The sequence below is a fragment of the Ochotona curzoniae genome, unplaced genomic scaffold (assembly GCF_017591425.1).
Source record: "Ochotona curzoniae isolate NIBS_2020 unplaced genomic scaffold, NIBS_Ocur_1.0 contig_1302, whole genome shotgun sequence".
Classification (NCBI taxonomy): Eukaryota; Metazoa; Chordata; class Mammalia; order Lagomorpha; family Ochotonidae; genus Ochotona; species Ochotona curzoniae.
Window position 1 is genome coordinate 7,494,528 of NW_024465035.1, and position 72,089 is coordinate 7,566,616.

At 39.6% G+C, this 72,089-nt stretch overlaps 1 long non-coding RNA gene and 1 other non-coding gene across 3 annotated transcripts; both read left to right on the forward strand.

Annotated features, from left to right (window-relative positions):
• Positions 1-10,777: 10,777 nt before the first annotated feature.
• LOC121144869 lies at positions 10,778-29,265 on the forward strand. 2 transcript variants are annotated; one of them, XR_005881920.1, is made up of 3 exons: positions 10,778-10,868; positions 24,608-25,397; positions 28,843-29,265. It is a non-coding gene; the product is annotated as an uncharacterized LOC121144869 (long non-coding RNA). The 2 variants fall into 2 exon arrangements; XR_005881918.1 differs by lacking the exon at positions 28,843-29,265 and having other exon boundaries at positions 24,608-25,477.
• Positions 29,266-34,716: 5,451 nt separating this feature from the next.
• On the forward strand, positions 34,717-34,820 carry LOC121146302. Its single transcript, XR_005882180.1, has one exon. It is a non-coding gene; the product is annotated as a U6 spliceosomal RNA (small nuclear RNA).
• The last annotated feature ends 37,269 nt before the right edge of the window (positions 34,821-72,089 follow it).

Sequence of the window (72,089 nt, forward strand, 5' to 3'; positions counted from 1 at the left end):
AAATTTTGCCTATTCTGTTTACTTTATTCTGGTGCCTTAGATACATCTCCAATAAATCTTTTGATTTGTAAGGAGAAGAAAAAATGAAGAAAAAAGTTAGGTAATTCTCCAATAACTTTAAATCAGACAATTATGTTAATATATATGAAATATTTCTGAATAAAAGAGATGTTTCCATACCAAGAACTTATTTCATACCAGGAATTACTGTTTTTATCACCTCCTTCTTTGTATATGGAATGCCCAGTGGGTAAGTTAGCTAGAATTTTTGTAAAGGAAACTGAAAACGTGTGTCAGAAACAGTGTCGGAAATGCTGCATATATTTCAAATCTGTTCCCACAAAGTGCTGTAATATAACTTTACAATGAATTAGGTATATTATTTTTTCCAAAATGGATATGCTTTGATAGTATATTGAAGCTATGATTTTGGCTTGTTATTTGAGAAAAGCAGATTTAATATAAGGATATACACAATAACATAAGTATAGAATCATTTGTGAAAATTTGAAGTTAAATTTTTGAGCTCTGCCACTGGACTGTGAATCTGTTAAAGCATTGTGTGTGTGTGTGTGTGTGTGGACAGGGTGAGCAATACTTAGAAATACTACTTGTTTTCCTTTGGAAAATTTTGCTAGATTGGTAAAATCTCTGCTGTTGTCCTTCAGGCAGTATTTTGGATTTATCAACAAAAGAAAAACGCGGGAGAAGGAGAGACAAGAAAAATGACCATTCCGAGTAGAACAGAACATGATTAGGATTAAGAAGTTAAGAGACTGATAGAAGTCACCATAGTGAGTGCTGAAATGTGAGGTCTGGGAGCCCAGAATTGGTTCACATATTCTTGAACAGGGCAAATGTGATCGAGTGAAGAACCTATTAGAAGTGACTTCTAGCAATAGTCCAGTGTGCATTAGGAGAGTGTTGTTGCCAGGCCTCGGAAAGCACTGGTATTTCATTGCCTTGGCTATACGGAAAGCAAGACAATTTTTTTTTTGTTTTTTGTTCAGTGTTGGTAGGTTTTTATTTTGTTCTGAATATCGGCTTCCCTTACTTTAAAGGAAAGATTTAGACACTGTTACTGAGGTAAGCTGATGACAGAATACTGCTTCATAACTGAGGGTTTAAAGGGTTGAGTTTAAGAATTAAGCTTCCTGGAAATGGAGGGTTCAGAAATAAAGTCCATCTCTTGCCTTTTGTTCAGGAAATTGTGTCAAAGTCTGGGACCTCTTGTAAGGTGCTCCGCTTAGCACAGTTTTTTGCAGGCACCAGGAGCTGTAGGAAAGGTTCCAGAGACACATTTGGCACAAGCACATGGGTGCTGCCAAGATACAACTTTTCTGCATCCAAGTGATCTGTGAAGATTTGGACAATGAGCATCTCAAATGTGGCAGCGAGCTGAAAACTAGAGTTTCCATGTCCCCAATGGCTACAACGGTAGACTTTTAAGATATCAGGTGGCGGGGGGGATCACAATCCAAAATGAGGAGGGATTTCTTGGAACCCATAATGTGTATGGATTGCACTAAATTTAATGTAAATTAGGAAAACAAAAAATATTATCTGCTGTTGATGTGTCCTGACATGCTTGTTTTTATAATTTTACTACATGTGCCTTGGTCCATAAAAGTACATAGAATTGTTTTGAGTGTTTTAAAATTTATCTAAATGGCATCATACGGTAAAGAGGAATGTGGTGAGGGAATTGAGCAGTGTGTACACTGTTATTTATTTATAAAAAGATCTGAAGTGAGCGTAGTAAAATGTTAACATTTGTTAAATCTGGGAACTGAATGTGCAGGTGTCTGGTAGGTTTTTATTCTTGTACTTTTCTGTATGTTTGAACATTTGGTTATTTTTTTTTAAATAAAGAGGAAAAAAAACAACATACAGAAAGACACTTCTGGGCTCCAAGAATCACGAAATGTCTAGGACTGGTTTTACTTGAAATGCTGCTAGATTGGCTTGAGGCAATTCTTAAGGGCCTTTAATCATTTGCCTTGCAGCCTTGCCTGTTTGATGACATACTAACATTGCGCTGGACATGGACCAAGTAATTCTCGAACTTTTACTTTTATACCCGATTTCCTCTTTACTTTGATAGAGTTTACAGGTAACCATGCCATGGCTCGGTCCAAAAATCTAACAATTATCCATGGTCTCATTTTCCACTAACTTAACAAGTCAAGGTACCGATTATGCCTCCAAACATATACATCAGATCCAGACTTTTGTTCCCACTTCCCTCTGTCAAGTCACATCTGGTCTCCCTGGAATATGACACCAGTCTCCCAACACATCTGACTATTCTCATCCCTATGGAGTTATCAATAAGTGACTTTCTTAAAGTGGAAGTTAGATGATTTTATTACCCTGATTACATTGATTTCTTATTGCATTTGGAATGAAACAAGCCCTAAGCCCTCTAAGATACCATTCCTGTCCATATCTCCAGCCTCTGGACATATACGCTTTTGGCAATTTCTTTTGCACTCCACCTGTATGAAGTTGCAGAAACAATCCATTCCTCCCCAACCTCAGAATGTGTACTTCTGTTCTTTCCTACTACGAGATTTTTACATAGCCAAATCCTCCCCCTTTAGGCTCAAGTTTGTATTCTTATTCCTCACTCACCATAGTATTTCAGGTGTCTGCCTGCACTCTCCTGACCCCATCTTGTTTCTGCTGTGTGAGAGCAAAAGGAGAGAGAGCTATCTTGATGCTGACCTCAGGCCAATGCTGAGAGCTAGAAACTCAGTGCAGGTCACCATGTGAATGGCAGAAAATGGCAGAACCCAGGTATTGGAGCCACTCCCATAGGTTTGCCTGAGCAGCAAATGGCAACAAAGGAGTTGAAGACAGGAACTGAACGCTAGAACTTTACTGTGGTTCACGGGCACTGTATAAATGCTAGGAAAACTTCCAGCCCTCATACCCCTTCTTTTAATTCTATTACTTTTTTCTGTTTTTGTTTTCCTAGAACTCGTTTTATCCTTCAATGTTGATTGTTGGATTGGTTTTCGTTTATTTGCTTTGATTTCCCAGGATTTTCGTTCTCGTATATTTGGAGCACCTCCCACATAATGATTATAATCCTATACCCTGCATTTGGACTGAAAAACAGCTAATGTTCATTTTTTTGTTTTGAGTCTCCTGCATCTTAGTTGCTCCACTCAAATTTCTTTCCCTGATTGACATAAAGACCAGTGACTTGATGAAGAAATATGGGATCTCAGTGGGAAGTCTGCAAATGTCATAAGTGTCTCAGGAGTCGGTCACTGAATGGTATTTATCACCTTCATGGGGTGCTCCTAGGAGACTAAAGTTGGGCAAAATGTTTTTGCCCTCAACTCTCAGTAACATATCCTTCCTTCCTTGCTATAATTAAAGCAGGGCAAGTGTCAAATTCTGATCAGTGACTTGTAAACAGAAGTTTTCCGAATGCCTTTCAGATAGGAACACTCAAATGTAGAATGAAATCAGAAACCTTATTCCCATCAATGAAGGACCATTTTCTCAAATAAGATTCTCTGGAATCTAGAGACCCAACACGGTCTTTGAAATGGGTGTACTTGTCCAGTGGAAAAGTTAATTTTAGCTGGTTTTCCTTGAATCTTTCTGCTCTCTCCCCTTCTTTGTTTTCAGAATTATCATAGCTGGCCCCTCAACATTCAAGTAAGGTGTCTTACTCTTAAAAAAATAGAGTAAATTTTCTTCATTCTCAAACTTCTCATGCTTAATGTGATTCTTGCAATTAGCACATCAATTTTATTGGTAGCGTAAGGATGAAGCATCAGAAGTTCTGAGCCAAGAGCATTGCTAAAGCCAATTATGGAGTTCATCCTGTCTCTGGACTTTGATTACGAGGGTTAGTATGTCCCCATATTATTTATAATACTGATTTAAGTTTACTGCTGGTGGGAACCTGAACTATCTTATTGTGTTATACCATTATTCTTTTGCTTTTTAATTTTGTTTCCCTCAATAGATTTGCATCTAAATAAAATGAAAATTCAAGAGGAAATGAAGCTATCTAGTTAGTAGATCCATCCACAAAAATGTCTTACGAAGGACTCAAGGAGATATTTATGAGGTTTGGAGAATGTAGTAAGATAAATGGAGACAGAAGTACATCTGACAATCATAGGTATTTAGTTTGAAGTAGGAAATAAAGAATATGGATTAAGCTGAGTGGTTCAAGATTAAATATGTGAATGCCGCTGAAACATTTCTTTAAAGTTTCAGATACCCTTAGCCAATAAAGCCTCCATACTTAAAAGAAAATGCAAGATCCTTTTGAATTTTCCATTCTTAGGCATGGCTTTTATAAGTTACCATATATAAAGACAATGCCAATATTGAAACAAAACATTTTCCAAGAATTATGTGTAGTATTATAAAAGAAATATATGTTGTAATCTTATATTTGGAATCAGGTGACTTTATTAGCTACTGTGAAAATTTGAAATAAGATAAATATATTGAATGTCTACGAAATTCAATCCATTGATAGTTACAAGTGTTATTGTTGCCTACTGTGGATCGCTGAGAGCAGTCAAGTCAGATGGTTCATGTGTCACTGTCAACATCCATTACAGTGGAACTGAAAAATGTGAAAAAATAGTTAAGATGTGCCTTAGACACTCTTTGAAAATGATCATTTCATTCCAGTCAGCTGAATCACAAAATAATTGGAAGAGGAAAGGATATGACTAGTTCTGATCTTTAATAATGGCAAGGCTTTCAAAAAATGGACAGTGACTAGTTTAAGACCAGGCAGAGAACAAGAAAATTTTTAGGAAAACTTGACTTTCAGTTAATCTGAATAGAATTCCCTTGAAGAATTTACTGGGAGGTAACCTGCACAGGCATGATGGCAGCTCTGCATAGCAGCATGAGGGAAGAAGCACAGACAATGTGAGTTGGATAGCTGAAGGAGCTGCTTTCAGTCAGAGAAAAATCTGAGTCGTGAAAGGAAGGCTGGGTGGTGATGTGGCGGATGACGCTCACGAATGAGAGGAAAGATGCATGTCGGGCAGGCTCCTTAAGGCACTAAAATGGTACAGATGAGAGAGAATACCTGGAGAGGAAACGCGTCAGTAGAAATGGAAAATAAGGAAAATATTCAGATACCGAAGAGGTAGAATCCAGACTTTGGAGGGACCTTGTGACAGTTCTGACCAAGGAAATGCGGCAGTCCTGAGAACGGCACTAATAGACTTGCCGCGGAACCTGTCCTCTTCCTTCTTGAAATGACCTAGGTAGTTGCATCAGAAGGGGCAGGCACAGAGTGGGGATGCCCATGCACTTGTCATAAGTCACCAAGGGCAGCCACCTGATGTCCTCCGCATTGTGACATCAGGTCTGAGTTTAGTTTATTACTGAAGTGTAACTAATTCACACTAATGGACACTCTGGTTTTTGGAGTTCAGGACTTTGACCTTGGGGTGGTAATGAGATGACAAGGACAGAATTTTCAGCATTTTCACTACCTGTCAAGCAGTTGCAAAGGCATAAATGAAGAGACCGTTGAAACTAAAATTCTACTTTTCTAGTTATCCACATAAAGATTCCATGCATAAAATTACTGGTAGACACAAAGGGAAAAACACCTTTATTTTCTCATGCTGAACAAATTCCATGCAGCCAAAATTAGTTCTGAAATTTCAGCTTTTTAAAAGAAATTCTGTAAGCCTATCATGCTTTATTTTTCCTTTTTCCCAGTTTCCCTGAGGTATAGTTGACACATAATTATATATATTGTGTATATATACTAATTTGTATTGGGCCTGATGTGGTAGCCTAGTGGCTAAAGTCCTCACCTTGTACATGCCAAGATCCCATATGGCACTGGCTCATGACCCAGCAGCCCTGCTTCCCAGCCAGCTGCCTGGTGGTAGCCTGGGAAAGCAGTCGTGGATGGCCCAAAGCCTTGTGACCCTGCACCCATGTGGGAGACCTGGAAGAATCTCCTGGCTCCTGGCTTTGGATTGGCACGGCTTTGGCTGTTAGGGCTGCTTAGGGAGTGAATCATCAGAACATCATCCTCCATCTCTCCTCCTCTCTGTATATCTGACTTTCCAATAAAAGCTAAATCTTAAAAGAAAATCTTTATGGCATACAATGTGATACTTTGATAAACTGCATTGTGGTCACTACAGTTAAGCTAATTAACCTAGCCATTATTTCATATTTTTTAGTGGATAACCTGCCCTGCCACTACGTTCAAGACCAAAACTTGAAGGAAAAGCCAATATGTCCTTCCGGTGCTGGGGCTTTAGGACACATAAGCAGGAGAAATCTATTTGTGTGAGGGAGGTCAGCAAGGAGGGCTAAAAGCTTCTAAACCCTCTCCATCAGAAGAGATTAGATTGGCAACTGAACAGAGCTTTAATCATTAGGCAAACTTCTCTTTAGGAATAAAAGCCCGTTCAATCAGATACGTGTCCACGCTTCTGACTAAGAGAAAAGAGCCACTGAAAAGCAGGCACATGGATTCCTGGAGGCACTTATTTATCACACGAAACTGACCTTTCTCCCCCTGCCACGGATAAGAACAGCGCTCTGTGGTCAGATCATTGGATCAAGTGCTGTCTGGGCTGCTGAGTGAAAAGGCCGTAAAAGGAGACTGTGTTTCCCTGAGTTCCAGAGTCTAGGAACTCGAAGACCAAGGCCCTGAGGTGGTTGATGCCTGGCCAGGGTCCTCACAACACAGAAGCGAGGCAGCCCCCTGGATCTTTCACAAAGGCACTTGTCCTTCCAATGAGCACTCCACCCTCATGACCTCATCCTGGGAATTGTGCTTCAAAATAGGAGTGTTGTGAGGGACACGAACATTTAACACAAGCACTTTCTTAGAGGCTTTAGCGATGACAGTAGCACACATTTATGAAGAATGACCAATCCCAAGCCTCAGGGTTTACACTTAATTTCTTTGTTTTCAGAGTAGTAACATTGTTATTATCTCCAGTCTTGTTATTGAAGATGGAGGATTCATGTTTGCCCTAGCTCAAAGAATACAGGAAGTCTCAGAACTCCAACGTAGGCAACCCAAGTTTAGAATATAGTAATTAAACTTGAACTCTATTGATTAGTAAACTTTTTTTAAAATATAAGATCTCTAAATTGGTACCATGCCATATTTTCATTAGGAGTGCTTTTCTCTTTTAGTAATACATAAAATTTTGGTTCATCTTACAGTTCTTTTGTGTCTTTAGACTCCATAAATATAATCCAATGCTAATGGCCTCTACCGACTGCTCAGGCATGTGTAATTAGCTGAGAGAATGGGGACTGACATAGTAAACTGTATCAGGGCAGAAGCTTTCCAACTTTCTCACAGAATAACATTATGCAAACAAAATCTGACGTAGAACTTCAATATGTAAAGCAGAGGAAAGTGGTATTTTATTAGTATATATGCACTTTGTGATGAAACACATGCATTTATTAAATGATTAGTCAGTTACACATTGCAGATTTTTAGACTGAATTACCTCTTGAATGTGCTGAATTTTTAAAACTAGTGCTTTAAACATTTGGGAAGACACATTTAATCCATATCAGATCAAATATAGAGGAAACCAGGTCATAGTTCTGTGAATTCACAGCTGGCAAAGCGCTCTTCAAGGTGTATCACTGCATGAGAATTTTCTTAATTGGGCCAGTTCACTCAAGTCCCTCTTACGTGCTGGACGTTATCTCTTTGGAAGTTGTTTAAAATGACTTGACTATTCAAACAATAGCCTGCAGGAATCATGGAGCTTAAGCAAACCCAAAGAAATATCTACTTGAAGTTGTTTGGCTTCCTCAGGCTTCCTGCTTCCATCCTCAGCCGTTCAGTGGCATAACAGGACTTCCTGGTACCAGTCTACGTGATTGGGATCTAACTGACAAGTTACTAACCATACAAATCCAGGAGAGCTGTTGAGCTTTGAGTTCGTATGTGTAGAGAGTACTAGCAGTTTATTTTATAACTGTTTTAAAGAACAAATTAGATAATAGAGACGTGACTTACAGCAGGTTATTCAGAAATTAAGTTTTTATAGTTATTCTGGTATCTCTACAGAGGGTAAATTTTACTATGGTTGGGAGTGGGGATAGAAGGTTTCTTAAATTGCGATATCTGATATCTCAAAGATCTCATTTATCTTTAGAAGATTGAAAGCTAGCGTAACAGTCAAAAACAAGATCTGGCATTGTGGCACATCAGGTTAAGCCACCACTGGCATGCTGACATTCCATAGTAGAGTATAGGTTCAGGTTTTGGCTGTTCACTTCCAACTCAGTCTTCTGATCCTGAGCCTACGAAGGCTGCAGAGGAAGGCTCAAGTCAGACTAGCATGGAGTTCCTGATTCCTGGTTTAAGCCACGCCCATACGTGATTGTTGCACCTGCGCCAGTGGAGGGGGCATGGGGGTCTTTCTCTCCCTTTGATTCTGTCACTAAGTACATGTTTTTTCTTTTTAGTCAAAAAGAATTAAATGTTACAGACTTGGGTAACATAAAGTAAGCACTTTATTTTCAAATTATGTTTATTAAGCAAGTTTTTAAATCCTATGGCCATGTTAAAGATATGATGGAAACTGCAATTTGGGATTGGAGAAAACCCATCTAGATGGATGATGTGCTGCTAGTGTTTCGTAGTGTTTAGAACGGTTGTGAACTAGCTTTTCAATATCAGTCTGTTTCATAAAATCTGTATATTGGTTTTTTTTCTTGTCTCTTTGAACTAAGAAAGCTTTCACACTTGTTGCACTTTTAATTCTGTAAGCCAACAGTCAAACATTTGGGACCTAGTACTGGTTGTCCTTTTAAAAAGTGAACTATTCTCTGCTTGCAGACCTTATACCTCAGCACAGCTCCTCTGATAGTGTGGTTAATTCACAATTCTACAAGCTTTTCACTTGTACCGTTATTTCTCTAACAATTAAAGGTTTTCTCTACCTCTTCTTTGTGGACATAGAGTATAAGTGCAGTTTTACCAAGCAGGAATATCTCTTGCTTAATTTGTTTTACTTGCATGTCGTCTCTACCTGTTCTCTACATACTACTGATTCTTGCTTCCAAATGCTTTATGTCAAGTTGGATACATAACGGTACTTGAAGAATGCTTCACTGGAATAAAGTATGTACGGGGATAAGTGATTTAGGAACGAAACAACTGTTGCAGGAATTGAAGGAGGGTATTCATAATGTGGGATAAAGTTTCAAAGGGGAAGATGAATTTTGAAGGAAACACATGCCTGGGATAACAGGATGCCTCTTGGGCAGGTAAGAGCCTAAACTATTGAATATAAATAGCTGTCTGGTAGACTTGCCATATGTATTCAGTCCCCAAATGCATTCGTATCACTTCCCTGCTTAGACTCTCAGTGGTTCCCTTTGTCTTCAAACGAAATGCAAGCCCTAGAATGACTTCGGAAACCCTTCATGGTGTGGCTCCTGGCTGACTTCCAAGGCTTGTCTGGGCAGCCCAGTCTCCCTCCTCTCCCCCTGTGAGCTCGCCATGTTGAGGGCTTTATTGGTCTCTCGGAGCACTGAACAGTTAGTTATGTGTTTTGAATGTACTGTTTGTTCAGACTTACCTCTTGCCCCACCCTGCTGTTGTTGCTTCTGAGAAAACTTCTCTGACACTGTCTCCCTCCTAGGCGGAGTTTCAAGTGGCTTTGCTGAGTTCACATAGTGCAGTGAATGGGCCTGCGTCTTAAACCTGTTCCAATGGACTCTCATCTCCTTGACCAGAGGACCTAGAGTGGGGCTCTCTGGAAAACACAGTAAGGCTTGTTCAAGGGAGGAGTCAGTTGTGCGAACTGGATGAGCCAATAGAAACTGAACTAAGCTGGAGGCCAGGGCTTCCTTGTCCCTCAGGGATTTAAGCCAACTAACTGATCATGAACTTGGCGGAAATTCCAGAGCCTCTCCATGATTTTCAAAATTTGACACTTCCTGAAGCAACTGTTTTTCAACCTTCCAGTTGTCACATGTTACTCTTTGCTTACATCCCACACATCCCTGGAGGCAGCTCTCAGACTCTCCATCAGCTTCCATGAAAGATCTTCTAGAAACAGCTTTGTGGTGTTGTATTTATTTCATTGAAAGTTTAAGAGATCAAGAGGCTCATGCATATAAAACATTTTGTTCATAATTGTCTCTAATGCTTGTGTTATTCTGACTCTATCAGAGCATAGTTGTAAGCAAATGTGATCACCTTTCTAAGGATAAAGAAGGTATCTACTGTTAATGCAATGGCATGTTTACATCATAAGTGCACATTGATCCTAAGCATTTTTCCTGGTATATTTCTATTAACCTGCTGCTATTCTACTCTGTGGAATGATGCAAAATTAGTTTCTTCAAGATTTTTAAATCTACCATGTAATGGTATTTTACTAGCCAGATATCCCCAGTGTTTTTAACCTAAGATTAGATACTCTCAGAAGTATGTTGATAGGTTTTCATAGTGATATTTTTGAGAATTTTGATGTGTAAACCTTTCTTCAAGGTTACTCTAATTTAATCCTTTGAAATATAAGCGCCTGTGGCCTTCATGTGGAGGAACACTTTTGGAGACAAGAAAAATGGATTATCTCACCTGACTTATTTACATGAAGTAAAAAAACAGGTCACAACCTTTTTATTTAAGCTGATCAACTTAATTATCTTTTTTGGAAGCAAGCATTTGCAATGTTTTCTGTGGTTTTTGCTGTAATTTCCTGCCAAAGGGGGATGTGGAGGCGGAGGGTGAGGGGAGGGGCGGTTGAGTTTTGGCATCAAATTCTTCAGTCCAGCTGCTCTCTTGTCGATGACCTTACTGCACTGCACCCAGACTAAGTCAAGGTCCCCATAATGAGCAAACCAAATTACAGGTATGTAATTTTCACAAGCTTCTGCCAGGATCTCCAAGCTAGTGACAAATTGCTACACTACTCTCTGTACGGAAGGCTGCTTTCAGAAAACAGGCCACTCTCGGGCAAAATGCAGTACCTGGAGGGTTGTGCAATTTCAAACCTCTAAAAATAAAATGAATCCTTCTGCCCTATCTCTTATAGCGAATGGAACTGTAAGCATATTTGCTTAAACTTGGAAGATCATGCAAGAACAACAGAATTTCAGAAAACTCTTCAGGATCCAGGAACCATGGGACAGCAGCTAACAGTGGGAAGATAATGTGGGTCCTGGGGTCACAGTCTCCAATTGTGAATTTCATTATGCAGTCTTCTACCTTTTAAATGTTGACATTAGGCAATGACTCCCAGCTAATTATGTACGTTTTGGGAAGGTAATTTTCTAAAACAATCATGAAAAAAATAGTAATCCTAAAGTCATGGAAATAACTGAGCCTTTTGGAAACTTTCCCTTGTGTTAAGTTCAGACCTAAACATTTCCCATGCATTTCAGTTATTAGTTCCTCACAGTAGCTTCATGAGTTAAGGATTATTATTGCTCCTACTTTGCAGTGAGACATCTCTAACAGAAAAGGCTTGTAGTTTGTGCAAAGTTGTGGTCAATAAATGGAAGGACCAGCGGTCAGACCAGGTACACTGTCCCCAGAGCTGTCGTGCTCAGTCATGGAATTGGGTCTTGCTAAGTAACAGTGTTATTTTCCACAGGAGCCAAAAGATTTTGTGTATTCCTAACCAAGGACTTATCTCTGAGCAAAACATAATATCACTATTGTTAGAAAGTGAAGATACAATGAAATGAATTTTAGTACGGAGAGTAGGAAGTCAGTTTGTAATCTTTGATATCTGCTCCCAAGAATGGCAGAAATTGGCTCTAACCCTGCAGTGATTATTTGGGCTCAAGGTTAAGCATGAGAATTTATACCTCTTACATTTCTCCAGCTGATTTTCATGATATCAGGAGATCTCATGGGTTACTGGGAAATAGGCATGAAATCAAGGCTAGAATAAAGGGCCACTAACCATCTCAAAGAGAAGAGCAAATGACAAGGAGAAACGATGCAGAGAAGATGGCTTGCAAGGGGAAGCAGCTGGGTAGATAAAGGTTGGTTAGCTACTCAGGAAAGAAAAAGGGTAGGACAGTATTTTCTGGACCCTGGGACATTTATTTAGAGAAATTAGTCAATGTTAAACATTTATTGCATATTTACCATTTGTGGTGAGCAAAGAATATGCGCAAAAGAATGTAGTGGTTAGAGCAAAAGATGAGAGCAGCCGGTGTTCGGATTGGCCACATGGCAGAGGAGGAGCAGAGTTGGGGACATCACAGGCTCTGTTCCCAACTAACAGACTCTAAGGAGGAGATTGGCGGGCAGAGTGGTGATTAGAAAATGCACTGGAGACACACACCTGCAGAAAGTCGGGGAACAGAGTGAATTGGTCAGTAATTTGGATCTGTAAATAGAACAGGAAAAGGAATTCTAAAATGGTAGTAGCTCATGAAGCGGACACAAAAATGGGCAGGATCCCTCTATTTTTCCACAATTGGAAGAATGGAAATTGTGTGAGATTGTGTCAGACGCCTGCTTTTTTGTGAACGTCTAACCACCTGTCTTTAGAACATCACCACCTCTTTCTTCTCCCCTGTGACTTCCCTCTCCACCATCCTACCATCCTCGGGGACTACAGAGTTTCTATCACTCTCACCTCAATGTCAGAAACACAGCATTTACCCTAGCCTTGAAGCTATCCGAAAGGGTAATTCATGTGTTCATGTAGGGTGATTCTACATATCTGCTCATGACTGAAATATTGGTATTATGGCTGATATTAATAAGTATATTGGATGCTACTTGCAAAATTACATTTATTGTGACTTTGCCCTCAGTATGTTCTTGAAACCAGGTTGGAAGAAAAGTAGCTGCAAGGGCAAGTGGAACTAAAGCAATATGAAGTGTGTTACATTTGTTGTACATCTTTATTGTACGTCTCTGAGAAGCACGTCCACTGCTCCAGGCACTTGCCCTGCTGCAGTCACCTTCAAAAGCACGGAGTTGGTTTGTACAGGTAAATGTGTACACACAGACCTGAATTCTTGTGATTCACCTGTTTGGTTCAACCATTCCAAGGGCAGTACGCCAAAAACATCAGAGTAGTCCTAAGGAAAACCAATGTGAAAAACTTATTATGAAAACCTGTATCTTTTTTTAAAGATTTATTTTTATTACAAAGTCAGATATACAGAGAGGAAGAGACTGGAAGATCCTTCCGTCTGATGATTCACTGCCCAAGTGAGTACAATGGCTGGTGCTATGCTGATCCGGAGCCAGGAACTTCTTTGAGGGCTCCCACATGGGTGCAGGATCCCAAAGCATTAGGCTGTCCTCAACTGCTTTCCCAGGTCAAAAGCAGAGAGCTGGATAGGAAGTGGAGCTGCTGGGATTAGACCGGTGTCCATATGGGATCCTGGCGTGTTCAAGGTGAGGACTTTAGCCGCTAGGCCACACCGCCAGGCCAGAAACCAATATTTCTTTAAAGCAACATGCAACAACATAAGACTAATAGTAATAACTAGACAAAGAGCAGCTTTTTAAAAATGTTTTTATTTAAAAGGCAAATTTTACACAGAAGAATACAGAGACGGAGGAGAGAAATTTCATGTTGGTAGTTCTTAAATGGCCAGAGATGGGACAGTCCAAAGTTAGGAGTCAGGAGCTCCTTCATCTCTTCCATGTGGGTGCAGGAGCCCAAGAATCTGAGCTGCCATCTGCTGCTTTCCCAGGTCAGGAGTAAGGAGCTGGATCAGAAGTGGAGCAGCCAGAACACGAACAGGCACCAGTTTGGGATACTGGCTTCTCAGGCAGAGGGTTAGCATACTATTATGCCACACCAGTCCCAAATGATACCATTTATGGAGCGCTTTACATTGCAGATACTAACCATCATAATACACACATATATATGCATGTACATAACTGTATTCTGAGTTCTTTCCTAAGTGTATCTGCACACACGAGTGGATCTTCCAGAGTTCAAGGCAAATGAATACTGTGAATTATATACAGATTTATAATTTCTTTGCACCAAAAGCATATGTGTCTTTTGATTCCATCTGATGTCCATGAGTTTGAGGTAGCCTCATATGTATAATCTAATTTAGGACAGTCTCCCTACTGATTGTTTTCATTGCTCTTGGGACTTGATTCACACACATATGTATGGAATGAGTTCTGTCATGACTCCTGCAGAGAAGTGGGACAAGGACATGGGTGTCCTGGATCCCATGGTTAATGTGCAGAAGCCATGACTCACACCCAGTCTGGCTGCTGAGCCCGTGCTCTTAATCAGCAGCTAAAATAGATTTACAGTGACCTCGGACTACAAGTGTGTGTGTGTTTCCCCCTTGTTTCCTAACACCTACAGCAACAAAGCAGCCTTGGCAGTGTAGTCCTGGTGCATAGGAGGCCAGGCGAATGTGAGTTGAGAAAAACAGTTGCCCACTCTGCACAGTTGATTGGCCCCAGTTCCTTGATTTAGTGTGGCCCGACCTACCATTTTTCAGCATCTACCTGCAAGGAATGGAGCAACATCATGCCTCCCCAAATTCCTGTGGCTAAGTAAACTCCACCCTGTCTTCTTGCTTTTCTCCCTCCCCCCTTGACCCTTCATGCTTATGTATCTATATAAAACTAATAAAAACTTGAACAGGAAATAGAAAATCACCATGAAACCAAACCGAACCTGCAGCCAGACCTCAGAGGGCTCTGTGCAATCAGAACTGTGTGAAACTATTTTCTGGGAGCTGTAAACCTAATAGCTTGCTCTGTTCGAGGCACAGCTGCAAGACCCCTGGGACAGATATGCCCCTTGTTGGAAAACACAAGGGCTGACAAAATTATTTTCACAGAATTTCTTCTTTAATATTTTCCCCGCTACCTCAGGCACTCCTTCCCCTCTGCCCTACTTAGCTGAATACCTGGAGTCTGGGGGAAGCAATAGTGAAGGAATAATGAGTGTTCTCCCATTATTATTTATTATTGATGAATATGAAATTATTCTGATTGTATTTTTTATTTGATAAATCATTTTTAAAAGCTCTTCATTAAATTAGCAATATCTTTGTAATTCTCTGGGGGGGTTGTGTGTGTGTGTGTGTGCATGTGTGGGAGAAGGGGACACTCATCCAGAGTTTGTGGCCTTAATTATGTCACAGGAATATCCTCTTGCTTCTAAGGGCCGTTGTTTATACACAGGACAGTCTCACTAGTATTAGCACACAATGCTGTGCCCACCTCATGCAGCAATGGTCCCCCCGGACTTGTTAGCCCATGCTCACCAAAGTCCATTCTTCCTTGCACGCACATTCTTGAATAATTGTGTTTAGCTTCAGATACTAGGGGATCTACCGATGTATTAAGTTTGTTGTCTTTATGAAAGGAATTGAATACCCCTTTTGTATGGTTTATATTGCTATTCCCTTGAGCATTAATACTTTGAGGTCAGCCTAGACAGGTTCAAATCTTGCTTGGTTGATTACTACATGTATAAAATAGCATTGAGCAAATCTTTCAATGTCCCTCATGAGTCTCTTCAATCACAAATATACTCAGCAGTACACATAACCTTAATAAGTATTTGCCACATAGTTGGTCCTGATTCATGTATTAACTCATTTTCATATCATCATGCAAAAAGAGGCGCAATGAGCATCACATTCAAGGGAAGAAAGGCTGAAAGTCCTGCTTACGGTCACACACACAGTAAAGGAAGCAGGGAAATTTATTCATGAGGGTTTATGACTCGGGAGCCCTTGATTTTAACTACTACTTATGCCTTCGCAACTGTAGGATCATTATGAAGAGGAAGAGAAATGACAAACTCCCCAGCAGTCCACACTCTGGATCTGAGATATGAAGCAGTGGATGTCATTTTCTTCCATTTGAATCACTGGGCTATAATCTGTTTCTTCTGCCTCTTGGCTATTTCCACATGGATACCTAGAACATATTCACAGAAAGCTTAGTAGGTTATTCTAAGTCCATAACTGTTAAGGTTTGTGTTTAGTATCATCCACAAACGTGGTTTGTATGAATTTTGTATGTCTTGTCTAAAGTGAGAGTAAAACCTGTCACAAATGTCTTCTCTTAAACGTGGAGGAGTGACATGCCTGAAATGACCAAAAAAAGTGGATATTGGAGAGAGCAATCTGGTTGGACACTCCTCCTGACTCTCCATTTAATCCCCTTTATTGTTCCTGATCTTCACAAACCTCTCTTCATATGAAACCAGAGTGAAATGAAAGGATGAGGAAATAGAGATAAGAACCGAATTTAAAAATTTCCATACAACGATGATTTAGTTTACTGAAAAGACAAGACTGGTTTGGTTCTTGGGAGCTGTGCTATACTTCTGATCAGCAGTTTAAGTCCTGGTTCTCAAGGTGTGGGCCATAGTTCTGGTAGCATTAACACTCTTTGTGAACTTGGGAGAATTGCCAGTTCTTGGTCCATTCCACATCTACAGAACCAATGGAAGGAGCCTACCATTTTTTTTTCAACAAGCTCCCCAGGTGATTAAGATTGGAGCTCAAGTTTGAATAACGCTTGGGAGTAGAAAGGAGGGGAAAATATTTAGCAAGCTATAGCTGCAAGCTGAAAATAGATTGTGCCTGTTTCTGTAGTTTTATTGAAACAGTTTCACCTGTTGATTTAATGCTTGTCTATGGCTGTTTCTATGGTATGATGATAGAGCTATGTCACTACAACAGATTATTGCTTGCAAAGCTAAAACTGCATGCTCTAGCTGGCCCTCTATAGCAAAAGGTTTCCAATCCCTGGTGCAGAGAATTGTAGAAATAGACTTCCATGTCAGCCATGTAGAATGGCATCATTAGGGCCGGTGCTGAGGCAGCAGGTCAAGTTGTTACTTGTAAGACTGGCATAACAGAGCTCACCAGTTTTAGACCTGGCTACTCCACTTCAAATCCAGCTCATTATGAATGCACCAGGGGGGGCAGTGAAAGATTCTTTAAGTGCTTGGCCCCTGTTGCCCAGGAAGAAGGTTCTGACTGTTGGGTTCAGCGCCTTTCAGCCTGGCTGTTGGGGAAGCGAACCAGCAGATGGAAGATTCTTTCTCGTGTGTCTCTCCCATCTACCCCTCTTTGTTACTTTCACTTCCAAATCTTGGGAGAAGAAAAAAAGTCTCATCTATATGCTTTTGATTTTGGAATATTTGCTTCTGATTTTCATTTACTTTTCTTCAAATCTGGATAAGAATATTTTATATGCCATGATATTTAGAAGTAGGAGTAGGCTTCTTACCACTTAATTACTTAGTAGGTGAGAGTTATTATTTAAACAATACAAATAAAATTCACTGGTAGTTTATACTTAAATTTAAACACAGAAAAATACGTGATTTATCAGCTAAGCTCATTAGTTTGGTGGTAACTAAAGAAAATGTTTAGTCATGTAACCTTTCAACAGAAAATACAAGTTTTCAAAGTAATGACATGACCTTAAGTTTATACTTCAATGTTAGAGTGTATAATTAGGGGCTGGTGTTATGGTGACACATGATAGATGCTCCCTGCGATGTTGGCACTGAGTGTGAGTGCCAGTTCAAGTCCTAGCTTTTCCACGTCAGCCTCCACCCTCTGTTAGTCCACATGGCAAAGCAGCAGAACCAGATAAACCTTTTTTCTGTCGTCGGCCTGGCCTCTCCCCAACCGTTGCAGCCATCTGGGGAGTGAACCAGCAGGTGGAAGAGCTCTTTTTCTCTCCATCCCTTGAAACTTTACCTTTCAAATCTTTTTAAAAAAAGCCTATTTTCCCACCAAACTAAGGTCTTCTTGCTCTTCACTTGTTAAATTATTAGGCCTTTTACTATAATGCAAATCTAAAAAATGTTGTCTAAAACTTAAGAAATAAAAACGGGAAAGCAAGGAGGACAGGAGAGAGAGGAGAATTATTTTCTTCGTATTGTATCTACAAATCTTTGAATCTATTAAGTACTAATTAAAAATTAAAGTTTTAGAATGTATATTTAATATCTTCAATATTGAGCAAAGCAAATAATATATTGGGATAGACATTTTATTTATTAACTCAGAATTTAAAAATAAATACCTTCATTTATATTGATGAAAAATATGGAGAGATGTTTTGAGAAGAGATGTTAATTCAAGGACAATTTATACCTGACAGTTTTTCTTCCCCTGATATAGACTTTAAATGAATAAGTATAAATACCCATAACTAGCTAACATTCATTTCATAATGTTTTTAGGTATTACGTTAATTTTTCTATGTATGCATGGACATTTTTATTTTGTATGAAATGAAATATGACATTAAACCTATGCAACTGCTTTTTTTTTCTGTCCTGCTACCTAGAGGTTTAGATTAATAATATTACTAAGATTAATAAGCTTAGTTTTATGTCCTACATAGCATAGTTGAGTTTGTTGGTAAGACTAAACTAGGAATTTGTGGCTGGGATTCCCAAAGTTTCCCACCACATGGCAACTTCTCGTTCATAACAGTAATTGTTAGCATGACAGTTAGCCTCCAACGCGAGAAATTTCAAGAGGGTGCTAAATATAACTTATCAAACTTTTGTTTATTTCTGGTTGCTTAAGGTCCCATTGGCCAAAGCAAATCCATGTGCAAGCCCAGAGTCAAGGTATAAAGAACATAAGGGAACATTAATACCTGGAGATTTGTTTATGGGAAGTACCAATGTGCCAGTCACTACCTGTAACTTTAGAAAATGAGAATTTGGTGTTTCTGGAAGACTGACTTGCTGATCAAATGCTTCCTGCTGGGTAACTATGGAAAAACTGTACACACATATTTATTCCAATATGTGCTTAGAATTGATTAAGGCAAATTTGTTTCTGAATATTTGTTGAAAAGCACTATATTCTGAATGTAAATTTATATATAACCTTCCATTGTCCATGATATAACTTCTTTTAAGGATTTTAAACACAAAATGCATGATTCATGATTAGTTTATGTAAGGCAACTAAAGTTCGGAATTGAGTTGTGTAGTACTCAAATTATGCCACATTTTCCTTTTCCTAAATGTATATTGATATGAAATAAGTGAAGGATATATGAGTGGAGAGAGATACTGAGATTGTTCGCTGGGTCATTGCTCAAATGGCCCTAGTGGCTAGGGCTTGAGTCAAGCTGCAGTCAGGAACCAGTAGCTGCTTCTGGGTCCTTGATGTGAGTGCCAGGGGCCCAAATACCTGATTCGTTTCTTCCCCCATGCTATTAGTAGAGAGCTGTATTAGATATAGAGCAACCAGAACTTGAAATGGCACCCATATGGGACACTGGTGTCACTGGCAGTGGCTTTACCTGCTAAATACAATACCAGCCCACTCACTATTTTTTTGAGATGAGTCAAAAGCCACATTCTGGTAATGAGACATCAAAATGACATTTGATATTATTGACATTATTGGTCCACCAAAGAGAAAACCTCAAAATACCTCCCGTGTAAACTAATTGCCGGCAAACAAGATCATGATACAGTAAAATGTTATAATGCTGACAGATATTTTTGGTTGCAAAAACGGGGTTTATTTAGGAAAACAGGGGAGAAAGAGCTCCTGCCATAGTGGCAGGAGGGGGTTCTAAGGAAGGAGAAGTCCCCAGATCTCCAAATTCCATCACTTGTCACAAAATTTCATTTTCTCAAATGATAATGAAATATATTCAGGCTATTTGTTTTTCAAGATAATAAAAATGTAAAGAAAATAGAGCCATATGTAGAAACATGACATTTGTTAGAAAGGACCAGTTAGTTTGAATGAGGTATTATAAGTTCATCAGAAGACTGCATGTATTAATTAGCAGCTTCATTTGAGGTTCTTGAGGCGGTTTCTTGGACATTCATGAGTAAGAACTGCTCGAGTTTCTCAGGAAGACACCAGCCTCTTTGACTAAAATAAAACTTAAGGGTTAACATACCAGCCTCAATAGCCAAAGATGCTCTAGTGACCAATGAAGACTGATACTCTTTGCTGTCATTCTTGTATCTGGACAGACTTGATCTAACTTCTAGAGAGTATAAGCTGTCTTTAGAACTGCTAACACTACAAGCTTTCTAATTATAAGGGCATTTCAAAAATTTGCAGAAAATGAAGTTATAAGTTTGCATTACGGTGTGGGTATTTTATGCAATAGTAAAATAGCCACTAGATACCTATATCTTATTTGGAATCCTGAGCTTGAGTCCAGACTCCACTTTCAAGTTAGCTTCCTTTAAATACATACCCTGGGGAGGCAGAGTGTTAGCTCAAGTACCTGGGTCTCAGCCTCTCATGTGGGGAGACACAGATGGAGTTGTGGGCTCATGGGTTTGGTTTGGTCTAGCCGGCATTGTGGAGTGAAACAGCAGATGGAAAATTCTCTTTTTTGTTCTGTCATTCTGCCTTCAAACAAGCTATTTTAAGGCTTATTTTAGTGAGAACATTTTTAAAATCCATGCACGGTTTCTTTTAATGATATGTGTATCTGAACGTTCTGAAGACCAAATGAAGTAGTAATATAGGTTGGTAGATATTCAGTAAGCTAGTTATTTATTGGGATAACAAGGATGACTTGACTGCACTTGTCAAGTCAGAGAATACATAGATCACAGGGTGGGCTTAATTCATCTGCTTACTCAAGGAGCACTTTTGGACTAATTATACTATGCCCATTCTGAGCACTTGAAAAAGTTTTCATTTTTTTTTTTTAATAAGAGTGGCTTCTGGACTAGACCTGGTAAGCAAGAAAGAAAATGTGGAATCCCCCGAATTGTTTTTCAAATTTCTGAAACATTTTCATTTCCTCTCCAGAAATTTCATTAGATTCTTAATGGGACCCAGTAACTCCCCAAATGTTACAAATGGTCTCCCCAAATCTTACAGTGGAGTGTGAGAAATAGGAGTAGTTGTGATTCTTTGCCCAGAGACTCATTCCTCAGTCTAACACCCTCACTTCTCAAGCAACAAAAGACTGAGAAAGCTGACATGGCCACATTGTCCAAAGACTCACTCAACAGATTATTTACAGAGTTTTGTTTAAATCTCAGAGGATCTCACAATCATAGTTTATCCAAGTCGCTTGATATAAGCATCCCAAAACTCAGAATGAACCTACAGCTCTAGCCATGAAGGGGTGTCATCCTGGCAGGAAATCCATGTTTTTCCTGTAGTTTCTCATTCTCTTTCCTAGACAGAGAACAGGTGGAAAGAGGACTACTTGCGTAGTTAAAGGTCATGAAAATTGTAGGAAACATGACTTCAGTGAACTGATATTCTGAGAATCTTGGACATGTGAAACAAATTCAACCCACTGATCTCTGTGAAATGGCAGTTAATATGTGACTGTATCTTCTCATTTCTAAGTTCCTCTTTCTTGGTGTAGGAAATTTGGTGCTGCTGATTAGAAAATGATTCATGATGTTAATAAACTGAGTAGTGTACCAAACATATTAAGTCAGAAAATGCAGGAGGACATTGGAGGTCTTCAGGAGAAGTAGACCAGATGTTGAAAGAAGTTGCAGACTACATAGATTTGTGGGAACCCCAGAGCCAGGGTAAAACAAGTTCGGATTCTATCAGATGGAGCAAAGATGATCTAACAGAGAATGAACTGCCAGGCATCACTTTCCTTTACATAGTTCAAGGGCCCCTTCTTGTGTGAATGATGATGTACAGGGAGAAAAAGGCATATGGCATCAAACGAACCATCCTTATGGGTGGAGCAGCATATGAGCTGTTAAGTATAGCTTGATAAAGAGTTTTTGCAGATGGCAGCAGGCAGATGTGTTTGAGTTACCAACACAGATAGTTGCATTAATTTTGCCAACACTGGTATTCTCAAGTACTGCTCAGTTTTGTGAATAGCCTTTCCTTTCTGCTTGGTGGCCATTGCAAGATGGGAAGATAACTCAGATATGTAACTTGTGGAGTTTTCCCTATTCATGCGATATTCATTTTTGGACTGATATTATCAATTGATTTGGATTTGTTAGATTTCATTTTTGTCCTTTATATCCATGAAGGATGGAAAATTGCCCCCAATATTGTTATTCAACTGAATACAAGGTCATAAAAATTCAGGAAAATGTCAAGTCTTTCAAAACATTTCAGTCTCTGGTGAGAGGTTCAGTTCTACCCACTATATTCTTCTGTAGGGTACAAGAGGGAGGGAAAGGATTGAATTCCATGCTGTGTCTGTAACTGTGAAGCTACAACAAGCTCAGTCATTGTTTCCAGTTTTCTGTGTGTTCACCACAGAGAAAGCTTTTAAAAATGCATGTGTTACAGTATTTGTGTTGCCGCTATTCCATCTCGTGTGTGTGTTATTGTGAATTTCTGTTGCTATCACATTTCAGGTTTTTTTTCCCCCTGAGGAATCAAGTTTATGTGTGGCTTTATCCTCAGCAGTTGGCACGATGCATAGAACAGCGTGAATGAATGCTCTAGAACATATAATGAAAAATAATTGGAAGAGTATGGTCATATCATGAATAGCTTTGCCATTGGGTGTGTTTCAAATGCCCTGCTTTTGACTGAGTGGGAAAAGTGTAAGCCAAATCTCTTGCCATGGTGGAATAGAGAATATTCATAAGTTCAGTGTTCATCCTCTGGCATCAATTTCTTTATAGCAAAGAGACTGACGATACCCCCTTGCCATTTAAAAAGTCTGATTTGCATTGACTCATCAGGTGCCAAGCACGGGTACCGAAACTTTTTATGTTGAAAGGCAGTAGAGTAGTGACTGACATCATGGATTGAGTAAAACTCTCAGTTTTGTCATCTAGTGTTCTTTGACCTTGGGCAAATATCATAACCTCTTTCTTCCCTTTTTTTTCCCACATAGAAAAATATGAAGAAAATGATTGTCCCATAGATACAACCCAAAACGAATGGATCTGTTAACATCCTAAAATCATGTCTGCCATAAGACCCCACGCAGCAAGGTACAATCATTGGCAAAAGGCAGAACAGAGCAACTTGGACTTTCTGTTCTTTTACTAGTGATGTAATCCTCCACCGGTTGATTAGTGTCTTGTACTTTGTATTCTCTGTGAATTGGCGCTAATCACTGTTTCCTTCAATCTCCACCCATCAAATGAGCTGTTACGCACAAAACGTTCAACACAGTAATAGTCAAATGCTACCTTCAGTTGTTGTTCTGTATGGTGGGATCTCAACAAATATTTGAGGTTTAATATTTCTGATGTTACTATGTTCCATCAATTGATTATATTCATTTAGAAGAGAGAAAGGACAGAGACAGATCTTTGAACTGCTGGTTACTCCCTGTATGTCCACCATACCTGGGGTTGAAGCAAACCAAAGTCAGGAGCTAGCAATTCAACACAGGTTTCCTATAGAGGTGCTTTAGCAGCAAGCTACAGTGAAGAGTATGTGTGTATTCCAAGTGCTATCTTCCTCTCTAGACTAAATGCCTACCCTTCCCTGAACTTGGCAGAGTCCACTTACAGAACGTTAAACCTAAGGAATTTTTAGAACAGAAAGTTACCAGAAATTAAAACTGCTATTTTAGAAGAGTGATTTTTCAATTGGTGACTGTCCCTTATCCCCTTCCCTAGCAGAGATATAACAATTTCTGGGATGGTTATGACTGGAGATAGGTCTACTGGCATCTAGTGGATGGAGGCCAATATTGCTCCCGCACATGCTACTCAATGTAGGGAATGAGCTGTCTCTAAAGCGAATGATGGTAAGGATTGGGGATTCTGATTCAGACTTAAGGAACTTGAAGGCCAGAGAGGCTAAGTGTTTTCTGTATGGTTATAACATCTACTGACATTATCTAACTCCATCTAATCCAATATGGAATACCTACTGGCATTGTGTGTCTAGACTTTTTTCTTAGCTCAGCACCCTGAACCTCCGTATTTTAGCGTGAGTATACAGTATCCTTATTTTTCCTACATACAGTTTTCATCCCACTGTTTTCCATTCACCAGAAGACACGGGAGTGTACATAATTTTACTTAAAAAGTATGGAGTTTGTTTGGAGAGAAAAAGGCAAATTCTTTCACTTGGGCACACCTACCTCAAAGCAACCAATTTCATTACTCTTGACAGCCAAAATAAAACCCTGGTTTCGTTGCTCCAGATAGGGCTAGAGAAATTGGCTAAAGTTCCATATATTTATATAAATTAGGGCTTTCTGCTAAGTGGAGTTCTCAGACAATTGTAGAAATACTGTGACCAGAGAACAAAGAATAAGAATAGAAAAGGGGGTATGTCTTGATGAGCAAGCCACACAAATTCACAGGAAGTAGACATCATCACTTCTAGTATCTGTGGTTTTCTTGAATTCTCTTCAGATCTTATTCTGGGAAAAGAAAGTTATCGGGTCAATAGTGCTAATGTGCTTTGCTTTGTTTTGTTTTGCTCTGTTCTGCACTGCAAAACAGGAGGAGATGTACACCTCAGGGAGGACCGAGAGGCTGAGAAGGAATCTCTGAAGCCATTTGGGGTGTGGGCAGGTGGATAGAGGAGGAGGAACAGATGCAGAGTTTTTAAGACTGAGTGGCTGAAAATAGTTTGCTGTCTTCTAATATCATTAATGAAACCACATCGTGATGTCACTTCTGATCATGCTGTAATCTGAGTTGCTGATCTTGTGATAACACGCTTCCTTTTTGCGCGTTCACAGCGTGTCTACAGTGGAAAAGACCTTCAGGTTAACTGCGAGTGGGTGGAACTCGTCAAGAAAATAACTTCACCACCACAACAACAAATGACGAGAGAGACAGAAACTTCTTTGGGAGAACAGAGGGAAAAAAAAGCAAAGTCTGACTATTATTAAACATGTGAAAGAAGAGTCATTTATTTAATAGGAAGTAGCTCATTCACACAGGCGTAACCTTGTGGTCCCCGAGAAGTGCGTAAATACTACCGATCCATCCACCACAGAAGATCATCACAATTTCTCGGGAAATGCCTCACTGAAGAGTTTTTCAGAAGAGTATAAGTGTGCATCAGCCGCATGAATTCAAAAATATTGAACACTAGCTGCTGTAATGCAAATTTTTTTTCCCGTCCATAGGTATCATGTTTTGCCAAATTTAGTGTGACTTTTGAATTGAGGCCAAACATAAACCCTTTGAACCGTGCTCAACTTCACAAGAGGAAACTGCTTCCTGTTTCTAAGAGGAAGACCTTAAACGGACTGAGGAAATCTTTTCTTTTGGCACTAAATAGTAAGCTCTCCCCAATTATGCATGTTGGATAGTTGCTGAAATAGTTCTATTTCGTAAATCTTGAAGAAAATGAATGAGTGAAAAATACCTAAGGGCTCATAAATCCGAGATGTCGAAACATTCAAAATTCAAGCCTCCCAACCCTGTGTGTGTGTGTATTCTCTCAGCCCTGGTATCACAAACTCTGCATCCCTTCCTTCAACTTGGTTGTCATATAATGGTTTCAACAGACCCATCAGAAAGGTCCACACTTCTTTTGAATTGTTATTTAATTCATTCTTGATTGTGTTTGAAAATCAGAGCCTTACAGACCTCCTGATAGAGCTGTTAAAAACAAATGCTCACTTCTGTGTCCAGTAGCAGGTCTCCTAAATCAGAAACTCTTATTAGTGAGCGAGACCCTGATTCTTGAATGCCTTTTGTCAGTTTACAACTAAGTGCTCGTGATTTAAAAACAAGGAAGTCTAATATTCATGTTGCAAATGGAGAAGCAGAGACAAAAGATTTTAGTATGAGTTGACATTTTGGAGAGTGGAATATATTTGAGGAAGAAAAATATATTGCAAAGTCATTTTTGGATATACATGTTATTTCTGTGTTTTGTTCTTTATCCTCACTCTCTCCACTTCGCTAATTTCTCATTTGTATTTCAAATTTTAGTTGTTTTATCCTGTTTATCCTACTTGAATATCTGTACTAGAGAAGGAAAGCGGAAGAATCAATGAAATTTAGGAGTGTAATGTGTTCTTCAAAATTATTGGACATTTGGAGAATGCATTTATCTTGACCCTTTTTAAAGATTTGCCTTTTTTTTAAATTATTGGAAAGGCAGATTTGTGAGGGAGGGAGCCGCAGAAAATCTTCTACCCATTGGTTCACTCTGTAAGTGGCCACAACAACTGGAACTGAGCTGATTTGAAGCTGGAGCCAGGAGCTTCTTCCGGTTGACCCATTTGGGTTCAGGGTCCTAAGGCTTTGGGCTACTCTCTCCTGCTTTCCTAGGCCCTGGGAAGGGAACTGGATGGGATATGGAGTGGCTTGGACACTAACTGGTGCCCCCTTGGGATCCCATGCTTGCAAATTGAGGCTTTAGCCATTGAGCCATCATGCTGTCCCCTATCTCAGCCTTTCAAATCCTATCAAGAAATATCTAGTCTGCTTTCTATATTCTCATTTGTTAGTAGAAAAGTAGCTAAAATTATTTTTCATACCTAAATTAGCATTATATACTCTATGATATTTGCTTTTTAAAATATAGTCATTTACTGGTTTACTGTTTGGTTTAAGAATGAGTATATATGCAGGTATTAGTTACTTTCTCAGCATAGAAAAAGCAAACATCTATTGTTAAAGTATCCATTAATACTTAACCTGAACTGCCCTTTAGTGAACTTTGCACACCTGCTATTTCCATGACACATAACAATTTGTAGGATTTTTTTATTAACATTTCAATGAATTGAATCTTTGACATTGTTTCTAATGAAACAACCGTGTACCAGCTCAGTAGTAATTCTGAATCTGTTAACAACTTTTCCACATGGCAGAGAATTAATGGTTTTGGGGACCATGATGTTGACTATGCTTTACTTTCCTTGATTTCTGGTCCCACAAGTAATTTCTAACCTTTTAGGATTAAAACCTTATATTTTGCTGTTATTTTGGTTTCAACTTTGTAGCGTTCACATAATCATCATTAGTGATCTTAGTTGCTTTGTTACAATCAATAATAATGAAAGCTATTATCATTAACAATACAGGGCCGACAGTCAGGTTTGGATCGAGTCTGAGGCTCAGTGTATGCACTACTGTGATCACTGTGAAAACTGCACCTGAAAACATGATTGGACAGCCCACAGGTTGCCCAGCACCATGCAGAGGCCTTGGCAGAGTGAAAAGGAGGCACCTGCAGGGCACACAGTTTTTATGTCTTCCAGAGACTTGAGAGACTTTCTAAAAAACATATGTTTATTTATTAGATGGTGATTGACTTGATTTAGAACATCCCTTGAAGTATCAGTGATGAAAAGGTAAAGTTTAGACAGGGGTTTAATAAGGTTATAGACGACAAAGCAAGGCCTGTGAGGAACTATGAGAACCCCAACAGTGTGATCCCTGGTGCCCTGCCTGTTCAGTTACTGTAGTTCTCAGTGGCCTGTGCCTACAGGTTCAGATTTCCTTTGACCTTGCTTTGTTCTGCCTGGCATACCTCATCCACGGAGATGATAGAAATCATGATTGCTGATGCATGCAAACTCCCCAAAGAGCAGGGCATGGTGTTCGGTGGCTGCAGGGGACCCTGTGAAGAGGGAGATCCAAGCTGAGTTGCTTGTGTCACCCAGCGAGGGCACTTGTGGGAGAAGGCTCAGTGGGAGCAGTGCCAGAGCAAAGCAAACCCACAGCCTGTCTCTGAGACCTCTTGCAGCCTTTCTTTACACACTTTCCAAATTTGTTCAGAATTTGGCCTTGGTCAAACCAAAATTAGAATATCATTTCAATCTTCATATGGCTGTTGTTTAATCCAATGCTAATAATAATACCCAAAGTGTCCTCCTATTTGAAGCATTTGGAAATATCAGCTCTCTTTTTGATGTTGCATACACTCTCATTTATGTTACATCTCTCACATCAGAGACACACACAGCCATAGTATTTATTTCACCTTATTTCAGGTGCACCTGCTGTTTCCGTAGGGACGCCTGGCAGGTCAAAGACCAGGGTAGCAGAACCTAATGGATGGCTGAGGGGCAAAGAAAAAGTACATTCATTGTTACAAACACTTTATGCTAGATTAACAAACCATGACACTTTTTGTTTTTCTTTTTTGAGGCGAAAGTGAAGGCTAAGTAAGCTATGATAAGTGTTGTGAATTACCAGCATCAGGATGTTGTGTTCTGGCCTCGCTCCACCATGACTTTAGTTGGGACTTTCAGCAGATCACTTGGCCATTCTGTGAAATGCGTTTAATCATATTGACTTGTTTCCCAGGGAAGTAATGTGATATATTAATATTTGTGAAGCACTTAATGATCTGACGATAAAAGGTTCTTTATACTAAATAGCATTTGCCTCTTGTCCCTGCCCCAGGAGTGTAGCCCCCTCATAGGATGCACATATCATATCAGATAAGTGATAGCAGGCTGATTTCTTTAAAAACAACAACAAAAAAACTATAAATGATTGTGGTATTTCTCAGGAACCTGATACAATCACTAAAAATGCAAAATAAAAAAAGAATAACAGTGATGCAATGAAGGCTCAGGTTTTTAAAAATAATCCATAAGAAAACAGACTTTAACACGAAGATTGTATGAAGTTATTGCAAGCAACAGTGAGTGATAATGATTACAAAAATGAGGAAAAATACACTGACAGTGTCATTTGAAAACAATTGTGCTAAGAGGCTTTTTATACACATTTTACAGTGTAGCTATCCAAAATGGATTTTAGAGGATATTAACAGGATGGTTTTTCAAAATATTAAAACCCACAAAGCACAGGACTGGGAAGGATGGTTAGACAGAATGCAGCCCAGAGAAATGACGCGAGCTGCAGAGGCCTAGGCACTGTGCTAGAGCTGTTTCCTTTCTGTTTTTTTAGGAGCTTGAGTGTCTTAAAGCAACAAGGAAGTTCCTTTTCCATATACTCAATTAAAAATATTTTGGTTTTTTTCCCCTTCCTGTTGCAGTTTCTCACCACACTATGGACTTCTGCTGTTGGAAAGTGAACTGTTTGATCGTCGCTGCTTTGATTGGTGAAGAGTCTGAGCAGTACAGTTCCTCTTTCCAAACACGAGCAGCATCTTTCTTTCTCTCACTCCCACTTCAAACCAGTTCTTCACCTTTGCTCAATCATCTGACTCAAAACCACAGCCTCCTCTGACCTCACCCACACGCAACATGTGACCCCTAAGGGAGTCCACTAACTCCTTCCATGAGCATGTGCACCTGGGAACTCAATGCAGCATAAATGAATCCTATGAGGTCTTGTTTTGGTTTGGAGGTCTTGGGGTGGGGCCGATAAGGTCCCAGACGAAGCATGATTGGCACATGGTGGACTACATTATGAACAGAATGATGTTCATTTTATTTAGAAAGAAATTATTTTTATTGAAAAGTAGATCTACAGAGGGAGAAGGGGAGGACTTTCACTTACGGGTTCACTCCCCAGATGGCCACAATGGCCAGAGCTGAGCCAATGCAAAGCCAGGAGCTTCTTCCAGGGCTTCTACAAAGGTACAAACTCGTAAAGCTTTGAGCCATATTCCTCTGCTTTCCCAGGCCATAAGTAGGGAGCTGGATGAGAAGTGGAGCAGCCAGGACACAAGCCAGGGTATATACAAACTGCTGACTTTTAAAAGCAGAGTAGTAGCCGATTGAGCCATTGCACTGGCCTCAGACTGGCATTCATCTTTGCTTTCATGTAAGAACTTGGCTTCAGGCTGGTACAACATTTCCTTTTCTTGAAAAATACCTAGCTCGTGCAGGGTTGGACTGGTGATCTTGAGCGTATCACACTTTGTCTGCCCCATGCCTCCTAGTCAAATTTCTCCAGAGTGGATGCTGAGGGGGTCAGTTATTATCTAGAAGATTCCCCAAATTTCTCTTCTGTGACTTCTAGGCAGTCCCAGATGCAACAGAATAACCAACCGCAAGCTGGTGATAACGATAGCTGAGCCCAGGTTGGTTTTCAGTCTTACAGGCAAATGAGAAACTATAGACTTCAACAGAAACGTGAAAGTTGCCCACGTGATGGTTCTATTCTCATGGTGATGCCATCCCATACTTTATGTACTTGGAGTTTCTGAAGTTGAGTCCAGTGAACTTTCAACCTCTCCTGACAGAGGTTTCTCTCTTAATTAATCAGCGCCAAGCTTATTCATCTATCTCCTTTATACCTGTGTTCTAATACAAACTCAAAGTCACCCAAACAAAAGTGGTTGGAACAACACTAATCCTTGATCAGGACAATCCAATATCCAGCTGCAATCTACTAATTCAAATTGTATTTCCTCACCAGCCTACTGTAAATCATAAAATATAAAAACTAGTGTTTATAATGTGCCACACACTATCCTAAATGTTCTGCAAAAATTGACTTAAATTCTCATTGAAATGGAAGGAATCATTTACTATTGCCATTTCCATATTATAAATTAGAAATTTTTGGCACAAAGAGGCTAAGCAACTGGCCCAGGGTCACACAGTAGGTAAGTCAAAGCTAGGCTTCATACCCAGATGGTGCAACTTTACATTTCATAGCCTATGTATTCTTTGCATCATTAAGACTCATGCAGGGTCATAGCCAAGTATTCTGGGGGAAGTCTGAAGGATTTTCAGCAAGGAACACTACTTAGATTGAGTAGTCAACCTTGGTAACTGGGTATTTGATCTCTGGAATGATGGTAATCATTTCATTTGGAGCCTACTCTAACAGACTCTTCAAGGTGAAGAGCTTGTGCCCTTGAATCAGGCATGTCTTAGAAAAAAACCTCTGTGAATAGAAACCGCAAAGGGAACTGGCATGGTAGTGCAGCAAGCTAAATTACCAACTGGGATCCCCTTCATCCCATACCAGAATTCCAATTGCAGTCCTGGCCCTTCTGCTTCTGATCCAGATTTTTTTGCTCATGCATCTGGGAATGCAGTAGGCTGTGCAAGTGGCTGAGCCCCTGCTACCCTCATGGGAGAGAATGATGGTGTTGGGCTACTGGTTTCAGCCTGGTCCATCCCCAACCACCACAGTCATGTGGGAAGAAAATCATCAGCTGATGGAAGAGCTCTCTTTTTTTTCTCTTCATTTTCTTTCATGTTTGTTCTCTCAACTTTTCAAATAGACAAAAATAAACACAGAATATAATTATAGCAAAAATTTCATTGAGTATTGAGAAAGTATTTCAATTTTCGTGTGGACTATAGTTTTATTTTTTCATATTAGTCCTGACAGAGATACTATTCTGTCTCTTTTCTTTTTAATTTTTTTCAGGTAGAAAAGCTGAAGTCTGAGGTTGGTTGAGAAAATTCTGTCGAGGATTAACTAGTATTTAGAGCAGAGGTTGTAAAGTAATATATTTCATTTACAGAATTTAGTTACTGTTTAACTTAGATCATTTGTTCTGACATTGGGAAAGAGGCCATCGATGTTTCGTTTCTCTTGTTTTTTGTTACTTGAAAATCAGCACCTTACTACCTCTTTCATAGCCAAGTGATGTGAAGAAAATTAAAACAAAAACTATCACACATGCAGACAGTAAAAATTCAACTTTTTTTAGATCAATGTAACGACATTTTAAAAAGATTTATTGGTCAGCATCAGTGTTTTGTGGCTCAACGGGCTAATCCTCGACCTTCAAATGCTGGCATCCATGTGGGCACTGGTTCACATCCCAGTTGCTCCACTTCTGATCCAGCTTCCTGCTTGTAGCCTGGGGAGGTAGCAGAGGATGGCCCAAGCCCTTGGGACTCAGTGTCCACATGGGTGACACAGAAGAAACTCCTAGTCTCTGGCTGTGGATTGGCTCAGCTCTGGCCCTTGTGGCCATTTGGGGAATGAACAAGTGAATGGAAGATCTTTCCTTATGTGTGTGTCTGTCTGTAAGTCTGCCTTTCTAATAATAATAATAATAATACATATATATATTTTTAAAGAGAAAATTTCATATATCAGAAGCACTTTCCTTATGAGTTTTCAAGATTAGTTTCCTGTTGGTATTTGCAGGAACAATGGCAGGAATAGTATTCACACTATTAGTAATATTACTCTAATTATTTAGATTGTAACATTAATGACTTTTTTACAAAAGAGGGTTGAGATTCTAAAGAGTAGACTAAGCTGCTCTAAGTCATGAAAGAAGACATTGGCATACTTGTATTAAAAATTGGTGATCAGAGGCCTAGTCTCCAATTTGTATCGATAAAACAATGAATTCTAACGAGAATTCCTAATCACCACGTGCAAAATGCCTTTCAATGTACTCAGTTTCAGAATAACTTCCATGTGTTTGCATATAGCTATTCATCTAAATGCCACAGTTTCCATTATTTCTTTTAGCTTTTGTTTTTGTGATTTGTGACTTAATTTCTTCATATAACAGGTATTTGAGGCATGTGGGTTATTTCAGATGGCAAGTTAAGGACCGGAAATGCAAGATGACTGTCACTGTGATGAGAGTGATTAGGTTGTGGCAATGAGAAGATGGGAGCTATGTACTGGAGAAAGAATTAACAGGACTTGCTAATGGGGATTGAAAATAGCGGGAGGGGGAAGCTAACAATCTGGACTAGTTTTCCAAGTTTCTAGTTTGAGAACTGGGTTGGATTTTTTGTTGTTGTCACTGACTGTGAAGGAGAATCTTGAGTATTTGGAGACAAGTTTTAGGAGGGAGAAAATAAGGGTTGAACACAAAGAACCCCTTGAAGGTATGAATTCAGTAGAAATCAGTATGATGTATGTGCAAATTGGAAGATCTGGGTCTTGAAAAACATGCATTGATTTTATTCTACAAGTGAGAAGATTGTGGAAATTAAGAAGTCTCTGAGCCCTTGGGGTAATGGAGTATATGATGCTAGTTGGTGTTAATTCCAGATATTCTTCTGATGCTTAAATTCTTCATGCTGCACCCCTGTAACGCTATCAGTGGCCACTCAAGCAACATGTAACTGCTGTATTCACAGAGGGAGTGAGACAATATCTAGTTTGCATATATGTCAGACACCCTGGAGAATGGTTAACAAAAAACTTTTTCAAACCTTTCTTCTAATACTTGAAAGTCTATTTCCCAGTGTACCTGATCATTAATCTTTCCCACGTCCCCTTCCCCAAACGTGGTGTCAAGATAGTTCCTTTATAAGAAACCTAGATGGCTAAGAAGGGTTTCCTTTCTTCATCCTGGCTTCTTCATCTCTTGGTGTTTTGGGCTTATTTTCTCATTGGTCAATGATAAGGTTGGATGAGATACCACAGAATTGTTTTCTAGCTTAAGTTTTCACAGTTCAAAATTCCCAAGTCCACCTTTGAATGCACAAGAGTATGTGTATTAAATTATTAGTGGATGATACTAGCAAGAGATTAAATTGACCAATCCCTATATTTTTCAGATATGGATTTTCATATTTATGTTTATACAAATGAGTGGAATCCTTACTCTTAAAAAACAGAAGTGTCATTCATTTCTGTGGTATTTTTAAAATTTTTGCCATATGAAGATTGCATATAGTATTTACCATTATTTGAAAATCTGTTTTTTTGAAAACCATATGATGAACACTTCCCAGAACTCAAAAGTTTATCTGTGAACCAAAAAAAAAAAAAGGTGTAATTCCCACCTGTGTTACTTAGACTGTGCCCTAGGTTGAGTGCAGTCCTGTGAGATCCATTGATGGAAAAGGGAGAGGATAGATGAGGGTATTACAGCATCAAGTTCTGAAAGATAAAGGCTTGCTCTGTTATTTGCCCACTTGCCACTCCTACCTCCTACTCCTGCAGGGACAAAGGACAACTGTGATAAACTATTCCCAGAAAGATATTCTGGGATCTGAACATTTACTATGCGAATCCTAGGCTAATGCCGTGATCTGTGCCATTCGTAAGGAATCTAAATGGGATTTTAACATTAACTCTACATGGCCCTCTCCACACTACTGCAGGTGTTAAGGCTGTACATGACTTCTGTTTAAACTCACTTCTTGGTCAAATCCAGGCTCTGACTGAGTCTGCAGGTGGCTCTTTGCATCAAAGGACAGTGGAGTAGAACTGTAATATGTGGTACATTATGTGACATATCATGTTTCTCTGTTCTACTTTTACTGTTGTGGCACTCAAAGCCCGATTTCTATCAGCAGATAACTTGAGGTGTCCAGTAACGTTTGCCTTTAGTCTTCACAGTACTTTTTCACTTGTGCTGATTTTATAGATCCTACAAAGTGCCTCTCTTAAAAAATAATTGTGTTTCAAAAACAAAGTACTTGTTACACACACACAGCAGGAGAGACGGACACAGTGAGAGGGAGAACGCTCACTGGATGGTTCACTTTTCAAATGCTGCCAATAGATGATGCTTATCCAGGCTGAAGCTGGGAGGCAGGAACTCAGTCATCCTTGCCCACATCCGTGGTAGGGACAGAACTGTGGGCCATCACCTGCTTCCTCCCAGGGAGCAGATTTGTAGAAAGCTGGAATGGAGCTAGGAGCTGGGACTTGAAGCCAGGTACTCCGATATGGGATGTGGTGCTCCAGGTAGCACTTTGCCTGCTCCCTAGGTCTCTCCCTTTTCATGAGTTTGCTACCTTAATTGATGTTCTCATCTCTGAAAGAAAGGATGGCCTCTGGTGGACCTGTGTTTTTTATCTCCTTCATCCAGTGAAGTGAACAGAATGCCTACCACAGTGTGTGTGTGTGTGTTTGATCTGCTAGTTTGTTCTCATAATTATTGTAACATAATTAGTGATTAAATATGCCTTGAACTTTGAAGTATTAATACAAAAAAGAAACAGAATTCTTTATTTGAAGGCATATGCTGTGTGGAGTGTTCCAGTAAAGATAAGTGGTTAAAAATAAAGATACAGTGCTCACTTCAGCAGCACATACAGTAAAATTGGAATGATGTAGAGATTAGCCTGGCCCCTGTGCAAGGATGATAAACAAATTTGTGATGCATTCCATATTTGAAAAAAATATAAATAATAAATAAAGCAAAAAAAATGCAAAGCTGAGCATGAGACAAATAGAAAAACTTAGGGAAAACTTAGCCATGAGGATTCTACATTCTGATTACTCTGAAAGTGTCTTTAGTTTATTCCTTCGCTTTTGGACACCAGATTTGAAATTGTGACAGAGGTGGAGCTAAGTTTAGCCAACATTTAAAGAAAGGACATTTACTTTGTAACCGAGTATTGGTAAGTGAAGGTAAAATGTTGGAGATACAAAGAAACAATTAAGACGTATAGCTTTTATTTGCAGTTTCCTACTTCAGTCAAATTTCTTAATTCTCCAACTTACTATGATGTCAGATGACAGAATACAGTACAAATGAATTTTAATCACTTTGTGAATAGGAGGGATAGCATACTAAAATATATAGTAATGAATAAATATCAATGCATGTATTTACATGAAACCCAATGTTACTATTCGTATTTGACCAAAAATGTCTTGCTAATAAAGGGTTAGCATGAATATATATATAAAAAAAACCTTTACTTTCTTTGATCTTTTTTATGAGAATTTTCCTTGTGGAGCTTACACAAAGCTACCCAGGGAGTGGGTGACTATAACATAGACTCAGGGCTGCCAGTTCAGAGCCCTGAGTATTTCTCGAAACTTGCTGTGGTTATAGGCAATTTCTGGGCATTACACTCAGCCAAAGATGTAGTGGTCAAGTTCACTACTAACTGGTGTGTCACTTAGACTTGTTGAGACTGGATTTCCTCACCTATAAAAATGGAATTCATACCTTATCTCACAAAGATATACAGAGAAAATTTAAGCACAATAAACAAAGAGGTATCTAGCATGGTAGCAATCTTCACACATGCAGTTAAAGAGCCCTCCTCTTTCATGTTTTTCTCAAATATAATAATTAGCATCTAGGTTAAATAAATGCATGAACAAGCAGGTTATCACCTTCTTGCTCTCTTTTATCCTTACATAAGTGCCTACATTAGATTATTCTACACGTATTGACATGAAACTAAAGAAACGGATCAGCTGTTGGGCTTTTTGTATATACAAGCCTTTAAAATCCCTAATTCTTTGGGATAATACAAAGGCATCTCTTGACAACTGTTGCTTCTGTTTCACTCATATAACACAGGAGGTTCTTGGGGTTCTGTATGAGTGCATGGAAAAAGAAGCTAAATGGTGATAACACCATTCCACATGGCTCCGGCTCAGCCTCAGTGTCCATCACTGAAGAACATCTCGGAGTATTGAAATCTGAATGTCTCCACCTTCTACATCCCCTCTTCACCTTAAAGGTGGATCTGGAATCACTGTTGTGAGAACTTCCTCTGCAGGGCCCCCAGTGCCCTGGGCTGCCACGGTGAATCTAGGCCAGGGCACTGCACTGTTCTGTGCAGTTGACAAATTCCTCTGCTGCTGCTTCCTTTTTTTTTTTTTTTCCTTCTATGAAGTTTAAAATAAACAATTAACCTATTTCCAACACAGTGTTTGGTATTGATTTAATTTAGCATGTGTTATTCATCTGCATGCCTCACAACGGTTGTTTAATTGTCTAAATCTTCCCTTGTAGCGCCCTGCCTATGGAATCTCGTTCTACAGAACACTCCTCACCGAGTGTGGCTTACTATTTCCATAACATCTGTCTTTTCTACTAAAGAGCAGATTAACAATTATGCTTCTTTTGAAGGGCTGTGTGTGTGTGTTAAGGGAGATTTGGGCAAGATAATTTATTGCACAACTCACTTTTCTGTACAATACTTAGCAGTTCTACCACCAGGCCACATGTTTTGCCTGTACCCACAATGCAACTGGCAGTGTTGCCCTTTTCTTTTGCTTTATTATGCCACAGAATGCCACATTTGTTCCTTTAAGCATGATCGTGTACAAAAGAAACAGCATATACGATCTTTCCTCCTGCTAACTCTTCCTATGCTTTTCTTTCTCCTTCCCCTTCTCTCTCACACATGCACACACAAATTGCATGCATACATACACAAGCTGCTTTAAATTGTGTTAAGCAGTAAAGCAGAAGGATTTTTTAAATTAGTGTTTTGTTTTGGCAATGGTTGCTGATGTGTTCACGTAATACAGTTTTAATCAAATCCCCAAAGCTGAAGACCTTTCAGCATATCTTAGGCTGCACTGTGCAGGGCTTACTCCACTTGAAGTGGCCACCAGGGAGGTACAATTAGCTGTTCCCATGGAGAAGTTTGTTATAGTAATAAATAATAAGTAGCATAGGTAGCGATGGAATCAATTAAAGATATTTTTGACTATCTAATGTTTGATGGGAATGCTAAATAATTGACAACAAATTTTTGACTATATTTTCTGTCTGCATGTTTCCTTGTAACTAAACATTGGCCATGAACATAGGACAGTGTCTGGGGTCACTACTTTTTCTTTCTTAAAGCCACATCCTCAAAGATATGTGTAAGAGATAGTTGCAGTCTTTACATAGCCAGGCTGATTTTTAGAGGGTTAAAACTCTGCTGTAAATATTTGCTGCAGGCAGAAATCTAGCATATGAAGCAGGAGAACAAATTGTGTTATCAGTTGCAAAAACAATCTGTTTCACCATTCATTTATTTTTTTTTAACCAGTGTTAAACAGAACAATAGGAGTTGACTGGCTGAGAGGGCTTTGTGCTTTGTCTTTGGGTTCCGACCACTTCAATGCTGAAATGGGAATTTGGCAATTGGGACTTTGGTAAAGAGCTCTAAAGGTTTTGGCATGTTGACAGGAGGAAAATAATCAAAATAGTTAAGCTACTTTGGTTCGAACGTGGTGAGAGTGATGTTCACGAATTTCTGGATAAATGAATTCTCGAAAGAGGATGGAAGGGTTTGTTGTGTGTATTCAGGGATGAATGCATGTGCCACACATCACCTAAAGCAGATAGTGATCCATGAGTTAGTAAGGTTTACATGAAAAGACACAATTGTTCCTTCAAAGATATTGGATCAGTGACATATGGTCTCAATGCCAATGTGGTATCAATGGGAATTTGTGACTGAAATTTGGGCTCAATCAAGCTGAAGTCATAATTATCATTATCGACTAAGGCAAACTAGTTCCACCTGGTACTGTTTTACACAACTTGTTTAACTGTTGAAAGTAACTTCGTGCACAGATTGCTTCCATGCTTTCTTAATGGTCTCGAAGAAGTAACAATATATTTATCCCAGAGCAGCCTCTGGGAAGCAGCCTCTATGAGCCACAGCCACTGGGGTGGGAAATTTCTAAGTATGTGTTAATTACATGAGGTCAGATGTGTTTAATATAATGGCATCTTGTACCATTGCCAGTTTTTATAAGTAAAGTTTCATTGAAACACAATGGCATTCATTATGTATCGTCTATGGTTGATTTTTGTACAATAGTGGAATTGAATAGTTGCAGCAGAAACTATGTGCGACCCGCAAAGTGGAAAATCTTTGCTATTTAACCCTTTGCAGAAATGTTTGGGAACTTCAAACTTAGATTCCCTTGACAGAATTACTTCAGTTTTATGCGAACTGCTACATTCCCTTGAGAGGACAACGTTTTTTCTCCCCATCCATCCATCTATCCCTGATTTTCAGTTTCAAAATCAGTAAGCCAAATAATCAGACTCATCAGGTGATCAGAATCATAAATCTATTATTTATCTAAAAGAGGGAAGAATCCCAATCACTGGTTGACTGCCCAAATGCCCACAATGCATCGGGGCTGGACCAGGCCAAAGCAGGTGTCAGAAACTCAGTCTGGGTGCCCTTCACAGATGACAGGGTAACAAGCACTTAACACATCACTACTGCCTCCCAGTGTGTACTTTGGAAGCAAGTTGAAATTAGGAACAGAGCTGAGACTTGAATTCGTGGGATATGGTATCTTAACTGGGGTGACTGCTGAGGTAGCATGTTCTCATGGAGCAATATTTAATCTTCAAGATGAAAGCCTGAAGGAGAAAAAATTATTTTCAGTAGTCATTCAAGTTAAACTCGTCTTTAATTTTTGAGAACCTGTATCGCCTTGTTATCTACCATTACTAATAAATTGAAGATGACCTTCTTGAGGGAACGGGCAGAACTTTGTCCTTTAGGATGCTACGTCTTCATCTCCATCACATAGCCCTTCGGGTTTTTTTAGGACACACCTGCCAACATGTAGGTCAAGAGGAACAATGTTGAACACAGAGCTAGCAATAGCCCTGTCTTCCCGGTTCACTCTATGGGTTGATCCCACGATCTGCTACAGGATTTTCTCATGTCTTTCATGTTCTTGACCGCTCAGCTTTATCGCACATGGTCCTCTTTACATTGTCTTCCAGCAACACGAAAGAGGGAGACATACTCATTCTGTTTAAGCCTTTCACATAATGTTCCACTTTTTTTTTTTAACCAAAATCTCCTTTTTATCTCTTTTTTCAGCTATTCTTTTAAATCATATTTAGGCATTGTTGTTCTTTATGCTCTACATCAAATGAAGAAAATTTCTTCATCTAAACTACTTTTTCTTATGTAGTATAGACTGCATTTTTGGGCAAATATTTATTAAAATGTCTGTCCACATAGTAGTCAAAGACCATAACCTTTCTTTATCTTTACGGCTTGATTTAGAAGCTGAGATGCAGTAGGGGACTTTGGGTATGCAATGAATGGATAAATAGATCAAAGCAGAATTATCTGGGATGTAGGAGATAAAACACAAAGTCTGGACCTCAAATCATTATGAATTATGGCATGCCACGTTTTTCATATGGCTGCCACTAGGTCTAAAAGGATTCTTTTTGTTAGCTCTAATACAGCGTTCTCTTGTGCTAAGATTACTGAAGATAATGATTTGGAGATAGGTGAAGTTTAATTTTTTTAAACGGCTAAATTCCAATCAGATGCACTGGTGTTTTGAACCTGTAGGCCAAATCTACTTATTAAAAAATACTCCCCCCCCAAGACATACATACACACACATAGACACGCACACACAAAACCACTGAGTATCTGTACAATTAACAATGCACACAAGTAGGTCCTTCTAATGAGTCACTTGAATGCAAAATCAACTGTAATTCAAGAAACCAAAAACACAAAGAGTGTTGAGATTCATGACTGGTCCAACTTGTTTTACCTGTTATGGACAAAGAAAGGTTTAATGAGATCCCAGGGTGTGGTTTGGGGGAAGGTCTACCTTATGTTACAAGGAGCATTCTGTGTCTCCCCCTGCTGGTTGGTGGAATAACTAAATGCAACAACCCCTAGGAAACTAAAGCCAAGGTGGTATCTGGTATCCACCACATCTGGTATCCACCTGGCCACAGTGGACTTTTAGTAAGGAAAGCTGAAACAGAGTTCAAGTAAGGATATTTCTCTCATTTTCAGCTTTCCAATGCTAGCTAATTAGTATTCTGCATTTCTTAACAATTCTAACTTCACATCCCATTGACAGAACCATTAAGAAGTCTACTTCTTGCATATTTTGATTTCAGGCTATCACTACATTTTGATTAGAATTGTTTAAAGAAGATTGTGTCTGAAAAGAATCCAAAGTGTTACCACAAGGGATAGCATCTCCCTCTCCCCATTTTCAAAGATGGCTATTATTGTTACTAATATGTCTCTCATATTCTGGAAACACGAGAAAATGAAAGTGGTTTTTATAAATAGAAACATTACACGAGGTAAAAGCACAGGAAATAGTGGGGAACAAGGAAAAGAAACATTAAGATCTGTGTTATCCCTTTGATTACTGATTAAATAGCTGAATGAGTCAAGTCATGCTAAGAGCCTCAAAGAAGATACTATGTGATCAATAATCTATAACCAGGAAATGACTTCATTGAAACATGGCAACTACATGCCATTATCAGCTAAGAAGTAAAGATTATACACTAAATAGGACAGGAAAAACAGGAGTAGAAATTTCTTTTTGAAATTTGTTGGTTTTAATGATGTATATAGAGTTGAGAAGGATGAATACCCAAGTGGACCACTAATTAGTGTGGGAAAGCTCAAAGGATGGGGAAAGTAGATGAGACAATTGATTCCATTTTTTTCTCTTCCTGTATCTGGGGGGAGTGGGAAGAGAAGGGAAGAGGACTGTGCCAGTGATTGCTTTGAGTCCAGCATAGCCTATCCTCTGTGTTGGCCTTTGCCATTGGATGTGGCCTGGCTCATCCCCAGTCCTAACTTTAGCTGGTGGGTACTGCAGGCTAGCCTTCCCAGCCTTCCTCCATCCCTGAGTTCTTGAAAACTGGCAAGTGTGATAGCCCAGCCAGGTTTCCCCACATTCCATCCTAGCTCCTGCATGTGCCGGTGCTACAATTTGATCTAGTCCTGCCCAGTCTGCCCCCAAGATAACCTATATACCTGCTGACAAGTGGAGCATCCCTGCCCAGCCTGACCAACACCAAGGACTGAATCACATGCTCACCAGCACGAGCTATTGTCCACCAGGGGAGTTCCTTAATTTCCCGCACTAGGCCCATTCCTGACCCAAATCTCATGCATACCAGTGGGTGCTATACCACTAGTATTGGCCAGGTGGATGTTGCTGCCTGGCCTGCCCCACCCTCAATTTTGGGGAGTGCCTGCAGATACTGTAACCTGGACTGGCCAGGCCTAATCCCAACCCCAGTATCCATGAGCGTTAGCAAGTACCATGCTCATGCTTAGTTTGTCCTGTCAGCAACCCCAGCTCTTGAGCAAACCAGTAGATAATGCAGTCCCACATGGGTGAGCCCACATACCCCCCACAGAATCTGTACCCAGTCCTGGTTCTTTAACACATTCCGGTTAGTGTCATGGTCCAACCTAATGTGAGTCATACCATGTTCCAGCACTCACAGGTTGGTACTGTGATCCAGCTCTGCAAAATGTGTCCCCCAGCCAGAGTGTTCATGTAGAACAATGGGCTATGGTCAGTGGTGGTCAGTATTAACTAGCCCAGCTCAAGTCTTCCATGTGGAAAGGTACATTTGTCTGACTCAGAAAGGTCCTCCAATGACCTTCCTCAAAACTGCTCGGCCTCAACCCCCTTACTTATATGCAAGTACAGTGGCTTTGTTGGTGGGAATCTTCCAGAACTCCTTCGTCGCCTGCAATGTACTCCCTTAGTGGTCCCCCTCCCACCTTCCCTGAACAATCCACAGCTCTCATGCCTATATGGTTTCCCTAGCCAATCCTCCATCAGGGTGGCATGCTGGCCTGGAGGGCGCCCAGCCTATGCATGGAGCCCAAAGTCTGGTACTCTATCACATATACTGGCCTGAGGCCTTATCCACCCACCCAAGCACATGGATGAGTCCCCATGCCCAGTCATCAGCATAGCCTACCAGCATGCCAGTACTGTTTCAAGTACTGAAACTGTCAGTTGAGAAGGTTGAAAATGTTGAGGAAGTTATCCTTTCAATAAGGCAGAGAGAAAAAATTCTCACTCCTTAGAAGGAAAAAAAATTAGAACTATCTGAAAGATGTAAAGGGATTGGTGAGTATTTGGGGGGAAGACAAATTCTGATATGGAACTCTACGAATCTAGGAACTACCTTGTGACTAGTAGGCGGGAATTATAGCAAAAAGGTTAATTAACTGGCATGGAGTGAACTGATGGCTGGATTTGTAGGAGATGAAGTTAGTGAGACAGTAGCGGCTAGACTTTGTGTTGTTTGAAGACAGGACATTAAGCCTTTTTTAAATATTAAGTGAGACTGGAGGCATTGGAAGATTTGAAGAAGAGGCTCAATGTATATGGTCCTACTTTTTATTTGGCATCACTCTACTTGCCAAATTGATAATATAGAGGACTTACATGGAATTAGGTGAACTAACCAGGAGACTGGAAGTAAGATGAGAGATAACTTGATGAGATTGGTAGCAGCAAACGTGACAGAAGATACTGGCATATAAATAAATTGTGAAAGTTGAGTTACCTGTAGTCATCAGAATGTATGGTCTAGGGAAGAATCAAGTTTTCTCTAAGACATGCCTTAGCCAGCAAGTGAATAGAATAGCATGAGAGGAGTAAATTGCTTAAAGTGGGGGAGGGGAGGACTGAGGATCTGACTGGGAGTTACTTTTGTGCCAAGTAAGTCTGAGATGATGGCATTTGAAGCAAAAATTGCTGAGAAGGCTCTTGAATGTAATGCAACTGGTTTGCAGTAGGGCGGTCGGGCTATATGTAGAGATTTGGTACTTATCAGACTCTAGTGAACTGAGAGCTCCAAGGCAATGAGAGAAGAACTCCAGAACTTAACTGTTAGGTACCAAACATTCCTCGGCTGGAGAACTGTAGACATTTCCAGGAGGTGAAGGAGAAGTGGCTAGTGAAAAGCAGCTCAGGTAGAACTCCAGGAAGGAAAAGCCTTAGGAAAGAGAGATCAGATATGACGCATGCTGCCGGCCGATACATCAGAGAAGATAAGAAATGAGACGTATGCATAAGATTTACAATATTGAGGCCAGCTGTATTTTACAAAGAATTTTATTTGCATCAACTGGTGAGAATGTATTTGGGTAGAGTGAATTTAAAGAGAATGTGTGGAGAGTAACTCTAGATTATTTTTGCTGTTACAGATGGGGGGAGAGATGAGATGTTGTTGTGGATGGAATGGGTTTATGGAAAGCTTTGTTTTAGATATTTATATGATGTGGAGAAAGATTCAGTAGATAAGGGTTGTGCTAGCAGATGTGTGCAAAAATTTCTAGAGCAGTTTTCTCAAATGGGATGAGATCAAAAGAAAATAAAAGTGTTGGGCCTTTCCTGGCTTTTATGATGTCCACTCAGGGGCAGGGAAGAAGGCAGAGAGCCATGGCAATGAAGCAGGTGGGTTGTGGTGGGGCCTCTCTTCCAACTGTCCCTATCATCTCAGTTAAAGTCTGAGCAAAGGGAGAGCTGCCAGATGTTTAAGGAGGGAGGAAAAAGTGTAACACAGTCACCTTGGAGAGAGTGTGAATGGACTGGGGAAATGTGCAGTGATTGGCCACATAAAGGGCTCTCTTGTGGAGAGTGAGCAGGAACTTAAAGTGAGACAAGTCAGCATTCCTGTGTTTATTTCCAGCTTCATTTAGTTCCAAAGGTGCAGGTGAGGATAACAGGAGAGTGGATTTGTGCAGGGCTGCATTTTTGGAGAGAGTAGGCCTAAGAGACCAAAGGAGAGAAGACACATACATGGAAGTGTTTGTAAGGGTGGACTATACTGTTTTATCTGCACAAGAGGTGGAGAGAAGGTGTGAAAGGTCCAGAAGCCATTTTAAATGTGAAGTCAGTGTTTGCAAACTCCCAGTGCTGAGTGGGACTGTTAGAGATTGTCAGTTGGAGAGACTGGAGTTGGTGGACAGAGGGACACGTATTAAGGGGGTGCGATTTAGGGGAACAACAATGTGTAAAGTAAGAATGCAAGAAGGGGGCTAAGTATGGAGAAGTTTAAGGAAATGAGCAATCAGGGTTTTGGATATGTCATCTATGTGGACATTGAAATCACTATAAATTAGGCTGGGAGTAGATCGTAGAAAATGGCACAATGTCAGAAACTAAAGTCTCTGAAGATTTGGAGGGGGTGGCTGTTAGCTCACAGCTGCTCAGGGAAGAAACGGGAAGAGGGTTACCATCTTATGACTAAGAGGTCAGGTCTGGAGAGCTTTGGGAGGAAAAGAAAGAGAACTGATAAGAAAGACAGCCATTGTAGGTGAACACACAGTGGGAAAGATGACAATGGAGACGATGAGAACCCCAGGAGAGCACCTCAGAGAGGAGCCCCAGGAGATGGCCCTTGGAGAGGACTCTAGATGAGGACCCCCCAAAGAGGACACTAGAAGAGGAGCCCAGGAGAGGATTCCAGAGAGGACCTGAGAAGAGGTTGAAGCAAGGTTGAAGTATGAGAGATTGTAGATTCCCAAGAGGGAATTCCAAACAGCCTATCCCAGAATTCAAATGGTTCTACAAAATGCAAAATAGATTCAGAAAAGGATTTCCGTAGAACAGGGAGATTAGAGTATGAGGCTATGGATCACACAAGTGAGAGCCAACTCCAGATAGATGGCGGAGAATTCTTGTGTTCGTGCCCATTCCCCAGGACCCCTTCTCCCACCCCTTTCCTTTGACATTTGTGAATCTTTTCTTCATATCTCTTTAGTTTTTTCTAATTGTTTTGAGGATAGAGTAAGAAAGGAATCATACATCATCTATGTTTTTATGATTGACATTTTTCAGTAAAAATATTCCCCTGAAATTCATGTAAATTATATCTTGTATTCATTATCCATTTTTATTGCTGAAATATATTGTATGAAATGAGTGTGTCCAAACTTTTACTCATCTAAGGATATTTGAATTATTTTCAGTATTCTATTACCAATCAAGTTGCATAGACACTTTAGTATGGTATTACCACTGTCTTTTCAAAACTTTTTTGGTTCTAAACTGCCTTTTGAATTTGGTGTTTTCATGCTCTTTGGCCTAACTCAACATAAATAAATCCATACTTACTAAAATTGTAAAAAAAGCTGATTGGGAAATCACATTGGGACACAGCTTCTAGAATGAACAACACACACACACACACACGCACGCACCCCTTCATCAATATGGATGAGTCTCACAAGCGTGATACTTAGTGAATGAAGCCAGTCACTACAGTTAACCTCGACCTGGACTGTACATAAAAAGAAGTAAACCGTAGGGAGAGATCGTGACGGGTTCCAGAGGTGTGTGTGTGTTAGGTTTCACTGTCTCACTTCTGTAAAGTTGAGGAAGACACACTGATGAGAAGTGCAGCTTCTGAATGTAGATATTGCAATCAAGCATTTTAGAATGAACTTCAGCATGTGCTACAAGGCCTTTCTAATGTGTGCTTTGTTACTCATGATAGGCTGGAATCCACAATCCCATTTACGTTTCAGTCATCAATAGCGTTTTATTTTGTAATGCTCTCAGAGAAAAGGAGAGAGAAGTGCTTTAGGCTTGGTGGCTTGAACAAACTCTCACTCATTTGCTTGTAGTGGTAGCATTGATTTCATCTGGAATTCCTTTTTTTCCTGTAATCGATCTCACTATCAACACCCAACCTGAGAAGAATAGAGTAAGTAGAATTTTTATTTATTAAAAGGGCGACATCTCAGAAATGAAATTACAATTTAGATGGCATAAATTGTCTTATAACTTCATTTTTTACATGAAAGCTATAATTGAGGGGCATTATATGCTGTTTATCACTGCGATGAAAATGTAGTCAGAATGAACTTGTTGAGGCTGTTAAACTGCCTCTTATTAGCATTGAAACTATACTCACAGCCCATTATCTTGGGCAATATTTTTTTGGTATAAGGGAATTGCTATCAAAATGTACTTAATCTGAAAGGAATTGGATTATAATTGGAATCTTTGTGAAGAGAGAATTAAAATTATTTGGTATTTTTGCAAGGTGAAAATGTACAGTTGGAATATTGAAGAAACATGGCATCAGCATCAGAAGGGCACACGACTTATCATTTAATGTCAAATGATACTCCACATTTTAACTCTCATTCATGTGGGTAGTGAAAGAGAAAATATTTGTCATTGTGCAGGTCAAGTTTTCAAAGAACACTTCAGTTTCCATCACGTTTTGTTATCCATCTGCAGTAGAAGTGAGGATATATTTTGTTTTTTCTTACAAAGGCTATTTGAATATTTATAACCTCATTCATGGACCATACAAAGTTATCAATTTAAAGAAAATGAACAGGTCAGAGATTGATTACTTTTCTGTAAATGGCCAAATAATAAACATTTTTAGCTTTGCACAGTATCTAGTCATTTTTTCAGTTTTTTTTTTTACATTTTATTATCTAGTCATTTTTATAATTCTACCTCTGGTGTACAAGTGTCCACTGCCAGTCCAGATGCACTGAGGGACAAGAACTTGCTCCACAATAAACTACAAGGAAAAGCAGCTGGCTGGATTTAGCCCAGGGGCCTTAATTTGGAGGTCCCATTCTAACTGATATGTCTAATAGCTGTGTGATCATGGAAAGGTGTACTCCATACTCACTGCTGTATAGGATGGTCACATGTTGACCATTAGGAAGGAAAACAAGCCTTTGATATAATAACAGTGATAAAATTATCATTAAATTTGAAGATAATTATAACTTTTTAAATTATGAGATACTAATAATGCATTTTGTCATTATTAAAAACAAATAACACTGATTCTTTTTGACATTATTCTTTGAAAACATTGGAAGTCAGAATCCCCTGCTCTTAAGAAGTACAAAAAGTAAGTATATATAATTTCTAAATAAAATCAAAATTTTGTTTTTAAAGTTACTTTCTCCTTCCTTGGTATAGAATGTAACCCGTGTGTGTGTGTGTGTGTGTGTGTGTGTGTGCACATGTGTATGTGTGTGTGTGTGCACATGTGTATGTGTGTGTGTCTGAGAGGGAGAGGAGGAGGAGAGAGCTGTTGATGGAGATGTTTGTCTCAAATTGTGCAAGACTTCAGCCCTCCGTTCCTTCCGCACTGTCTTTACATAAGGCAGCTTGGGAGCAGGTTGGCCCTTCTCCTGACTTATGAGTAATGCATTGCGTTACTGAAGCAGCAGTCACGACTGAACCCTGCCTACGCTTTGAAGCATTGGATACATTCAGAAACCAGAGAGAGTAGACTTCTTCCACCCAAGACAGGCATGTCAGCTGTTGTTGTCCAATGGTCTAGGGTTGAAAATCCATCCAAAAGCAAGTCATGAAAGGTTTACTTTTGCCTCTAGCTTGGAATGACCACAAATCATCTTGTGGCCCATAACTTGATCTGGCCAAGTGCAAGTTTCTTCCTGTAAAACTGAGATGGTATTCCCGATTTTCAGGGCTGGAATGAGCACTGAGAGATGGAGCACATGCAGTCCATGCAAATGCATGGTTCACTCCGCCAAGAGCCATGTGATTACTCAGATGTTCCTACGGCCCGTCATTCTGCTGTCACTGCTGCTTTGGTTGATGACGACTACTGGGTGAGTTGCAGGCACTGATAAACAACCACCGACTTATTTGCCTGCCTCCTACTTCATCTTAGAAATTTGACAGACCGACAGCAGACTGCCAAGCCTGAACTGAAGCGCAGTGACGTCTTTGTATCCTTCAGCTGCACATGCCATCTAGGGCAGCAGTCACAGTGCATTTCCTAGTACTTACATTTCCAGTATATATATTTTTTTGACATTTAACACCATTAAAACACATAGCAGAATCCAAGAACAGTTCTTTGAGGTAAAAATGTGTTTTTTTTTTTCTAATCTTGGTGTGTTGAATAACCTTTGGATGCAAAGTTAGCACACCAAACATTGACATGATGCAGGCAGCTTAACACAGAGTGCCTAAAAATAAATATAAGAAATTCATATGCTACCGAGAAAAGAGTTAAGCATTTTAATTGGGAAAACAGCTTTGAATCTTACAGATTCTTGAAATTCCACTATTGTGTTTGATCTTACGGATATGATCAGTTGGAAGGCACTAAATGCAGTTGCACCAATTAGATACACACTGCTTAGGTAAACCCTTAAGTTTATTTTTTGGGCTGTTGTTTTAAAAAGCTTTTTGGCAAATGTGGAGTTTGACTATTTTGACCGAGGGCTGAATTTTTATGACATAAGATCACGTGGTTTTTGAGTTAGAAGTTCTGTATTTCAGCCCTGTAGATCAATTTGGATAACCATTCAATCTCTTGGCTTTCTTCTTTGTATGGTGGTTAGGATGTCTTTAGGCAAAGCTCTGATAATCTAATGTTCCTGTGTGATGATGTTCTTCCTGCCTTCTTCTGGGTGTGGTCCTTTGCTAAAGCACTAAATCCTGGATTCTTCAGCTTTGAAGAAGTCTCTTTCCAGGATGCATTCTGGTTGTTCAAGCACCATCGTTTGCCAATGGACATCCATCCTCTTGCTTTACTTGTCATAGTGATTTTTAGGAGTCTTAACAACCTCCCTTTTCTGCACTGTGGGTTAATGAGATAGATCTTCAGTTTCACTGGTGTGTCCAGATTAATTCCAGCTAATCTGTGTGTTTTGTGATTAAACAACCTTCAAGTGTCTGAGTAGTGACTCCAGGTGGGAGAGTTTACATCACAACCTTGTCTTTGAACTGTCAGAGGGAGTGGAGAGGGCTTTATTTCAAGTGCTCAGGCAAAGACTTCCTTTTTTCTGCTCAACACAAAGGCAGGTGATGGCTTTGGCTTTGGACAGTCATTTTGAGGGTTCATGTTTGAATGTGACTCTTCTTGGTAGCATCTGAAAGCTACAGGTTCCAGCTTTGCTTGAAGTCAGTGTTACTTCTTACTGTATTTTCACGTTCCAGCAAATTCATGTTAGAACTTAGGCCATGTAAGCTGTACTTTTTCCACTGGCCTGGAAGAGTCCAAATTATTAGTTACCCCTCCAGATAGGCTGATGCATGTCTGACTGCAAAGGTGAACATGGTACAGATTCAATTGGAATCCTAGTTGCATGTCAAAGCTAATATGATTTCAAACAACTCTAAACCATCACCAACCTGTCACTCCTAGATCTTCCTATTTAATTTAACTTCCTACATTTATTTTACTTTTTTCTCAAATTTCAGTAGTTTTATATGGCCAGTTAAAGCCATATTCAACACCACCAACTATTCCTGTTTGGAAATAATGAAGTCATTTATTTAGCACCACCTGCCATGCTATATACTGTTCAGTTTGATTTGTAAGAATGCCTAATGTATAGCAACTCTATTATGAGACTATTTTTCCCATTTTAAGAAGGGAAACTTGAGGCCTGGGATAACAAATTGACTTGTGTAGAACAACAATATGACGTAAGTAGTCCATTTAGGATTCAAGTTCAGACCCTCTAAGACCCAAGTTTGTGCCCTATTACTATTCTGAGCTGGACAATCAGTTTATAAGAATGCTCTCAGGATATGGGATAAATTTTGATAAGGCCCTTCAGCCTTGCATGTTTCCTTAAAAAGGTTGATTGGATATCTAGTAAGTTCCAGTTACTTCGCTTAGTAATGAATAGATGCAACTGTAAACAACCCAGGCATGGACTCTGTTGCCCTGGAATTTACAAGTCAGGGAGAGCACACATAGCAAATAGTCTAATTATCAGCCCAGTGTGGTAAAAGTCATCGTAGGGGAACTGCTAAGCAACATGCAGCAGTCAGCTAACCCACTTAGGGCCTCTGGAGAATCTTCTAGGATAAAGTGATGGCTGTACCATGTCTTGATCAGTTCACATCAGTGGAAACACAGGCCTCTGTTCACGGCATGTATGGTCTGAGGTCTTCAGAGCCATCCTCAGAAAAGGGGAACAAAGAAGGTAAAATGGGGGCACAGTTAGGGCCATGACAGTTACAGGCCAGAGATGTTTCCTGAGCTATGGGATTGTTGACAGTTACTTTCTCGATTCCTGTGGTCTGCCTTGAACTCTTCCTTCATAGCTTTCTGTTTGTCATTGTGTATACCATAGACTGTGACAGGCATGGCAACAGATTACAGTCCATCGTCTCAGTCTCTTTGGCTTGCTCTGACAAAATGCTTGAGACTAGGTCTTTGTAAGCAACTGGCATGGATTATAATCCTGGAGAACGGAAGATGCAAGATCAAGGAGCCAGCAGTCACAGGATTGGACAGGTTTGCTCTGTGCTTCAACACTGGTGCTTTCAAGCTGTGTCTCCACATAGTGGAAGGGCAGAAAGTCTCCCCAGGACTCCTTGAAGAAGGAGTCCCTGTGCATGAAGGCATAATCCCATGCCTGATACATCTTCCAAAGGCCTGACTTTTTGATGCCATCACCCTGGGCTGAGGTTTCAACATACACATTTGAGGGGGCAACAGTCTCAGGATAGCACCCACAATTCTGAGCCTATCTGAAATTTCAGACTCCTTCCCCATAAAATGTTGCAGGAGTTCCTTGGCCATGGAGTAGAAGTTGTCCAATGCTGTGTAATCCTTTCATTGCCAGTTGTTCTTCCCTGCCTGTATATGCTGTATTGCTGAACAATTTTGCATTACCCCTCACTTCTCTTTGTCATACTCTTTTCAAAGCAAATATTTATTTAATTTGAAAGGCAGAATATAGAGTGGGAGAAAGACAGAAGAAGATTTTTCATTGATGCTTTATTTCCCGATCATCAATGGTTAGGCCAGGCTGAAAACAGAAAATTGGAACTCCATCCCGGTCTCTTCTGTGGATGGCAGGTGCCCATGCACCTGGACTAACATTTGCTGCTTTCTCAGGCATGTTAGCTTGGAGTTGGATGGGGACAGGAGATGCCAGTACATGAGCCAGTGCTCTGATATGAACTTCAGGTATGGCAAGTGGAAGCTTAATGTGCTGAACCACAATGTTGGCCACCCATTACTCGGGCTTTTTTTTTTTTTTTTTAAATCACTTTAAAATTGACTTTAAAGCTTCTTTGGTCAATAAGATATTAAACTGATACAAGCAAAGACTATAAAAGTACTCTTCTGGTTCTGCTTCTATTTCATTCCAAAGCAAGTCACAAGGGTTGAATGGGAGGCCTAGGAAGTTACACAGAAAAGAGCTTGGGTAAAGGAGAGGTAAAGAATTGGGGGTCAAGTTTGAAGTGGAGTTGGAGGTTGGTTTAAATTGAATGGTTAGAATCAGGTTAACTTAATTATAATGGCTAAGGAAGGATTTTTCAGAGGGATAAGCTCTTACAGCTGGAAAGAAGCCACCCTTAGTGAAGGCTACAGTAAGGGCAGATTTCAGATACAGGGGCCTTGGCCAGCATGCTGTAATCTTGGTAAGAGGAAATAAGTCAGTCTCTGAACACTTCGGTTTTAACAGATGTTTTTCCAGTGTGATACCTGGAAGGGCCAACAAAGCCAGGACTGTGCTTCTGACCTCCTTGGTTGAGCTGGCACAGACGAGGGCACAGAGTGGAGTCTCACGGTGCGTTGTGAGAATTGCAAGAGACTGACTACGGCTTGCAAGTGTGATCAAGTAGGAGTGACTATTTATATAAAAGTATCACCCATTATGTCATCAGGGCTGATCCCAGGGGCATTATAAACATCTGGGTTTGTTAGATTGGTATGTGTCACTGCCTGAGTAGGAGGCATTTATATCTAGAATATGAAGGATCGCTGCTCATTCATCAATCAGCAATAAAGTCAGAGCCTTTGAAATAAAAATGTACATTCATGAGAAAAATACAGTTTTTAAGGTTTACCATGTGGTGTTTTAAAATGCAACTCTAAGGTACACTCCTGAATCAAGTCAAGACAAGATAGGGAACTGTGTGTGTGTGTGTGTGTGTGTGTGTGTGTGCGCGCGCGTGTGTGTGTGTAAGGCACTTGAGGAAGCAGATTAAACTGGAAGAAGCTTCCTAATAGGGTCTTCAAGATCATGAGAGCCACGTCTTCATTTTGTAGTTCAGTAATGGGAGGAACATAGATTGATGAGACTGAATGCACTTCATCCCACTCTGTGAACTATCTAGCGAAAAGTCACCACTGTCCCTAAGCACTAAGTGGAACCTGCCGTTTCTCTGTTTGATTTTAGAAATGTTTGTACCATACTCGAAGTACAAGGGAGAGGTTAAAGGGAACACTAGAATTCTGTGATCCTTGCTGAGAAAAAAAAAAATCACAAATATTGGTTCATGGGCTCATGAGGGACTCTGAGATTGTGCTAATAGCCCCCGTTTCATGGTATAGACAGAGGGGAGAACAAACATTGAGATGAGGGAGTTGAAGTTGAGCATTCTGCAGTGACTAAGCAAGCAGCTGGTGTGTGGCTGGACAGCTTGAATTCTCTGCGGGTAGATTGGATATTTGGATGGAAGGGCATGAGCTGCTTGGCTGGGGCTTTCATTGTGAGCAGCAGGTGTTAGAATGGGCAGCCTAGATCAATTTTTTTTTTTTTTTTGAGAGAGACTGGAGAGGGAATCAGACTTTTGCCATTGCTACTTTTGTACCAAAAACATTTTTTTTGCCATTGTTTCTAGTACATCCATTTTGAATTTCATCTGATGGGGTTGGATAGAATTAAACCATTTAACAAAATTGGTCAGAATTGAGTACTTTAGGAGGGTCACGCTTGCATATTTGAGCACTTGGATTCCATTTCATCTTATGGCCAGAGGCTTTTAAAGTGAGCAGCATTCTTTTCAAAGTGCTGTCATGTAAAAATGTCATCATGATTTTTGCTTTGAGAGAGGGAGAGCCTTATATACTTATATTTTTACCTCTACCTTTGACAGTGGAATTCATTGCCATGGAGGAAAGCTTTCTGAAGCCTTAAGATTCACGCACACTGGCACTAGCTCCAAATTGTGTAAAAGGAAAAAAAAAAAAGCATTTTCAAGTACAAAAAAAAAAAGAAAAAAATAGAAACAGCTCCATTGCTCCTCCCTCAGGCGGGATGGGGTGGGTATTTGTCCACATAGTGGCCTCCACTGGAAAACACATTAAGTGACTTGAAGACCAGCTGGCTTGCTGTGAGACACCCAAGAAGGTTCCTGCACATCTCACCCTAGCTCTTTGCAAACGACCGTTTTACTGCCCTGACATTTCCTCCCAGGATCAGGTGGTAAGGGGTTTCCCAGTCTGTCTGCTCCTTTTGAACAGAATGCCCTTTGTAATTCTGGATGTAATTGTCCATCCGTGGCACAAGCCATGCAGCCCAGCAGAGCGCTGCTTGAGTTCCAGGACAGAATGTGTCACTGGTTGGGTAATGGTGACAATCTGGGAACAGGCAGTGAGTTCTGCTGATCAGAATCTCTCCTGCCCAGACGCATGGCTGGGAAGTGGGCCCCTTGGCCCACGGAGAGGACAGCATGTTCTCTCTCTGGCTGACTGTGGAGTGGGAAGCCCTGCTCATCTGAGCAACGTGAGCCCGTTAATCTTGGAATTGTCTAAGAAAAGGCAGTTGCCTGGCATTTCCTCAGCACACAAGCAGGAGTTGCTATCACTGCTGCCATCGACAGCTGAAAAAATGTGCACTCGGATATCTGCCTGGCCCGGAGTTGCTGCTCTCTGAGTTCCAGATGAGGATGGAAATGTTCAGGCATTTGTGGAGGCTGCTGGGCTCATTAAAGCTCTACACAAGTTATTTTCCAGATTTACTTGGGAATATTTTCTAAACATATATTTCTGGGTCTTTTGACAGTCATTCTGAAGTGGTGGCTGTGGGCCAGGGCCCAGGTCTTTGAACTACTTCTAAACTCTCAGGGGCCTTGGCTGGTGGAAGCCTAATGTTTGCTGGTCCACTTGTACTGCTCCATAGTCTGAGGACTGAAAGTCAGTTTTTGGGAACAGTCTTATCTGCTCCTGCCTCTCCTAGAATCTCTGGAAATGCTGACCGCTGAAGGATCTACAGCTTCATAAATGACCCATGAATATTAGTTTGAAAGCTAAGGAAATCTGATTTTAAAAACACTCCAGTGGGCATTAGAAATTCTTTTGTAATGACAAGATTTGTCTAGCCTAGGAAGAGATGGAGAAAGAGGAGACGGCCAGAAACAAGATAAGGGCAAAGGTGTGTAGCTACACTTTTTTTTTTCCCCCACATACTAGCTGAATGAAGTTTTGCAAATTCTCTTCTCCTGCTTCTCAGAGAAGAATGTTAGGGTAAATGAAGCTGATAGCAGAATCCCACTCAAGACTGTCGGGTTTCAACGGAACCCATTTTTCATTTGCGTATTTCACAGATGTTGGTGATTTTGAGATGATACCTTGATATTGAGAAGGGAAATGTGCATCAATTCCTGCTGTGATCAGGATTCTGGAACATTTGACTGACTGACACACAATCATAATTATCCCCTTAACATTCTCAGGTAACTGTTGTGGAATTGTTGGCTCCACATTCAGTTCTCCTTCTCCCAATTAGTCTTAATCCCTGAAGATTATTTGAAATGAATTTAAAAGAAATACTGTACTTGTAAGCAGGATCAAATTTTAACAAATGCTATTATAAATGGAACTACATCACAGGTAAATAATTATCTGGTCAAAATGTTCCTTCAGAAATATGCAATAAAATTATTAGATAAAAAAAGTTTGATTAGTCTTTCAAACTATGCGTACCACGAAAACATTCAAGCGGTGCAGTGAATTAAGCCACTACTACTTCGTGGTTTACAATCCGGATTCCTGTTAATATGTCTGGGAAGACGGCAGAAGAGAGCTCAAGCACTAACTTTCGTGTCACTCATTTGGGGGACTTGGCTGGGCTTGTAGCTCTAGTTCTGAAATGGCTGTTGAATCGTTTGGTGAGGGAATCAATGGATAAAAGTTGAAAGATATTCTCTCTCTCTCTCTCTTTCTCTCTCTCTTTCTCTCTGACTTTGGCTTCTCCATAGATGATTTTTTTCTTCATGAATGTTGCCCAAATATACATCACCTTTATGTCTTTGTCTACTTCATCTATGAGTTATTTTTTCCAATATCACAACTAGTCAAGACAAACAATGCGAACAAACATCGTCTTTTTAGATCTGGGAATTGCAGTCACAGGTGTTTTCCCTCGTGTCTGGTGTCCACTCTCTGTCCGGTGCCACTTGGCATTTCCTGCTGTGATACCAAAGCTCATCTGCTAGACGATGTATTTCGATGTGAGCTGTCTGTCCTTTCAGCTGAGGTGGAGAAAGAGATAAATGTGGTTCTGGTATGAATCCAGTCCTGCTCGAACCTTCTTAGAAAAGGTCAGATTTCTTTCTGGAAAATGGTATAATTAACCGTTAGATCAATCACTTTAGGATAAAAGGTGTAGACCACTAGATTAACCTTCCTGTGCTATTAGTCTGTAAGATGTCATGGTAAGAACACTACCTGGGAGAGGACCCACGATTCCAGCTTTGTCTCTGTTTGTCTGTAACTGTAGACAAATTGCCCCCACTCCCTATGCATTCAAAGTGGTTAGGCAAAACGATCTTTTAGCTTCCTTTCAGTTCTAAGATTCTGTTTTACTGTGAATTATAATCATTGCTTATATTTATGCAATATTGACCAGACTATGATGTGGTGGAAAAAGATACTTGTAAGTGAGCACTAGCCTTTTAGTGGAGCATTCATAAGTTATGTAATGATTTCTCTTTAATATCATCGATATCACTCTTCGGTGCCAGAGTGGAGTTACCATTCCCAGTCGCTTGAAATGAGAGATGCCAGTGTGGATGGAGCTCCTTTACATAGAGTTGGGAGGGAGCGGAGTAGTAAAGATTCATCATAAAGGACGGGGCTCTAGCTTTTCACCTGCTTTGTCTCTGTAACTTTCGAGGCCCTGTCTATTTAGATCGATGCTTTGCTAATTGCAAACTGTCTTTGGAAGGCTCCAGCATACTCGCTGATGATTCATGCTTTTGCATTGATTTTCACATAAGCCATGATGCAGTTGCACCATTTAAGCACTTTGAAATTGGTCATCAATGAACTATTTTAGACTTAATAGATTTAATAACATTTGAGGACTCTTTATGTTTTGATTTTTGGATTATAATACCTAATAGAGTGGGCACTGAGGCGCATGTCCTATTTATCTGCTTTTCAAAAGGGCTCTAGTAAGCTTAGGCTCTGATTTACTGATGGTGTTCACTGGGTAGCCTAAGGTGGGATGAAGTCCAAAAATTGGTTCTTTTTGGCCCAGGATACTTATTCAGTGAACATTTATCTTACTTAGTCTTTCACTGATTTATGAGTGGATCTCAGTCACCAAACTGAAAGTTTAGAACCACAAATTAGTCCTCTAGGTCCTAAGTATGAATTAAAGAAATATTGCAGTCCTGAGGCTGTCTAGTAGACACTAGTGGTGATATAAGAATTACAAAACCATGATATTATAAGATTTAGCAAACGCAGATGATACATGTGGAGCTCGATTTAGTTGATATGTGAATCTCGATTAGCTTTCAGTATTCTTTACCTTCCTAATATCTTAATCATTGTTCCTTATCTTCAAAACCAAGATAATTCTACTTAGTTTTTAGAGAAAACATTAATCACAAAATTAGTAAAATATTTTGCTATGTAGAAAGCTCAGCATTTCTTCTTGCTCCTCCTCCTTAATATACCACGAGTTACATTAGGGCCACAAAATTTGGTAAATTAACAAAATTTATTCTGGCTTTCATCATTATTGATGTGGTGATATGTGGTTTTAGAACTCAAAATAAAGGACTAATTCAAAAAACACAAAAGAATAAAAACATTATTTTATTTATCAATTAACTTCTTTCTGTGTAACTCAAATATTACCTTCTGTGTCTCCCCAGATCTGCCAAGTATTGTGAGGTCAATATTTTTGTTCTCTAAAAGGTCTGACCTCATTTTAGGAATATTCAAGCCATAAAGGAACTCTTGGGCTACGGTCATTTCTTCTAGACTATTCTTAGATTGGCAATCTCTCTAATCCAGAGATTTAAAGTAAAGGAGGATTTTCCTCCATAATGTGGGTGGACCTCATCCTCTCAGTCTTAAGTGCAAAGTTTATATTTGCCTTCTATCTATCCATTAACTGGTTAGCTAACTAGTTATCATCTGTCTGTTTTACATCTATGCTTTCTACCAGTTCTGTCTCCATGAAGAATCCTGAATATCGGTACAGACATTGTTCCCAGTAACAGTGTCCCATCCTACTTACGTTTTTAATTTAAAAAAAAAAAAAAGCTTTGTTTTTTTTTGGGGGGGGGGCGAAGAGTTACTGGAGGCAATTTACCACATTGACTCTTATTATAAATTATAAACAATATTGGATGCCATGTTATCTGCAGTGATATATGACAGACACAGTCACTATCCCTGTACTCTAGTGCCCACCTCCGTTCAGCCATCTGTGTGGACTTGTAGTCGTCAAAGCCGTGTTGATTTCATCCAGGTGGCATAATGTTAAAGGGACCATCGCCAAGAACCCTGACCCAGAATACATCCTTGTGTGGGTTGCTCCAGCACCAGAGACTCTACTCCCTTCTTTGGGCAGAGAGGTCTTTGCAATGAAGAATTCTTTACTTAGAGCAAATAACTTGCATGGAGAGAGCAAACATAACTCAGCTGCTAGGAAACCCAGCACTTCATCAGAATTTTCTTGACAGGCAAGAAACAATGGCCTAAATTTCCAATAAACACAGTCTTGAGAATTATCCCCAGGGATCAGACTGGATGTAGCTCCCCAGTGGGAGGCCACTGGGCAGGATGTGGCAGAGAGAAGAGGAGGGAAAAAAGGTGGGAAATTGCCAAAGGAAGTGTCAACTCCTTCACTCTTGAATTGGTTCCAATCACACCTGCTCCCTTTAGGGGAAGCCTTTCCATTAAACAATGATTGTGACGACTTGGCAGGCAGACTGAATTTGGATGCAGGTAGGTAATCAAAAGGATTTTTCCAGTTAATAACTACACCCTTTCCTGCACTGCAAAAATACATTCTCTGCTCCTGTCTCTCCCCCCCAACCCCCCACCCTCAGGGCCTAATAGGAAGAAGGCTAGTCTAAGTTCCTCAAACTGTTTCTTTAACTATATCATGTTCTTTTTCTGCCAAAACTTTATTCCAGCTGTCTGTCTTCTCTTTTTCCCAGTCTTGAATCTTTCTTCTGCAATGTGAGTTTTCTCTTAACCTGAGTTTTCTTGATGTTGGTCAAAAAACTTCCCCATATCCTTTTGACTCGTCCCCTAGCTTTCTAGAGTGCCAAAAGGTGTTACATTTTCTGTACCCATTTCTTCACTGCCTTTAGAGCAAACCAATACAACTTCTGTATTTCATTGTATTAGAACTCTTAATGAACACTTTAAACCAGGTGTGAAAAGAAAATGTGATTTTTCAGAACTGTCTGCTAGGGCCTGTTTGTAGCACTGGAAGTGCTAACCTAAGTGTACTTGGCGTCATATCTCACTTGGGTTTTCTTGACACTTGCCCCTCTATGCGTTGCACTTCCTATATGGTCAATGTCAGTTTACTCAAAGGTGTGAAACTTCGTTTTGTTTTACTTTATTTATTTTAAAGACTTATTTTTATTGGAAAGTTGAATATACAGAGAAAAGAGATGGAGAGGAAGATCTTCCACCGATGATTCACTCCTCAAGCAGCCACAGTGGCTGGAACTGTGCTGATCAAACCAGAAGCCAGGAGCTTCTTCCGGGTCTCCCATGCTGGTTCAAGACTCTAGGAGTTTGAGCCATCCTCGACTGTTTTCTTGGGTCACAAGCAGGGAGCTGGATGGGAAGCGGGGTCACCAGGATCAGAACCAGCGCCCATATGGGATCCTGCCGCATGCAAGGCGAGGACTTTAGGCACAAACTACTGTGCCGGATGCTTTGCTTTAGTGTTTTTTTTTTTAAAGAATTACTCATTTGAAAGGGAGAGAGATACTGGTAATGAGCTAAAATAAACCCGGAACCCAGAATCCAGTCCAGGTCTTCCACATGGAGATAGGCAGCCAGGAAATAGTCATTGATTGCCTTGTAGGATGGGAATTAGCAGAAAGCTGGATTGGAAGTGAAAGAGACTTGATCTAGGAATTCTGATATCAGATGGGGTTACCCCAAATGCCTACCCTTAAGCTTACTTTTCCAAATCTCAAAGTTAAAATGATGGTGATGTTCAAGTGGCACATCACCTTGCTCCTTTGCCTCAAAGCATTCTATCTTTACTTCTTTGGAATGTGTTCCTTCTGTTCTGTTAGTCCTTTGGTACTCATCTCAAATCTCCATTCTTAGTTGTCAGCTTCAGTTTCCAACACGTCCCACCTTTTCTGAGTTTTTGATGCATCTGAGTACAAGTATATCCTCTTGTAAATATACTTTTGTCCCCGTATTTCTGTTTTGATAGACCTTAAACTCTTTTGAAGTTAGGGACTGAGTTTCCTGATTATTGAGTTACCCAATTCAGAAAGAGTATTTGTCATCTGTTGATGCTGATAATCTTCAATAGCTTTATTTCTACAACAAAAGAAACTGTGTTTTATCATAGTTAACAATGCTGGGTATTGCCATGGAGTTTGTATTTCAACTTTGCCATGTTCTAGCTATGTGATCTCGCTCACATTATTCCAGCTTGCTAGGCCTTACCTGAAAAATTCAAGTAATAAAGGTACTTGCCTCAAATGGCTGTAAGAATGAAAGAGAATATATGTAAAGTGTTGAGCCTGGCACCTTTAAGGAGACAATGAATGTTAGCTATTACCATGTGGGTGCTCAATACATATGTGATGAAGGATTGAATTAGTACTGTACTGCTGAATTAGAAAATTATACACTTTATAATTTTAACATATTCTTCAGGACCTATTTCTATATTAGTTTATCAAAATTTGAAGGACTAAAATAAATTAAATGTGTGTTACTGAATTACTTCTTACCAGTCTGGGGCTGGGAAAAGTCAGTAATATTTATTAAGTGACTGTTGAGTATACAAGGCTTTTGGAAGCTTATAGTACTTTTGGGTATAGAGTAGCCTGACTTCATATTTCAACAGAAAAGGCAGATTAGAAAAACTTTAGTCCTGACACTATTAATAATTAGCTCTCTGCTTTAGAGTGGATTTTTTTTTCTTTACCAATATGAGGTCTGTATTTTAGACTTTCTGAAATGTGATAAGAATTAAGTTAAAAAAAAAGATTTAAAATATTTAAATATTATATTGTGTAAACACAAATGTTATATGAGTAATGCCCTCATTTGAATAGTTATCTTGAAAAGAGTCACCTTGTAATTTTAAAAGGATTTAAATTATTTTCATTGATATTATTTCATATATAAATTTTCTTTTGTTTTCCAAAATTGGGCCCTCATTTAGCCAGAATTTTTTTTTCTGGCAAGTGCAGTATGGATGTGTTGGTGACTTACAATGCCAGAAACTAGCATAGCATCTACAAATAGATACCTGCTCAGGCAGTGTAATAATGTTTAACCAAATATTACTGAAGAGCTTAGTGACATAGAAAAAGGGGTGATAGTTCTTTGTATAGGGGTCAGTAGTAAAACTATTAAAGGAGAGTGATTATATTTCATGGGTCTTGGAGGTTAATTATGGGTTTTTCAGGTTTATCCATGAGTGTGTATGTAATGGCAGTAGTAGCAACTTGAAGATCAGCAAAGCATCTTGAAGGCACAATGGTATTAATGAACTCCAGGCAACTGTCATGCCTACAATATTGAGATGTGTATATGTTTCAGAGGCAGTGGCATGCTGGTGTCAGCTCATGCTAGCTGCTTCTAAGAACAGACCTGGCACATTTCTTCCTGCCTTTGTATCCTCTGGTAGCTCATGGACACCTTAAGATTGGCCATTGTGGGGATAGTGACACCTGGAAAATGGGTCATCCCAACGTGGGTTTTGTTCATGACAATGGTGATTGTGGTGATGTTCCTCTTTATTTTCCCCATTCAGAGAGCTGATTATTAGGCATTCATCAGCACATCCTTTGTAAGAAGTGGCAGTTTTGACAAGGTTAGTCTGAAAAGTTAAATAAGGTGAGATTCTGAATGGCTTAATAAGATAAACTAAGGACTGTGAATTTTAAATAAGCGCCATTCATGATTTATATTGGCATGTGATATTTAGTGGACATGATCTCTGAAGAAAAACCTTGTACTCTGCTAAGATGTAACACAAATAATTCTATACAGAACCTGATGTTGAGTGCAAATGATTATGAAGTACGTGAGTAAATCAGCACTGGCAATGTTCAGGGTAAGAATTACAAATATTTTTAAAGTAGTTACCGGTCTTGTCAACCAAAATAAAATGCCCTTTGCAATTGTAGGAATTCTAAGTCATTTTTGCTATGCAAATATTTCTTGATGATGCTAACATTTTCTCTTGACAGCATTTCATCTTGGAAGAAATAACAGGTAAACATTGAGCCGATGCATATACACACATATACATATGTATATATCACTTTGAATTCCTTTTAGAGGAAAGATCAATGAAGTTTTAAATATAATAGGAAGGCATAATTAAGGGTAGATGTGTCAAATTAAGTAGCTTCCTTTTAACAGATGATTGGTCACAGTTTGCAGGGTTTGTCTATTGAAATAGTCAATGAAAGCAAATTAATTTACAAACTAACATTGAAAGTGTATTAGCTATACGATAGCATCTGAAAAGAGAACACAAATAAAACAGCAGGAATGCTTTAACATCCTGTGGAGGAAAATGTGCAAAGTCTAGGGTATATAGTAAGCAGTTTGTCAATGAGTTCAAGTACAGCTGTGAAATGCTTCTTCTATACCAAGAATTGTTCTTCAAACTTTATGAATGTTCTCTTGCTCTGCATTGTCACTAACTTTATCAAATGTGTTATTCTTGTTACCCCATTTTACCGACGAAGAAACAGAAGTACAGCATCAACACAACAGGCAGGTGCAGAGCTGGGATTGAAATCCAGGTGCTCAACACCAACATCAACTAGGACATAAGTATGAACAATTTACCAATGAAGAACATTGCACCTTAGCTGACCTTCAATAGCAGAAAGATCAACCCTGGCCTAAAGCCCAATCATATCCTGTTTGCTTCTCTGGTTTGAGACTTACAGTTCAACATCAGCTGTATGCCTAAGAGACTGCTGCACTGAAGCTCTGAGGATGTGTGCCAGACCTTTGCCAAGCCATGGAGTCTGTCATTGTCCTACTTAACGTGAGGCCCCCTCCTCTTTACATTGTGAAGGAAATCAGGGACATGTGAAATCCCAGAGCTGAGAAAAATTTCAGAACCCATTCACTCTAACCCTTGTCTGTGTTTCTGCATAAGACTGTTAGGTCTCTGATTTAAACAGAAGCAAACATGATACAGCACTGTGGTGGGGAAAGTGTGGGGTTTGTATATGAACACCCAGGTTAACACATTTTACTTGGATGTGCTTTTAGGCAAATATTTGTTGATTATTCTCATAGGTCCTATTATAAGAAATGAAATTACAGTGTCTGTGATAAAAAAATAAAAGCATCTGACATCATGGAGCTCATCTTAATTCTGATGGTGGCACCAAATACTGCTAATATTGCTTCTACCACTACTACTACCACTACTACTAAGTTAACTGATAAAACACCCAGGGTAACTTAAAATATTGATTGTGCTACTATAGCAGAGGAAACTATCAAATAAAATCTAATTTCTGTTTCCATGCTGCATCGCAGTTGTAAAGTGGCTGTGCAGAAAAAATATCATAATGCCCTTGTAGCTAATTGCCTGATCAGGCGCTTACTGCACAAAAATGCAAAAGAAAACATGGACCACTTCTAGGTCAAGAATCTCTCTTCACAGCAGCTATATGGAAGTCTTAGAGAAAGGGAAAGACCCTGGATGAGAACACCTAGAGTCCATGTATCATTACATCATCATTACAGGCAGCAGATTTACCCTTCAATCAGAAATGCCCATCCTGAACCATTAAATATGAGACATACACTTCTGTTATCTTCAAATCAGTCTGTATCAGGGAGAAGGGGCAAGTATCAGCAAGACAGGCAACCTAGAGTGGCTGAATGAATAAATAAAACCAGTACCCAGTCCAAAGAACAATCATTGCTCAAAAGCTGTGAAAAAGCATGAGCAGAGCAGGATCACTGAGGAGGGTCACCGAGGGCCACATACCTCCCTACTGGCCATAGGCACAAGGGCACAGAGTCATGCTCGCTAGGGCCTCAAAGAACAGATAGTTTTTTGTAGATCAGAACGTATCCTACAAGTATTCAGTGGTATTTTAATAATCAACAAATATCGTTATTATCACAGGCACTTACGGGTCTATTATTCTATGTGACAGAGGAAACAGCTTGGGACTTTTCTTTAAAACACAAACGTTCTTGTCTGGAAAATGTTTGGTAATAAAGGTCACCGTGAACTTATCGAGGAGCTCAGTAGGACAGAAGCAACATTTATTTGTGTGTATTTATGTTCTTATTCACTGATGGCTTTGCTGAGGAAAGCTATATTGTCAAGTGCTCTAATTAAGAAATAATAATGTAATTGATTTTTTATGGATTATCTTCAATTGAGTCCCTTTACTACAGCAAACTCCCATTGACTACTCGGGATAATTGATGGTTTCTTGCCACAATGTCCTTGGCTGATTGTACAGCAGTGGCTGCAGTGTCTGACAGTGATTGCATGCAGGCTAAGTCCTCACAATGGTGACCCCTGAAAGGCAGCAAGCTCATGTGGAAAGGCTACGATTGATTCATTGAATCACACAGGTCAAGTCACTTTTCATTTTTTCAAAATCAGGGTGTCAGAATAGTGGCTTGAAAATCAAAAATAAGAATTCAGCTACACTTCATCATCCAGATTGTACGTGGGAACAGTGTATGTAACAGAGCTTAGAATGATAATTCCAATTGAAGGGGCACTGGAAAATTTAAAATTGGGTCCAGTTTATTGCTTTTCCACAATGAGTACATGCGAAAGGATTGCAGAAGGCACAGTTAGAAAACTGCTGGACTAGAAAATAAGTCCAGATCTAAAACACAGAAGTATATGATATGATTTCAAGGACTCCAGGGTAAACCAAAATGGCCAGTAGGTTCAGTTTAACAGTAGATGCAAGGTGAATCTTGTTCTACCATGGTAAAATCAGAATGTCAGATTTGGCTCAAAACACCCAGGGTCTGCTTAATTCAGAGCAGAGCAGTTTGTGCTTCTGATTATGGGGATTTCATATCATCCTATGTATGTGGGCGTGCCTGTGTGTGACAGTGCACACATGTTTGTTAGTCTGCAGTCTGACAAGACTAAGCTTTCTCATTTTGGAGGGCTGTTAGGGGTGTATCTACCCCGGAGAGTTGTTGAGGACTAGTGTGAACTGTCCTAGACACTTTGTGTGTTCACATTCATTCATTGGGGAACCAGAGCTCAAAAATACCAACCAGGGCTGCAACAATTTCCTTTTTTTTTTTTGTAGTAATTAGGATTTTTTAAACTGTTTGATACAATTTAGTTGGCATTGGGCTCTCCCCTCCCCCTCCCCAAAATTCCCTCCCCTCCACTCTGTTCTCCCCTCTAGGTTCATAATGTGTGTCTATCGTGAATTGTCACTGTTACTGGTACTGCCCATAAACAACAAAACAACAAAACATTATCCTCACTGTGCCTACATTAGGGCCTCAGTATACAGGAATGAACCCACAACAAAATGACAGTCTCCTACAAGGCTGGGAGACACTCCAACGGAAGTATGATGGACTTGGGAAAATTCGCAGTGGACATACAGCAAGTTTCTGATTTAAACAGTCATGCTTGTTATGACATTTACTGGTATGCTGAAAACACAGGGATTAAATACAATTATTCGGAGAGATGGTGATGAACAATATCTTTGCTGTTTGTCCTTAAGCCATTACAATGGCCTAGTCATTCATTCCACTGTTGTGGGCTGAAAACAGACAACACTTTTGATCACTTTCTTATAAAAACTAAAAACTTTGCAAAGGACTTTTTTTGTTGGGGTTCTTTTTTTTGATACAATGAAATATCTTATTTTATTCAGAAACATTCCTGTAATAAAACTATGAAGCATGTTAGTACTACTTGTGAGGGATATCCAAAAAGTCCATGAAAGATTAATATTATGAAAAAAATGCCTAATTTCAAAAATTGTGATAAAATAAAACATAAGTTTTGCTCTCACTTCATACAACATGTCGGAATAGGATTAGATTGTGGCACTAGGAGGGATCAGATCATTTGAAAAGAGCTGCTGTCAGAGGAACATGGATTATTATAAAAGTAAAGCAAGAATAAACACCAAATTGGTTTAGATGGAAGAATGGTGAAATTGTTGACACTCTACATAAAGTTTATGTGAACAGTGTCTCAAAGAAATCAGCAATTTACAAATAGATAAATGGTGTGGAAAAGGGATGAAAAGATAAAGCCCACAGTACCATATCATTCATTGTCAATTTGCAATGGAAAAATTAATCTTGTTTGTGTCCTAATTGAGGAGGACTGATGATTATCAGCAGAAACAAAAGCCAATATCACAGACATTTCAATTGATTCAGCTTGCACAATTGTGACTGAAAAATCAAAGTGGAGCAAACTTTCTGTTTGATGGGTGCCAAAGTGTGTGCAACCAGAACAGCTGCAGGCAATAGCGGAGTTCTCAGTGGAAATTTTAAAACAAGTGGGATCAACATTCTGAAGCATTTATTCAAAGAATTGTAATATAGGAAACTTGGCTTTACCAGCACGATCCCAAAGGTGAGAATCAGAGAAATGAATAGCAAGTAGTGAAAGTGATCCCTTCAAAGGAAAGTAGATCAGTCAAGCACAGAAGTCAGCCAATGCTTTTGGAGTTGCTCAAGGCATTCTGTTCATGAACTTGGTGAAGAACTAGACAAGGACAATATACAGTTATTAAGTGGGTGTTTCATCAAACAGGCATTCTCTGTAGAGGCAATGCCCTACCCACTCAACTTAGCGATGCTGTGTGAGTTTTGGGGAGAAATCATTAGATGTATGTCTTTGGCTCCTACCAACTTCCTTTTGATTCCTAGTCTTTAAAAAAAATACTAAATGGTATCCATTTTTCTTTAATGTAAAAATATTGTTACTTACCTTAAGTTCCAAGGAACCTTGATTCTTTAGGTATAGACTAAATTGCTGATAACATCACTTTTACAGAAATGCTTTAAACATGATAGAGCTTATGTGGGAAAAAAGTTTAGATTTTATTTTTAGTTCCATGTTTTCATGAACTTTTCTGAGGCTCTCTCATATGTTTTGGCTAAATGGAATATCAGTACAGATTTTTACTAAATGAGAAAGGAAGTAGCTCACTTACCCCAATGTAAAAATACACCAAAGCCAAAAAAAAAAAATGTAATACAATGTAATTTTGTAGATTTTTCTATTAATAGCCCCAGTGAGTGCTGATAAATGTTTGAAGTACACCACAACACCCAAATCAAAACCCTCAAATGGAATGACCACAAAGGCTGTGAACTCTCAAGCCAGCAAGCTAATGGACAAGATGCTAAATATCAACCTAGGACCAAGATATATTTTTAATTACTGTTGGTATTTTGCTTCTACTTAATCCATTACACAGGAGCCAAGAACAGACCTTTTTTCCCCCTCAGTTTCTGACTTCATCCATTGCTAGGCTCAGCTTTGGTCAGCAGCATTAGTTAGAAGTTCGACCACTAAGGAGAGAGTGATTGACCTGAACGACACATCTGTACCACAGGCAAAACCAAATGAACCCAAAGAAGCACATAGATAATGTCCTTGGATAATAACTGCTAATGTTTTGCTGAATCTCATGGTTCTTAGATGCAGTATTGAATTTCAGGTGAGCATAACAACTTTATTGTCACTCTTCTTTCCTGAAAGCCATTGGGTAGGAAGGGCCAAGCCGACAGACAAAGGTCGCAGTTTGTCACTGGTTGCCAACAGATGAAATTTTTAACCTTCCTGAACTTTTTTTTCCCCTATGAAATGAAGACTAAAAAATACTTATCCTTTTTTCTCCAGTTGCATTTTGTGAGTCAAATGACAGAAAAGTATTAGATTTGAGAGGTATTTTCGATTTGTTAAAGAATAGTATGAGTGTTGAAGCATTTCAGTTATTATGATCAATGTGAAATCTCGGTAATCAATCAGGCAGCATACGAGTATATGTATTTGTCATCTTTTAACAAAGATTTGTTTTTTTAAAAGAGACAGATGTTTTTCCTTTCACTGGTTCACTCTCCAAACGGCTGTGATGGCCGAGAGCTGGCCCAGTTTGAAGCAAGAGGTAAAGAGCTTCATCCAGGTCTCCCACATGAGTACAGAGTTCTAAACACTTGGGCTGTCCTCCTCTGTGATCCTAGTGCATTAGCAGGGAGCTAGCTCAGAAGTGGATCAGCTGGAACTCGAACCATTGTCCTTATGGGATGCCAGCACCTGCAGACAATGGCTTTATGTGCTATACCATAGCACCACCCTTTCTGTGGTGTTTTATTTGTTGATTTATTTATATTTATTTTTTTAAAAAAGGTTTATTTTTGTTGCTAAGTTAGATATAGACAGAGGAAGAGAGACAGAGAGGAAGATCTTCTGTCCGTTGATTCACGCCCCACGTGACCGCGACTGCCAGAGCTGTGCTGATCTGAAGCCAGGAGCTTCATCCAGATCTCCCACATGGGTACAAGATGCCAAGGCTTTGGGTCATCCTTGAGTGCTTTCCCAGACCACAGGCAAGGAGCTGGATGGAAAGTGGGGCCACCAGGATTAGAACCAGCGCCCATATGGGATCCTGGCACATTCAAGGCAAGGACTTTAGCCGCTAGGCTGCTGTGTTGGGCCCAATTTATTTTTGACTCACTACTCCACCCCTTGGCAAGGATTCTAGTTAGATTGTCAAATCCAGTCCCTATTAGACTTTCAGTGTCTACTGTTTGTTTTGGTAGAGACAGAAATTGGAAAAGCAAATTGTGAGTTTTTGTTCAGGTGTTCTTTCGCGCAGTCTTCTGAGAAGTGTGTAATTCAGATATTGCTTTGCAATGGCCATTTACCTGCTTCCTGCATGGGTCTCATCATAGGTGTTTGGGTAATTATTATCGCCTTCATAGGTGCATCAGCTGGAAGCTAGATTGGAAAAGGAACAGCCAGGACCTCAACCAGCACTGAGATGGGATGCTGGCATCACAAGTGATTGTCCGACCTGCTCTGCTGCAACATTAGCTCCTTTGATATTTTTTGAATTTCGGTTAAGATTTTTAAGTGGTTATGTTAAATCACATGATATAAAAGGTTTCAAACAGTAGCGTAAATTAACTTTCTTACTTGATTTTACTACCTACTTTGAATCTGTTTTCTAACACATTGATTTTGTGTTTCTTTAAATAAAACCTTTCGAGGTTTTCTCATTTTGTGTCACTTCTCTTCACACTATGAACATATGCATGTGTTATTCATCCACATGCATGACACACACGGTATGTGTGAGTTTTCTGCTGCCGCAATGGAAGCCATCCCAAGACACAGCAATTAGTATGGCGCTTTCAGATGGTATTGATGCTACATGATGTCATCTGGAGTCATCAAGTTGGTTGTATTTGGCAATTGACAAGGTGGATCCAGAATGTCTAAAGAGGTTCTCTTGTATATCTAGAAGCATGTCATTCCTTTAGGTGGCTTCTCTCACCCTAATTAACTTGGGCCTCCCTGCATCAGACTGTATATTGAGCCACTTGCAAGAGGTGCTGCTGTTCTCAATTCATGAGTCACAATATTCAAAAGTTTAGGAATCATCAATGAGCCATATGTAATACTTGATAATTTCTCATTTCTTTTCAACTGATGAACCTATTTTAAGACACCTTAAAGCTAACATTTTAAATGTCAGCCACGAAAATCAGAGTCCTTCATGCACAAGTCATAGAGTCACTCCAGATTCTAAGAGCAAATGACTATCTCTAAATAGGACGAGTGATGGAGTATTCGCAGCTCTCCTTAGTTCACGACAATATCTGTTTCGTTTTATACATGGCTTTAAATTCTACAAACACCTGCCTCTTGTGATAGAAATATGTCTTCTGGTATTTGATTCAGATTCTCAAAAACTAATCCAATTTCTGAGGAATATTGAAGAAAGAAGCAGTGCTTTTAAAAATAAAAGTGATATAGTTTTTTTTTTTTAATATGCCCTCTCTTCATCCAGAGCTCATGGGCTTGCTTTAAAGCCCATGTTTTGGTAATACACTGTATTATTCACTTTTTAAAAAAGAAAACAAGAAAAACCTCATCTAATCACTTGGACTCTTGTCGAATGCCAGTTTGTGGACAGGCGAGTTTCTTCATGCATGCTTTGACATATACGTTAAACCTCACACTGTTCTCTTGATGAATCGAATTCCCATCAAACCTGTGACATAACCTGTAACTATCACCGGCTTCTTTGTAGGAGTTTATGATCGTCATGATATATGCCTTCTGAAATATATGTCTGTAGGCTTATGGTAAAATTAATAAAACCGAAATTAAAACTGACAGCTCTGAAATGATATGCTACCCTTAGCATATGGAATAACTACCGTGAACGCTTATGGGGTTTGTTGCTAGATTATAGACAGTTACCCAATGGGGGATAACTTCTGAACTGTGTTGCTAAATCTCATTTGACAGGTTTTGGATTTGGTATAATTTTTCTATAGCATTTTAGTGTTGGGTGAGCAATATGTTAACTATGATTCACATGACATTTTATTTCTAAGCCCTTTAGTCTTTCCCCTCCAAGTCCTCCCTCCCATCTCTGTCACACCCTCCTATCTTTTTCCTTTCCCTCCTCCTGTATACCCTCAGTCTTACCTAAATATTTTAGCAGTTAGTTCATAGCCAAGGATGAAAAAAAGTCCCTTTGTCAGTCTGCAAATCTGGGCGTGCATGTTTGCACATCTGAAGGTCCATCCTGTAGTTGCGCTAACCTCACTATTGATTTGTTACGGTTTTCTCTGTTCTGCCCACATGTTGACAGGATGTCTTCTGTACCAGCAGAAAAGCAAGTCACATAGATTTGGTCCTGCACTTGGCTCCACTGTGTGCATGCGCAGGTATTCATATGCACAAAGTTTTTTTTTTTTTAATTAATGATTCTTTTCTCTTGTTCTGGCGAGTTAAAGGTTGACATCCAGAAGAAGGTTTTTGTAAAATGCAATGAAACTCTTCAAGGGAAGACTAAGCTTGTTGTAAAATAGTTAAAAACCAGCTGCTACAACAGAAAAGCAATACTCTTACATGGCAATTATGCTAAAACTTCAGGATTATATATGTTGGAAACTAAGTGGGATTATTCACAAAATGAAAGTCATCAGGGAATAAGGTCAGAAAGAATTTGAACTGCTTTTACCTGTGCTCCTCCTCCCACCCTTATCCTAGTTTTATCTTGAAAGCATAGAAACTCTACACTGTCCCAATATGTTAAATAAAAATTAAACATGTATTAACACATTTAGTGACTTTGAATATGGATGCGACTTTCCTTATAAAGTAATGAACGTAGACCTTTCCAAAGTTTGTCTAACAAACAGTAGAACCTACTTCCTATATAGGTTTTCTAGTGGCTCTTCAGTCAGTTTTAAATAATTTTTCTAATGTTTCTATTTCTACCTGACAGGACCATTCTTTGCTATGACGTTGTTCCTTTAACATTGTTACTTGTTGATTTTCATCTAATTAGAGGGGAGAGAGAAGAGAATCAAAGAGGGGAAGAGGGAGAGAGAAGCTTTGGAAGCATGATACCAACCCATCTTGAAATGAAGGAAAATCTTCCCAAGAAAGTACATCTGAGTCTCTGCTCCAATTATGTAAAACCAAATTTGCAGGGCCAGTGATGCGGTGCCGTGGTTTGAGTCTTGCAATGAGGCATCTTATATCAGAGAGTTGGTTTGAGCTCAGATACTTTGCTTCTGATTCAGCTCCCTTAATGCACTCAGGACGCCAGCAGAGGATGATCCATGTAATTGCCCTGTCATTCACGTGGAGGACCACCATGACGTTACTGGCTCCTGACCTCAGTCTGGCCCAGCTCTGGCTGTTGGGGGCATTCGGCATGTGAATTAGGAGATGTGAAACTTCCCTTTGTCCCTGTCTCTCTCTCACAGTCTCTCTGTCACTATTTAAATACTAAAGAGACATTTTTAAAACAATAAATTCACTCTTAACTGGAACAAAAGCATTTAACATTAACATTGAAAAGGGCTCACTGCGTTTCTGTTGTAAACAAAAAAGAGTAAAACTGGGTGCTGAGTAGATTACCAAGAATGTAACATTGTGGGAGTTGCTGAATGGAACACACACATTGCTTACTTACCGCAGTGCTGGTTTGACTTAGGTTCTTTAAAGGACCTTCCATCTCTGTGGGACATCCTAATGCAGTTTAGGGTTCCTGGCTTTGGTGGGCATTTGGGAGAGTCATCCAGAAAATAAAAGATTCTCTCTTCCTTTCTCTCTTTCTCTCTCTCTCTCTCTCCTTTCCTGAGTAAAAACATAATGGCCAGATTTTGAACAGCCATAACTGTTACCTGATGAAAGAAGTTAATGAGTCCTTGGATGTGACAGTGTGCTATGGCTGAGCTTATGCTAGCGACTGCCTCCCTCAATGACTTACTGTAAACTAATACGTACTTGTTTCAACCATAATGCCAAGTGTTTTGTGATTATCAGAAAATTCTAACTGCGGTTGCTATCCTCAGGGTTTCACAAAGGAAGGAAAAAGCTTTGGTTGCTCAAATCTTTTACCTAATATGATATGGTGTTTTCTTATTTCCAGTGGACATCATTCTGCATGCTTAACATCATCTTTAATTTCTTTGTAAAGGTGATT